Source organism: Nicotiana attenuata, unplaced genomic scaffold, assembly GCF_001879085.1.
Source record: "Nicotiana attenuata strain UT unplaced genomic scaffold, NIATTr2, whole genome shotgun sequence".
Classification (NCBI taxonomy): Eukaryota; Viridiplantae; Streptophyta; class Magnoliopsida; order Solanales; family Solanaceae; genus Nicotiana; species Nicotiana attenuata.
Genome location: NW_017671278.1, coordinates 22591 through 84771, shown reverse-complemented (window position 1 = coordinate 84771; position 62181 = coordinate 22591). Strand labels below are relative to the sequence as shown.

The 62181-nt window shown below is 38.8% G+C and overlaps 2 protein-coding genes and 1 non-coding gene across 9 annotated transcripts in view; 2 read left to right on the top strand and 1 right to left on the bottom strand.

The window, feature by feature from the left end:
• Positions 1 to 1871, top strand: part of LOC109207246 (rab3 GTPase-activating protein catalytic subunit-like) — a 22830-nt gene extending 20959 nt beyond the window's left edge. For 6 of the 7 annotated variants that reach the window (XM_019370129.1, XM_019370132.1, XM_019370127.1 and 3 more), the window contains 3 exons: positions 444 to 621; positions 711 to 922; positions 1180 to 1871. In XM_019370129.1, the coding sequence (XP_019225674.1) occupies positions 444 to 621; positions 711 to 922; positions 1180 to 1476 (687 nt within the window). In that variant the 3' untranslated portion in view covers positions 1477 to 1871. The remainder of the gene's footprint in view (positions 1 to 443; positions 622 to 710; positions 923 to 1179) is intronic. The other variant, XM_019370128.1, reaches the window with a different exon arrangement.
• Positions 1872 to 39492: 37621 nt separating this feature from the next.
• LOC109207245 (protein LIGHT-DEPENDENT SHORT HYPOCOTYLS 5-like) lies at positions 39493 to 41324 on the top strand. The gene is made up of 2 exons (XM_019370126.1): positions 39493 to 40356; positions 40455 to 41324. The coding sequence occupies exons 1-2, from the start codon at positions 40242 to 40244 to the stop codon at positions 41045 to 41047; spliced, it is 708 nt and encodes a 235-aa protein (XP_019225671.1). The 5' UTR covers positions 39493 to 40241; the 3' UTR covers positions 41048 to 41324.
• A 14949-nt stretch (positions 41325 to 56273) lies between these two features.
• Positions 56274 to 56355, bottom strand: TRNAS-CGA. The gene has a single exon. It is a non-coding gene; the product is annotated as a tRNA-Ser (tRNA).
• Between the last annotated feature and the right edge of the window lie 5826 nt (positions 56356 to 62181).

Genomic DNA, 62181 nt, shown 5'->3' with positions numbered 1-62181 from the left:
CCCCCCCCCCCCCCCCCACACACACACACACACACACCCACCCACCTTTGAAGGTATAGAGGCTGTTTCCGATAGACCTTACTCCAGAGCATTTCTCCTGAATTTAAACAACCCCGCAGGATTCTGCCATGTGTTAGCAGTTTTCCATATTCATCTATTGCCCCCTCTTTAATCCAGACAGATGATTCCTTACATCTTCTGATCTTTCTCCAAATTAGCCTCGTCTATGAATTCTTGAATCACTTGCAGTGTTAATGACCTGGGAGTTTGGGTCAGGGTAGCTGAGCTGTTGAGGTTTTTAGGGCATAGATAAGGATCAATTAAGAAAGGGTACAGAGGGCAGTGAAATTGCAAAATGTTTTTATAGTTTTGTCAATTCCATTGAAATACTCGTATTTTTACTAACTTCTTGATTTGAGATTTGTATCATTCAACTTGTGTAGGTTCTTCATTATTTGGAAACTCTGCGGCCATATCAGTTGTTGGAACAAATGGTTTCTACTGCTTTTAGAGCAACAGCTGACACACTAAATAAAACGTCATTTGGAGGTCTAAAGCAGATGACCACCAGAATTGAACAACTTTACCTCACCATGTCAACGACTCTCAGATGCTTACAAAGTACATTTGTTGGTCCAGTATGTTATTGCGTTATAAGTAAATTTTTACGAGCTCTTTATAGGTTGGCCTTTTTTTTTTTTGGTATGCAGCAAATAGCCTTTCTGTTGATGCTGAAGATATTAAAGACCTGAAGCGGCTCTGTACAACTTTTGCACATGTCGAGAATGTTATAACACTTGCTGCATCTCTTCATCGCAAGTTCATGCAAGCACCACGTCTATCAGAATCAATCTTCAATGACTACGATAACTTCCATGTACCAAAACTTGGAACATTCTCAATTGGTCATGATGTGAAGAAGGTACGTTTCTTTGCTCTTGTTCTGTCTCTTTTGCTATTTCAAGAATATTTTTTTTTCCCGAATGCTATTCCAAGAATGGCAGTAATATCTTGGTCAAGAATTATTAACGCTTCTCCCAACATTAACTTAACTCTTTGCCACTCACTTTAGCCTTTGTGGCTGAATATGTCAAGTTTTGTGCATAAACCAGGCTAAATGACCTGTGCCTCTATCTCTTGCTTTCTCATTTTATATGCGTGCAACTTTTGTTATGTCAGGTTTTCAATAATGAACAAGAAGTTAGGCAAGGAGAGAGAGAAGTAATTGCAAGCATGTTCACCCCACCTACTGCAAATCAATCATGGAGGAAAGTATTAAGCATGGGAAATCTTCTCAATGGCCATGAACCAGCGTCGAGAGAGATCATATTTACCAAACGCGATCACCTTTGCGAAAATTACTATGTTGGTCATGCTCCAAAGGGTTATCAACAAGAATTTGAAACATACAGAATGTACGTGTGCGGAACCTCAAATGATCTGGGTGTGGCACTAGCAGTTACCTCTTGTGACTAGTTTTGTCATCACAGGAATCAGGTAAATTTATCGTCATTTCTCTTGGTAGTACATATCTACCCATTCTTTTATTCGTGTTCCATTGACATGCCATGCTTTTAAATTTTTTAATTTGTTTGAAATAGGCTCTTGATTATCACATCTTTTCACCCTTTCCTTAACTAACCTAAGTAGTTTTTTCTTTTTTATTTTTCTTCAATTTTCTAGCAAATGGCATGTCGCAATAAGTTACCATACTATTTTTTTTTCAGTTCACAGTGACTACTGTGCAAAGGGTTCTTTATACAAATAGCCGGTCGGATTAACTATTTATTTTTTTAGCTGGTGATTATATATTGATATACATATTATACATGAATTATATATATACAAATGGATGTCGGTTGTTCAGGTTACTTCTTTAATTATCTATCATTGTTCATTCATTTTTCTATCTAATCATCAAACACCCTTCAATGAAGACGTCATAAAGAATAAAGTTTCCCTTATGTTTCAACCAATCAGACGGTTTTCCATGATAGGCAGGCAAGATCCAGGACCAGGTCGATGTGGCTCCTTGTCCTTTTAGCTTATTGACCTTTATTTTCACCAAAAATGTTCTCATTTCTCTTTACCAAATAAAAGCGATAACTTAACTCACGAATAAGAAATTTGCAAAGCTACAAGAAGGAAATTGCAGTATATTAGTTGTAATTTCATAAAGGCGCGCAATGGATGCTCAAGCGTTCATCCATTATATCTTAACGTCTCCATTTAAGATTTTCGTCGTTTGGTACATGGGATAAGAATAATAATTTAGGGATAAAATTTGGGGTTAACTTTATTCCATGTTTGGGTTGGGGAATTAACTAATCTCTGGATAACTTTTACACTAATAAAATGGTATGATTAGTTATCCCACATTCTATGTGGGATAACTAATCCCAAGGGATATACCACCATTGTACCAAACGTTCCTAAGTTTGTCTATGTGGGATAACTAATCCCAAGGGATATCCCATCATTGTACCAAACGATCATCTATGTGGGATAACTAATCCCAAGGGATATCCCACCATTGTAACAAACGATCCTAAGTTTGTCTATGTGGGATAGCTAATCCCGGGGATATCCCACCATTGTACCAAACGATCCTAAGTTTTCCACAAATACTCTCTTTACTCTCTAGTAGTTTCATATGATGCGGTCTAATATTACTATACAGGAAAGGGTAAAGAGTAGCCGGTGCACAAAGTATCTCGTATTCACGCAGGGTCGGGGGAAGGGCCGCACCTCAAGGGGATGATGTAGACAGCTTACCCTAATGCAAGTAATTGGTGATTGTTTTTATGGCTCAAACTTGTAACCTATGAATCATACGGAGATAACATTATCTTTGCTCCAAAATTAAGTATTAAAAGGAAAAGATAGCAAATAAAGGAAAAATTGCTAGTATATGCTTCTCAAAAGAGAAAAGCTAAAAGGATACTGGAGTACCCTACCCACTAAAACATCTGCCTTTCAGTGGCTAAATGCAATTACTTTGAAGAAATGGGAGGCAAAAGTAATGAGGATATCAGATGAAGGGCCCTCTCCTAAAGAATCCAAATCTCCTGAAGGGTCCTTTCAAAAGGGAATTTTATTCTCCATATGCTTCTTCCTATTATATATGCTAATCGTCTTTACCCTTTTTAATTCATCAATCGAGGGTCGTTTGGTACGAAGACTAGTTGTAATACATGGATGATTAGTTATGTAGGGATTAGTAATATGGACTACTAATACATGGATTAATACTTGTTTGGTGTTGGTTCATTGTATTAAAATTGGATATACAAGCTATTATTTAAAATATTTATTTATTATTTCAATTGAAACCCAGTGAGTTTATAATTATATCCTTGGATGCATAAACTTCATTGGCTTCTAAGAAAAAAGATAAGAATAATTTTGTCCTTTTGATGCTTTATCCATATATATAAGTTATATATGAATTAGTTATTCCATGTTGTTGGTGGTATAACTTAAAACACAAATTGGTGTATTAAGTTATACAAGGATTATTTATCCTGATTTGCAAAATACGACCAAACACTGTATAAACCCAATACAAAATTTTATATACGGATTAATTCTCTTATTCAGCATATCAGACGACATCAAGAAAGATGAAGTGTTTATAGGGGAAACATCTTTTGACTTCATTCTTCTTCTCTTTTCCTTGTGAAAATTGCAATTTAAGCAAGAAAAAGGTTATAGGCGTTTCAGAGATTCTTCGCAAAGTATTGATTGATCACTGGAAGATGGACGTTTAGATTCCACTACCTATATTTTCTTTTGACCTTTAATATTAAAGAAAACCTTTTTGGTGTCCTCAAATATTTGATCATGGCCTTAGTCATAGCTAATACTAAGGGTCTCAATGGATATTTAAAAACCGATTAAACCATACCGTATTGAACCAATTTTTAGGGTTTTTTTTTAATAAAATCATAAGTTTTTATATAAATATATAACCGTACCGATAATTAGGGTAGGTTTTTTATTTAATGAAAATAAATCGAAAAAATACCGAACCGTACCGAATATTTTTACTATGTGAAAAATATATTTATATATTAAGTTTAAAAATAATAAAGCATTAAATTTTTTCTTGGGCCTTGGAATTATGAAACAGTTACAAGCCAACAAGTAATTAAACTCAAAATCCTAATTCCCAAACCAATTATGCTACTCTTATTGAAATTAAATTATTTTCAGCATATTAACTAGCAAGACACAAGGCATTGTAACAATTATGAGTAGCAAACTACAATGTGTTGAATATGTTTACTTTTGTATGATTCAAAATTTTTTTTTCTAACTATTTGATCTTCTATAGACTTTATTCTTGAATCGCGGCTTGGTTAATATCTTTCTACTCGTGTGATTAATATTTTTTTTGTATTTGCTTAGTTTCTTTTATGCTTATCTAGAATAGTTGATGGATCTATACTCTAGCCATCTTTCATATTTTCTTAATTCATTCCCTTTTAAACTATAAAAATGTCTAGAGAGTTTTGCTAACACATATAAAAATATGTATGTTGTTGCATTCTACTACTATTAGTGACTTTTACGTGGAATTTAAAAAAATTACCGAAAATTTACCGAACTGTACCGATATCAAAGAGAAACCGACATAATTATGATGGTTTTTAAAAGTCTAATTTTAATTACACATAATATAATAACCGAAAAATTGATATGGTACAAATTTTATAAAATAATCGCCGAACCGAACCATTCACATCCCTAGCTAATACTAGGTGTAGACTGCATTTTGAGATTTAATGTAATTGTGAAGTCGAAATGGTCGAAAAGAAGAATGATATTAAAATCAAGGGCCCAAGCGTACGGCCAATATGGCAAGGTGATAGCTACTACTATTACACTTGCTTCTTTAGATAGTTATAATTATACGTAGAGGACAAATAAACAAAATGCTGTAGCCATTTTCTTTTTCCTTTATTTGTGGCGGTGGAAGTTACAACATGAGTTTTAGTTTTACGCATTAATGATCTAAAAGGTATGTATAAGTATAAGATAATTATATACGAATACAATTTTATACCACAAATACTAATTAATAACTTGCTAAAAATATTAAATGATACTAGTATGTTATTTCTTACGCAATATTTAACGTACATACCACAAATACTAATTAATAACTTGCTAAAAATATTAAATGATACTAGTATGTTATTTCTTACGCAATATTTAACGTACATACTTATCTCGCATTGTTAGCTTTCACGAGGTTTGGGTCTCAATCAGTTGGAAATAGACCCATCTCAATGGGAACACAAACATGAATGGTGGATGGGGAGTAGTAAATAGACCAATTACATACTTTCACATTTTGTCCTGTTATTATTATTATTATTTTTTTTTCCACCCGGTGTTCAATATCCATATTGGGACCCGACTAAATCCTGATTCGCGCTGGGAAGTTCCATATTGGGGGATAAAGCGCTCCCTAACAAAGGCCACTACATACCCAGGGCTCGAACCCGAAACCTCTGATTAAGAATGAAGGATTACTTTCCGCTCCACCACAACCCTTATTGGTACATTTGTCCTATTCGTTGTATTCATATCAATAGTACTTTAATTAGCAAAGAAAAATGAGAACTTCAATATCAAAATTCTGGTATGAGTTCCTGTGGAATGATTCAGGTATTAAAAGACTATAATTCATGAGTTCCCCTTTACTTAACCTTCAAATTACAATCATTTACATATTTTTACATATGCTAAGTCTCTTATACATTAACTGAAAGGTAGTAATAAATGTCAGAAAACATAACTGTATACGGTTAAAACCGGGCCTACCCGATTATGCTATTTGATCGAGTGCACGAAACCGAATCGAGGGTAGCCTCGTAATGAATCAGACTTGAGCTCGAAGACGAGGCATCGATTCTAAAGATTGAAGTGTCCGTTGAAATCGAGGCCAGCAGCAATCGAGACCAAGTACGACCGACTTCGAGTGCAGTGCAATAACGGAAAGGCGAGATATCCGTAACCGGTCGAAGATCACGGCGGTTCTTATTTTATTAAGCTCGAGGGTTCATCAGCTCGAGGGCACTATCCGAGCATTAGTTTGTTTTACATTCTTGTCAATTTCCATCATTTATCTTTAAGTTAATCAATTGATATTAGGTAAAATCACATATCCTTAAAACCACATTATAAGTTTAATTGTTATCCGAATTTTAGGGTAAACAGTTTGGCGCCCACCGTGGGGCTAAGGAGAATAGTGATTGCTTAATATTTTAACCTTCATAACACACACTGCATTTACGCTTGTTCTCGTGAGTATTTTTGATTTCAGGAATCAACATGTCAACTCTCAGGCAGTACCCACTTACACTGATACCGGCCTTGGTCTTCATGGCGAAAATGAACACGTAGCCGCCCTAGGAAACGGAGTGCCTCCAATCAATCCCGACGCACCACAGGCCGTAGACCCGGTTGACGTCAGTTATCGTGTCGACATTCATGGAGATTTAGGTGCCGACCCTAAAAATAGAGTCGGTAGAGATGCCCGGGCAGCCGATCAGAATGCACAAAATGGTGAAGAAGGCGGAATTAGCCTTCGAATGATATTTGACATGCTACAAACTCAGCAAGCCACGATAGCGCAACTCCAAAATCAGAATCGAGCCCCAAGCAGAATCGAACTCGATACATCACAGGAAGTTGTTCATAGGGTCGAACCCGTACAGGAGAAATTGAACGATAATGGATCGGAGACTGATCCCGCCATCATGAAGATGCTCGAGGAGCTCACTAAACGGATTGAATCGGGAGTAAAGAAGATCGAGGCTAATGATAAAAAGGTAGAAACGTATAATTCCCGGGTTGATCAAATACCTGGGGGCACCCCCGATTCTGAAGGGTTTGGATCCGAAAAAGTTCGTACAGAAGCCTTTCCCACCAAGTGCTGCTCCGAAGCCCATTTCAAAGAAATTCCGCATGCTAAAAATTCCCAAGTACAATCGAACCACTAATCGTAACGAACATGTCACTTCTTATACATGCGCAATAAAAGGAAATGACTTGGAAGACGATGAAATTGAATCTGTTTTGTTGAAAAAATTTGGAGAAACTTTATCGAAGGGGGCAATGATATGGTACCACAATTTGCCGCCCAATTCCATTGATTCTTTCGCCATGCTTGCCGATTCGTTCGTAAAGGCACACGCTGGAGCGATAAAGGTCACGACTAGGAAGTCGGACCTCTTCAAAGTGAGACAAAAGGATAATGAAATGCTAAGAGAATTTGTATCTCGATTTCAGATGGAGCGCATGGAACTACCCCCGGTTACCGATGATTAGGCTGTCCAAGCCTTTACTCAGGGTTTGAACGAGGGAAGTTCGGTAGCGTCACGTCAACTAAAGCAGAATCTGATTGAATATCCAGCGGTGAACTGGGCCGATGTGCATAATCGATACCAATCAAAGATCAGAGTCAAGGATGATCAGTTGGGAGCCCCGTCCGGTTCCATTTACCCGAATAGATCCGAAGGCAGGATTCAAAGAGACATCGACAGAGAGCCCCGATCGAACAGAGATCGGTACCAACTATATAGCGCAGATCATAGAAATAACGGACCGAGACGTAATCCCGTTTGAAATGATCGAAGGAAAGATCGAGGTTAGAATTCTTTAGGGCTCATGAGTAAGAGTGGCTTCGATAAACATGTCGAGCCTAAGGTTCCAACCACGGTTATCGGAATACAACTTCAGCGTCGATGCTTCAGGTATTGTGTTGGCTATTAGACGAATCAAGGATACTAAGTGGCCCAAACCCACAGACCGATCCACCTCAAAGGAATCCAAATCAAATGTGCAAGTACCATGGAACCCATGGTCACAGAACCAAGGACTGCACATAATTAAGGGAGGAGGTAGCTCGTTAATTCAACGAAGGTCATCCTCGAGAGTTCTTGAGTGACCGAGCAAAAAATCACTTCAGAGACAGGGATGCAAACAGGAAAAATGGACAGGAGGAACCGCAACACGTGATTCATATGATCGTCGGTGGAGTCAATATTTCTCAGGGTTCGACATTTAAACGCACCAAAGTTACAATCACAAGGGAGAAGCGCACCCGGGACTACTTACCAGAAGATACCTTATCTTTCAATGATGAGGATGCAGAAGGGATCGAACAGCCTCACAACTACGCACTGGTAATATCTATCCTTATGAATAAAATTCAAGTTAAACATGTGTTGGTTGATCCAGGTAGCTCGGCGAATATTATTCGATTAAGGGTCGTGGAGCAGCTCGCCCTTCAGGATCAAATCGTGCTTGCAGCTCGAGTGCTCAACGGTTTCAACATGGCGAGTGAAACCACCAAAGGGGAAATCATGTTGCCAGTGAACGTGGCCAGAACTATCCAGGAAATGAAGTTCCACGTGATCGAAGGTGATATGAGGTACAATGCGCTGCTCGGAAGACTTTGGATCCATAATGTGAGGGCAGTACCTTCAACGCTTCATCAAGTCTTGAAATTCCCAACACCGGAAGGAGTCAAAATGGTGTACGGCGAACAACCAACAGCCAAAGATGTTTGCAATTGATGAAGTAATACCAGTATCGGCACTAACATCAACCAAGGGACCAAAATCGAAGGAGAATCAGGCAGTCAAATAGCAACCACAGTTGCCGACTTCGACCATATCGGAACCACATGAGACTCTCGAGGATGATGATTACATGATGCCTCGAACCTTCGTAATCCCCGATGATTTTGATGCCACGAAGTTAACGGTCGAAGAGCTGGAACAAGTCATATTGATCGAGCATCTTCCCGATCGAAAGGTATACCTGGGCACGAGGTTAACTCCCGAGCTCAGGGAAAAAGTAATTAAATTCCTCATTAAAAATATGGATTGTTTTGCTTGGTCCCACCTTGACATGACAGAGATCCCACCGGAGGTGACCACTCATCAATTGAGTTTGGACCCGAAGTTCAGACCGGTAAAGCAAAAGAGAAGGCCCAGTCCGAGGTAAAGCATGCATTCATCAAGGACAAGGTAATCAAACTTCTCAAAATAGGATCCATCCGGGAAGTAACTCCCGAGTGGTTAGCAAACGTAGTTGTAGTCCCCAAGAAGGGGACTAAACTTAGAATGTGTGTAGACTACAAAGATTAAACAAAGCATGCCCTAAGGACTCTTTTCCCCTGCCGAATATCGACCGCATGATCGATGCCACTGCCGGCCACGAGATCCTCAACTTTCTCGATGCCTGCTTCGGGTACAACCAAATGCAAATGAACCCGGAGGATCAGGAAAAGACTTCATTTATCACTAAGTACGGTACTTATTTCTATAATGTAATGCTGTTTGGGCTAAAAAATGCTGGTGCTACTTATCAATGCCTAGTAAACCAAATGTTCGAAGAACAAATTGGTAAATCAAATGAGGTTTATATTGATGATATACTAGTTAAGTCCCTGCATGCAGAGGACCATTTGACACATTTGCAGGAAACCTTTGACATATTGAGACAGTACAACATGAAACTCAACCCCGAGAAATGTGCATTCAGAGTCGGTCCAGGTAAGTTCCTCGCCTTTATGGTGTCAAATCAGGGAATCGAGATCAATCCCGATAAAATCAAGGCAATCGAAGACATCACAATCGTGGACAGCGTTAAGGCCGTACAAAGATTAACAGGGCGAATTGTCGGGTTCATCTCGAGGTCTTTGGATCGAAGTCACAGGTTCTTCTCACTGCTCAAAAAGAAGAACAATTTTACTTGGACCCCAGAATGCCAACAGGCATTGGAAGAACTAAAACGGTATCTTTCGAGCCCACCGTTGCTTCATCTCCAAAAGCGGACGAGCAGCTCTACTTATATTTGGCAGTCTCGGAAGTTGCGGTAAGTGGTGTCCTAGTTCGAGAAGAGCAAGGTACGCAATTTCGTGTTTACTATGTTAGCTGAACTTTAGGCAAAGCAGAGACCCGGTACCACACCTAGAAAAATTAGCGCTTGCTCTAATAAGCGCCTCTTGGAAATTAAAAGCGTATTTTCAATGTCACCAAATTTGTGTCGCAACCACTTACCCCCTTCGTAATATTTTGCACAAGCCCGAACTCTCGGGCCGATTGGACAAATGGGACGTCGAAATTAGTAGGTACGATATCTAACATCAACCCCGAAATCCCAAATCTTAGCAGACTTCGTGGCCGACTTCACGCCAGCCCTCATACCCGAGGTCAAAAAGGAAATTTTGATAAAAGCGGGAACGTCTTCGGGGGTGTGGACCCTTTTCACAGATGGTGCTTCAAATGTGAAGGGGTCCGATCTAGGCATTGTTTTGAAGCCGCCTACGGGAAGTACAATTAGACAATCTATCAAAACCCCTAAGTTGACTAACAATGAGGCCGAATGAGGCCACGATTGCAGGTCTCGAGCTGGCTAAAAGCCTAGGAGCAGAGGTCATCGAGGCCAAGTGTGATTCCCTACTTGTGGCTAACCAAGCCAACAAGACCTTCGAGGTCCGAGAGGATCAAATGCAGAGGTACTTGGACAAACTACAGGTAACCCTACATCGGTTCGAAGAATGGACCCTACAACATGTACCTCGGGAGCAGAACAGTGAGGCCGATGCCCTTGCAAATTTGGGGTCATCAGTCGAAGACGATGAAATTAGCTCGAGTATGTCGTACAACTTTCAAGGTCAGTAGTCGAAGAAGGCCACGCCAAAATAAACTCCACAAGCTGAACTTGGGATTGGAGGAACAAATACATCGAGTATTTAAGGAATGGGAAGCTTCTGTCGGACCCTAAGGAATCAAGGACTCTGCAAATGAAAGCTGCACGATTCACATTGGCCGAGGATGCAACGTTGTACAGAAGGATGTTCGATGGGCCGTTGGTAGTATGTTTGGGTCCGGTAAACACCGACTACGTCCTATGAGAAATTCACGAGGGTACTAGCGGGAACCATTCAGTGTTGAATCATTGGTTCACAAGGTCATCCGAGCAGGGTAATATTGGGTCAATATGGAAAAAGATACTAAGGAGTTCGTGCGAAAATGCGATAAATGCCAAAGACATGCGCCGATGATCCACCAGCCCGGGGAACAACTTCATCCAGTACTATCCCCATGGCCGTTCATGAAATCGGGAATAGACGTCGTCGGCCCACTGCCATCAGCCCCAGGTAAAGCTAAATTTGTTTTATTTATGACTGACTATTTCTCTAAGTGGATTGAAGCACAGGCCTTCGAGAAAATCGGAGAAAAAGAAGTCATAGACTTCATTTGGGACCACATCATATGCCGATTGGGGATACCCGCCGAGATTGTATGTGACAATGGAAAATAATTTGTCGGCAGCAAGGTAACAAAGTTCCTCGAAGATCACAAGATAAAAAGGATCTTGCCGACGCCATATCATCCTAGTGGAAACGGACAGGCCGAATCAACAAACAAGACCATCATTCGGAACCTAAAGAAAAGGTTGAATGACACTAAGGGGAAATGGAGAGAAATATTGCCCGAAGTCCTTTGGGCATATCAGACGACGACAAATTCCAGTACGGGGGCAATACCGTTTTCCTTAGTATATGGCGCCTAAGCTCTGATCCCGGTCGAAGTCGTGGAACCAAGCATCAGGTTTCGGTACACAATGGAAGAATCCAATCACGAGCTATGAATACGAGCCTCGAATTGTTAGATGAACAACGGGAAGCCACCCAGAAACAGCGAATCGAAAGATATTACAATCGAAGAGCCAATCTTCGACACTTCAAAATTAGGGACTTAGTTCTGAGAAAAGTCACCATAAACACCCGAGACCCAAACGAGGGAAAGCACGGTCCAAATTAGGAAGGACCGTACCAGGTTCTCGGCATCGTCGGAAAGGCTCTTATAAACTTGGCACGATAAACGACGAACAATTGCCAAATAATTGAAACATATCACTCCTCAAGAGATATTATTGCTAAGGTATGGTTTTCCCCCCTTTTCATTTGTATTTTATACTAACTTATTGCAGGTGTTTGGTCGAAAACGTCGAAGTTCTCTCCAAAAACGAAGTTCTTAGGTCGGAAAGCACGCGTTGCACTCTTTTTCCCTTCAACCGGTTTTTATCCCAAATGGGTTTTTCCGGCAAGGTTTTTAACTGTGACGACCCGACCCGTCGTCTCATGAGAACCGCTTCGTTTCCCCCATTTCCTGCTTCATTATCCGTGTATTGTGTAAACGAGTTGAATTGGGTTGATTTTTGGAAGGAAAATGAGACACTTAGTCTCTTTAAGGAAGGCTTATTTTGGAAAAGTCAACCGAATGTTGACCTATGAGTTAGAGGGCTCAGATGTGGATTCCGACGATTTGGTTAGCTTCGGAGGATGATTTGTGACTTAGGAGTGTGATCGGAAGTGATTTTGGAGGTCCGGTGTAGAATTAGGCTTGAATTGGCGAAGTTAGTATTTTGGCGAATTCCGGTTGATAGGTGAGATTTTGATCCGAGGGTCGGAATGGAATTCCGAAAGTTGCTGTAGCTTTGTTAGGTGATTTGGTATGTGTGTGCAAAATTTCAGGTCATTCGGAGGTGTTTTGGTTGGGTTTTTGATCAAATGCGTGTTTTGGAAGTTTTAGAAGAACATAGGCTTGAATCCGATGTAATTTGATGGTTTTGGTGTTGTTTGAGGTGTTTTGATTATTGGAGCAAGTTTGAATGATATTATAGGAGGTTTTGGTATTTTTGGTTGAGGTCCCGGGGGCCTCAGGGTGATTTTCGATGGTTAACGGGAAGTTTTGGTTTGTGAACTTAAGAAATTGCAGCTGCTTCTGGTATTTTCGCTTCTGCGGAAATGGGACCGCAGAAGCGGCACCGCAGAAGCGAGGGGAGAGCCGCAGAAGCAGCAGGGACCGCAGGTGCGAAATTGGTGACCGCATCTGCGGAGTCGTAGAAGCAACAGGAGGACCGCAGATGCGGTATTTGAGCTTTTATGGGGGATCCGCAGATGCGAGATTTCGTCTGCAGAAGCGGAAGGTGCAGGAGCGGATGTTCAACCGCAGAAGCGGATATTTCTACAGAAGCGGCCTGTTGACCACAAAAGCGGGAGTCGCAGATGCGACCATGGAGCCGCAGATGCGGAAATGACTGAGCAGTGTTATTAAATTTCATCTTCGCGAATTTTTGAAGGGTTTCATATTTTCACTTCGGACTTGGAGAATTTGGGCGAGTTGGAAGAGAGAAATCAAGGGACTTCTTTGAGGTAAGGATTTCTGAGTCTAAAACACAATTCTAAGGTGTTATTACATGAATTTAGACTGAAAAACTAAGGAATTAAGGAGTTAGAATGGAGGTTAGGGCTTGAAACTTAAGAGAGTTAAAATGGGGATTTGAGGGGTCATTTGGACTCCGATTTTGGTAATCTTTATATGTATGGACTCGTGGCGAGATAAGAAATCCATTGATGGTAAATTTTCTGATTTTCGAGAAGTGGGACCGGGGCTCGGGTTTTGCTAATTTCGAGATTCTAACTATTTTTCGATTGTTTTCGATTGGGTATTGTCCCATTAGCATATTGTGATGCATTCGCTATGGTTTTGATCAGATTCGATACACGAGGAGGTCAATTCGAAAGGCAAGGGCATAGCGAGCTAGGACTTTGGCCGGCTTGAGGTGAGTAATAGATGTGAATGCTGTTCTGAGGGTTTGAAACCCCGAATTTGCACATTGTAGTGCTATGTTGAGGTGGCTTGCACGCCGGATAACGAGCGTGGGGTAGAGCACCGTCGGGGATCGTGACTTGGTCCGTCCCGCTTAATAAAATTACTATCTAATTGATTGAAGCTTAGTAGATATCCTTATAAAAATGGATTAATTATCATAATTGGGCTTTGTGTCAACTGCTTGAATCCTTCAGGGATTGTTTTTACTAGTTTCTTACCATATTTACAGATAATTGAACTCAGTCCTAGTATTTAATACTGTTTTGCAAATTCAGCCACTTTTTCTCAAACTAGAAACTTAATCAATATTTTTAATGAAGTTTGGGCTAAATATTTCTATATTAATGTGCCCGAGAGGCTTATGTGATTTTGGACTGAGTATGGGGAGGCGCGCTTCCGGTGTTTTATGTGATAGGAATATGCCGCTAAGACTTAAGGGTAAGTTTTATCGAGCGGTGGTTCGACCGGCTATACTGTATGGGGCTGAGTGTTGGCCAGTCAAGAACTCCCATATGCAGAAGATGAGAGTAGCAGAGATGAGGATGTTGAGATGGATTTGTGGGTGTACCAGGAGAGATAGGATTAAGAATGAAGCTATCCGGGATAGAGTGGGAGTAGCCTCTGTGGAGGACAAGATGTGGGAGTCGAGGCTGAGATGGTTCGGACATATTAAGAGAAGAAGCATTGATGCTCCTATCAGGAGGTGTGAGAGGTTGGCTATGGAGAGTTTGAGAAGAGGTCGAGGTAGGCCTAAGAAGTACTGGGGAGAGGTGATTAGACACGATATGGAGCTGCTTCAGCTCACTGAGGACATGACCCTTGATAGGAGGTTGTGGAGGTCGATGATTAAGGTAGAAGGTTAGTAGGTAGTTTATAGTTGTTCACTGTTAGTCTTAGTAGCACGCAAGTCCCTTCATATTCTTAGATTTCTATTACATTAGGTTGTTGTGTTTGTCTCAGGTATTGTATTCCCTGCTGCTATTATTTGGTACTACTTATCCTTTATCTCCCCCCCCCTCCCCTTTTCNNGAGCTCGAGGGAAAAGGCGGGGACAAGAGGTTGTACCGGTTGGCCAAGGTGAGGGAGAAGAAAGCCCGCGACTTAGACCAAGTCAAGTGCATCAAGGACGAGGATGGCAAAGTGTTGATAGACGAGGCACATATTAGGAGAGATGGCAGTCATACTTCCATAAACTGTTGAATGAGGAGGGGGATAGACACATTGTGCTGGGAGAGTTGGAGCACTCTGAGAGTCAGCGAGATTTTGGGTATTGTAGGCGGATAACGGTAGAGGAGGTGGAAGGGGCGATGCGTAGGATGTGCAGGGGCATAGCGACGGGGCCAGACGAAATTCCGGTGGAATTCTGGAAAAGAGCGGGGCGGGCAGGTTTGGAGTGGCTCACTGGGCTATTTAATGTTATTTTTAAGACAAAGAAGATGCCCGAAGAATGGAGGTGGAGTACGATGGTTCCGCTGTACAAGAACAAGGGTGATATCCAAAATTGCAACAACTATAGGGGTATCAAGTTGTTGAGTCACACTATGAAGGTTTGGGAGAGGGTGGTGGAGGCCAGGGTGAGGAGGTGCGTGTCTATTTCCGAGAATCAGTTTGGATTCATGCCGGGGCGTTCGACTACGGAAGCGATTCATCTGGTAAGGAGATTAGTGGAGCAGTACAGGAAGAGGAAGAAGGATTTGCATATGGTGTTTATTGACCTTGAGAAAGCATACGATAAAGTACCGAGGGAGGTCCTATGGAGGTGTTTGGAGGTTAGTGGCATTCCGGTGGCGTACATTAGGGTGATTACGGACATGTATGATGATGCTAAGACTCTGGTGAGGACTGTGGGGGGTGACTCGGTGCATTTCCCTGTGGTGATGGGGTTGCACCAGGGATCGGCTCTTAGCCCATTTTTATTTTCCTTGGCGATGGATGTACTGTCGCGACACATCCAAGGGGAGGTGCCTTGGTGCATGCTATTTGCCGATGATATAGTGTTGATTGACGAGATGCGTAGTGGAGTTAACGCGAGGTTGGAGGTTTGGAGACATACCTTGGAGTCTAAAGGTTTCAAACTGAGTAGAACCAAGACAGAATACTTGGAGTGCAAATTCAGTGACGGGACCCATGATGCAGATGTAGAGGTTAAGCTTGATGCTCAAGTTATCCCCAAGAAAGCGAGTTTTAAGTACCTCGGGTCTATTATCCAGGGTAACGGGGAGATTGACAAAGATGTCGCACATCGCATCGGAGCGGGATGGATGAAGTGGAGGCTCGCTTCCGGTGTTTTGTGTGATAGGAATGTGCTGCTAAGACTTAAGGGTAAGTTTTATCGAGCGGTGGTTCGACCGGCTATGCTGTATGGGGCTGAGTGTTGGCCAGTCAAGAACTCCCATACGCAGAAGATGAGAGTAGCAGAGATGAGGATGTTGAGATGGATGTGTTGGCGTACCAGGAGAGATAGGATTAAGAATGAAGCTATCCGGGACAGAGTGGGAGTAGCCTCTGTGGAGGAGAAGATGCGGGAGTCGTGAGATGGTTCGGACATGTTAAGAGAAGAAGCATTGATGCTCCTGTCAGGAGGTTTGAGAGGTTGGCTATGGAGAGTTTGAGAAGAGGTCGAGGTAGGCCTAAAAAGTACTGCGGAGAGGTGATTAGACACGATATGGCGCTGCTTCAGCTCACTGAGGACATGACCCTTGATAGGAGGTTGTGGAGGTCGATGATTAAGGTAGAAGGTTAGTAGGTAGTTTATAGTTGTTCACTGTTAGTCTTAGTAGCACGCAAGTCCCTTCATATTCTTAGATTTCTATTACATTAGGTTGTTGTGTTTGTCTCAGGTATTGTATTCCCTGCTGCTTTTATTTGGTACTACTTATCCTTTATCTCCCCCCCCCCTCTTTTTTTTTCCACTTCTTCTTGTCTTTCCGAAGCCGAGGGTCTATTGGAAACAGTCTCTCTACCTCCATTAGGTAGGGGTAAGGTCTGCGTACAAACTACCCTCCCCAGACCCCACCTGTTGGGATCAAACTGGGATTGTTATTTTTTGTTTTTATGGGATCGGGCTGCGCGCCGCAGCGGTATGAAATTGATATTGATATGAGGCTGAGGGCCTAGTTGATGCCACGATATGGCTTATTATTGCTCTTGGGCCGTAAGGGGCCCCTCCCGGAGTCTGCACACCCCCAGTGAGCGCCGTCGACGATAAACAAATGGAGCGGGCTGCACGCCGCAGCGGGTACTGGAGAGTACCGGTGTATGTGTTGCATTGCATATTCTTAATTTTCATTTATTCCTTTATCTGCTGTGATATTTCTATAATTGTTTTCACTGTTTACTGATTTTATGCTACTGGGTTCAAGTTGCTATATTTATAGAATTACTTTGTGCCTATTCAGGATTTCTTATTCTCAGTCTTTATTTATGTTTATTACTCACAGGGTCGGAGTACTCACATTACTCCCTGCACCTTGCGTGCAGATCCAGGTACTACTGAGGCTGAGTGAGGACTTCTCTGCCTAGCATCACATTTGGGAGTTTCAAGGTAGGTGCATTTGACGTTCGTAGTCCTGATCTTCCTTCTATCTTATTTATTTTGTTTCCGCATTTCTAGAGGACGATATGTAGTAGGTTGATACTCATGTATTAGAGGCTCAGACTTGTGACACCGGATTCTACGGGCTGTGTAGTCATTTTATATTTTGGGTTTTCCGTATGTTTGAATCTATATTCAGGATTTCAGCATTTGACTTAGTAATTCAGCTATGTTAATTTAGTCATGCACTGTGATTAATTGGTTAAGGTTGTCTAAATGGTCGGGCTTGCCTAGCAGTGTGTTGGGCGCCATCACGACCGGGGTTGGGGTCGTGACATTAACGAGGCAACCATTGTTCGTGCTTAGAGCAATTCAACAGTATCCGAGGCTTCTCTACAATCAACCTCGAATACTGGGGGGCATCACCCTCGGATGTTATGTTTCCAAGGAAGACACTTCGTGTCAATAGGGTCTCGATAGGAAAATTTTGTAAAGGGCCAAACGGTCAAACGAACCGTGCTCATGTAGATTGCCCGAGCCCTAATAACAAAACATGTATGCATGAATGATCTATTGAAAGAAGTACTTTTTCCTTATCAGATGTTCCATGCCTAAGTGAGATTTCTATTTTACAATTTCGTACTTACGATATATTATGAAAACCGGCTCAAGAGCCAATCGCAATCGAGCAATTAACCCTGTACTTGGGGACTACCGTCCGAAAACGACATGCTCGAATTATTAAACTTCGAAATCTTAAGACCTTAAAAAGGCAATCCTCGATTTTATAGGCTATGGCCACCCTACTCGGGGACTGATACTTCGAACAAGTTTGAAGTATAATCGAGAAACGTCCGAATTCCGTAATCAAACATGCCTTCAAATATTTTCATAAAACTGGTTAAAAAAGGGCTACCCTCGGCAAATTCACATAGGGTTTCGATAACGTCAACCCTCGAAAATCTTAAGAGCTACTAAAATTTTCAAACTCCCGAACAAATATATGCTAAGGCATAACAAAGTTTTTTGATAACACTGAATCCTAATGGGTACAGATTTATCTCATTCTAAGGCATAATAAATTTTTATATGATTAAACTTTTTAAGCCGAAAAAGGGAAAAGCCACTCTTTTAAGGTCGTATCGGCCTAATTCAAGAGCCTAATGGCCGTTTTATTTTTGAGTTCGAAAAGTCGTCCTCACTCAACTAAAACCTAAGGGTCATCGCACTTCGAGTTCAAGCAAATATTTGCTCGACAATAGAGATTGCACTAGTCCGATTTTGATCAAACTGCTCAAGCCTCACACTTGTGAAAATTCCCAAGACATGGTCGAAACAAAATTTGTACGAAGCAAAAATCAAAATAAAACGAGTCAAGAAAAAATAAGGGAAATTCAAAAAGGGGAAATTTTTATATACCAAAAATTTTCTTATAAGCACCATCTGGTCCGATCTAAAACTTTTTACAAAGTCCAGGGGCAACCTTAAAAGAAATACTACTAATCCTAAAGGCCTAGTTTTCTTTGGAGGCAGTTTTTTCGCCCTCTGAATCTTCTCCACCAGATCCGCTCGCATCCTCGGAATCCTCATCGGGGAACGCTAACTTCCGAGCCGCTGCTTCCTCAGCCTTGACGATCTCAAGCTCAGCGGATATGTCGACACTGCGAATAGGATGTCCTCAAGAACCTCCCTTCGAGCCTGCCACTTCGAATGATTGACCATGCCCCTGGCTTGCTCAAGAGTGGCCTCAGCATCAGCTTTGTATTGATCCGCGATAGCTTGGGCCTTATTATTGGTCGCAACCGCCTCGAATCTAGAGACTCGAGTTCCTCGGCCAACTTGGCTAGGTTGGCTTCGAGTTCCTCAACCTTCTTCGCTTGGGCCGAGGCTTTGTCCTTTGCCTGACGAAGTTGCGACTTGGTAGAATCTAGCTCTGCCTGAACGGTCTCCTTTTGAGCAGCCAGGATGTCCATACATCCCTTAAACCGCTCAGCCTCAGCTCGCACCTCGTCTATTTGCCCTTGAAAGCCATTGATTTGTTCGATCCTCTGTTGAGCCTGCAGAATGGGTTCATTAGTCGTTATCTCTGATTCGCCCTCACTATCATAAAGAATTCGGCATACCTGCTCGACCATCTCTTCATGTGCGTTCTGGGCCTCCAACAGATCTACTTGAAGCTTTTCATTGAGAATCTTATAAGTGTTTCACTTCTCATTAAGGCCTTGAACCTCGACATTGCGTTCCTCTCGGGCTCGAAAAAAGGCCTTGTGGTGCAACACTGAAGCCTGCAAGAAAAGAAGTAATATTAGGAACATTTACGAGACAAAAATCATGAGAAGGCAATGATCTTTGAACTTACCCGATTCAGGGCATGCTGGGCCTCATTGAACAAGCAGGCAACATCCACTGCGTCCATTTTGGCTTGGTCCTCCTCAGTGACCAGGCATCGAAGGTAGCTCGCTACCCCTACGGGGGCAGAAAAGCTTGTGTATCCTCCAGGATCGAGATGATAAGAGGCCATTTTCGGTCTGGATCAGCGGTGGGAGCCGGGAACTTATTTGTCAATATATAGCTCGAGGAAGCCTCATTAGAGCTTTTTTTTGGTACGACCAAATCACCCAAACAAGTTACGTCTTCTACGTCGGCAAAGTAGCCACGAAAAAAGTCTTCCTACCCCTAGGCCCCCTCTCCGTGACAAGTCTCCGCAGTATGGGCGTCACGAATCATCGAATCCGGGACTAGAGAGAATGAGGAGGAATCCCTGACCGCTATTGCCCCAAGTGGATCTTTGGAGGCATCACCTTCATTTTGGGGAGCCTCGAGCTCGGCTTCTGCTCAGTCTCAACTGGCTCCTCGATGGCCTCTCTATCTCGAGGTGAGGCATCTTCAGCTCTCGCTGACTCAGTAAGCCGGGACGAAGTAGCTTCGACCCTCGCCTTTTTAGTGGTTCTTTGAACCTCGGTGTGAGCCCTCACACGACGCACCAAACCGGAATCTTTTCTTCATCTTCATCTTCGGTTTCGTTCGCTAACTGGTGAACGAACTCCAGAGTTAAAGGGATGACCTCCCCCTTTGGTTTGTAGGGCCTTCTGGCTGGTTTTTTCTTCTCCGGGCTTGAGGAGCTCGGAGCCTCTTTTATTTTCTTCTCCTTGCCCTGCTTCGGGGCAGATGCAGAAAGAAACGCCATTTCTTCAGCAGAAGGGGGGCCTCATCGGCACATCCCCCCCAAGACCTACAAAAAGAAAAAAACGAATAAGTACAGAAATAAAACGCGAATGGAAGCTTTGCAAAGAAAAAAGGAAATTACCTTGGTTTCGAGCCTCCCATCGACCTCTCGACAACTCCATCCATGCACGCTCGACTTTTTGAGACACCAATCCCTCGACCCATTGACTCAGGTCGGGGATCACTTCCGGCACAACAGCCTTGGCTGCAACACAAAAGAAATTTAGATGAAGGGAAAAGAAGAAAGCAGGAACGACAATAATAGGTACTCGGAAGACCAAGCAAACACTTACATTCCATGTTCCACCTCTCGGGGAACAGAATATCTCCGTGGGGATTCAGGTCCGAGGTCCTTATTTGCACGAACCTGCCCATCCAATCTCGGTCTCGAGTTTCGTCTATACTCGAGAAAGGGGGTTTGGTAGCTCGGCGATAAAGCTTGATCATGCCTCCTCGATAAAGCCGAGGGTCGTAGAGGTGCATGAAATGATTGAGGGTAAAAGGATGTCCCTCGATCTTACTTACGAAGAATCGGAGTAGGAGCACGATCCTCCAAAACGATGGATGGATCTGGCCTAGAGTGACGTCGTACCTCTTACAGAAGGCAATGATGATAGGGTCCAAGGGACTTATCCTGAAGGGGTAGGTATAGACGGTCAAATACCCCTCCTTGTAGTGATGGAATCTTCGGGGATAGGCACTGCAACATCCTTGCTAACCTAGTTGCACTCCTCTTTTACCTTCTCGAGGAGGCGCTCAACAGTTGTACACATGTATCTCGACATGGTATCACATCGCCCCGGTGTCGAGGGTGTGTTTTCCACCTAGAAATCGAAGGCAGTCGCACACTTCGTCGGAACGAAGTCAGCGAGAGGATATTCCGCAGCAGTGGCGGCGCCGACGGGTTTTGATGAAGAGGCGTTTTCTTTATGAGGGACAGTTTTGGAAGTCTTAGACATTTTTTTAAGAATGGGTAAGAACCGAGAGTGGGGGATATGGCGTATTAAGAAAAGGATAGCGAAGAAGCTTGATGATTTTTAGAAGAAGAACTTGAAAAATGCAAAGATTGCTGAAGATTAGAGCAGAAGAGATTGAAGGTAAAAGTGAAAAAACGAAAAAGGGGTCTATCTATGGGTTTCACGACGACGGTTCAAAGTTGCTAATAGCCGACCAACAACTGGCGCGCCTTAAATGCCTGGGAAGTTGAACTGATTGAACGTCTCGTTCACCTCTGCCACGTATATCACGATAAATCCGAGGGCGAGTTCGAAAGATTCAATTCGTTTCTTCTTATTACACTCCAAGAAACAAGGGGACTATCTATATACGGTTAAAACCGGGCCTACCCGATTATGCTATTTGATCGAGAGCACGGAATCGGATCGAGGGCAGCCTCGTAATGAATCAGACCCGAGCTCGAAGACGAGGCATCGAGTCTAAAGATCAAAGTATCCGTTGAAACCGAGGCCAGCAGCAATCGAGACCAAGTACGACCAACATCGAGTGAAGTGCAATAACGGAAAGGCGAGATATCCGTAACCGGTCGAAGATCATGGCGAAATCTTGGAAGAAATCAAATCAAGGGCGGTTATTTGTACCAATCATGGGATTTCTTCCGTAATTAGAATTGTACCATAATTAGGATTCCTCTAGTATATAAAGGGAAGTCCCCATCATTTGTAAACACATTACGTTCATACAGATCAAGGCAATATAATATTCCTCTCTTTTATCTACTCGTTGTTCTTTAATTGTTCTTATTTTATTAAGCTCGGGGGTTCATCAGCTCGAGGGCACTGTCCGAGCATTGGTTTGTTTTACATCTTGTCAATTCCCATCATTTATCTTTAAGCTAATCAATTGATATTAGGTGAAATCACATATCCTTAAAATCATATTATAAGTTTAATTGTTATCCGAATTTTAGGATAAACAATTACCTGAAAACTGCTACTCGACAATCCTGATTGAATTGTAAAAGAATTTTCTCTTTCATAATTAAAGGAAGTAGCAGAAATTTAATATTAACAGTAGGCCCCTTGTCATGATGTAATATATTGAAAACTTCTATCCTTCTCTATCATTAACATATAGTTTAATTAATCCGAAGAGATTTCTTGATGTAAGCTTTAATTATTATGATCATCATTGTCACCATCAATATTGCTAATGTCATTCATTAAACTATTTTTTTTTCTTTCCCTTGCAAATGAGTACCTATTTTAAAAAAAAATAATTATAACAATAACAAATTTAAAATAATTGTACTCTATCATCATTTTAAAAAAAAATAATTATAACAATAACAACTTTAAAATAATTGTACTCTATCGTCTATCTTAATTCTAATGCTATAATACATATATCAGGCTATTTAGGATATATCCTATGAGAAATTTCATTTTCATAGCTAGTTCTGATTGCTTGAGGAGATGAATGATTAGAAGGAATCCCTTTAACGTCAAGGCATTTAAATGGCGTTGAAAGTCAATCAAATCTTTTCTTATATTATTATTTAAGAAAATTGTGGGGTTGGGAATTAAATTGACTTTTTTGTACACAATGTAAAGTTAATGAGAATTCATATTAATGGGATGAAGCATCGGATACCCTTTTTTTAAGACAAAATAATATATGCCAAGACTATTATGAAAGGGAGATTTTACAAATGTTGTACTATGAAGCCACTATTATATTTACCACATATATTCAAGTAGCTTGTGTTGTGTGTTGTGTATCTCCCACGTTGTATTAATTAAGAGTTTAAGTTTTATTTGTAATATTTTTAAAATAACTAGCTTACTTATTACTGTAATATACTATATAAATTTCTATGATTAAGTAATAACTTGATAAAAATGATAACTAATATGTTATCAATAAAATGTCAAGAAAAATTGAATGATGATTAAGCAAGATACTACTGGAGTATATTTGCTGCCATGTGACCAGGAGGCTATCGGTTCGAGCCGTGGAAACAGCCTCTTGCAGAAATGCAGGGTAAGACTGCGTACAATAGGCTCTTGTAATTTGGCCTTTTATCCCCGGACCCCGCGCATAGCGGGAGTTTAGTGCAACGAGCTGTCCTTTTTTTACTGGAGTATGTTTTGTTAAATTTGTTACCAGAAAATTTTAAGCTCAGGCGAGCTCAATGTAACTTTAATATAAGATGTTTGCATCAATTTGAAACTTTAGGAATTTAATTAGCTTCTCAAAAATAAACAATAATAATAAATTTAGTGTAGTTTCATAAGTGAGTTTTGGCGAGAGCAGTGTGTATACAATCCTTACTTTTACCTTGAGAAGATAGAGAAACTATTTTCGGTAGCTTTGCAAAATTAAAAGAGAATAATAATTTTTTGAAACAACTTCTATACGAAAAATTCTTCACAAAAAAAATTCCAAGTTGTCGATGAATAGTGTTTCTTATTTTGTCATTTGAAATGTTGCACTCATGTCATGTCAATTTTTAAAAAAAAATATATATTGAGTACAAATTTCGTGTGGGTTTCAAAGATAGATAGGAAATGGACAAAATGGGAAAAACAAGACGTGCAATTAAATGGAGTCACACGAGATGCCTCATTTTCCAGAAGAAAATTTTGGCATTAACTCACCGTCAAGCCCTCCACTACCCTCCCCAACATATGCTTTTGGTGCAATTTTCTTTAAGATAAAATCATAAAATCTAAGCCGTTACAATTTGAACAGAAGAAAATAACATTATAAATATTTTATTTGTGTTTAATATTATCGATCTCCATATCTTAACATAAAGGTCTTCCGTAAAATGGATCATATAACTCAAAACATTTGTAATTAGTCATATAACCAACGAATTTTTGCATACCACTTAGGGATCGTTTGGTTTGAATACGGCTTATGCCGAGATAAATTATGTTGGGATAAGTTATGTTGGGATTAGTTATCCTGGTATTGTTTTTTATCTATTGTTTGTTATGTTGTATTAAAAATGACAATTGCATAATTTCTAAGAAAAATGTATAAGTTATCCCGACACTAATTACCCCACCCTCTACAAGGTATTAGTTATCCTGGTACTAGTTTTAATCTCAGGATAACTTATACCAGATTTGCTAACCAAACAAAGTATTAAGATGGTATTAAATTTTTATACCAGCATTATACCTTCTTATACCTAATACCAAACGACCACTTAAGGAAGACATTAATAGCATAGGTTTATCTTAATTATCTTTTATTTCTCTTTAAACGTTCCACTTAATAAATACTCAACTAATCAGAGTGTTGATCTCAAACAAAAATACTACTAGTAAAAGACTTTTTTTTCTTTCTAAAACATCAATTATTTTGAAAACCAACACATTCATATATATATATTTGGTACTAATGCAGTATTACCTATAATATCAATATGTTTTACACTGCCAGCTTATTAAGTTATTTAAAACAAACTACTCCCTCTATTCACTTTTACTTGTTCACTGAACTTTGCACACCCTTAAGAAATAATAAATAAAGTATATAATTTATAATAATATTCATATTAATTGATGCATATTTTTAATGAATTTGAGAAAATGATTTGAAATAAGTAATTAAAGTTGTGGTATAACAGAAAAAAATTATCTTCTCTTAATATATTAAAAATGATAAGTAAAAGTAAAATATATTTTTAAAATATTGAACAAATAAAAGTGAATGGAGGGAGTACTAGAGCAGTAAATTACTTGCTACATAGAGCTCAAATATGCCAATTCCATATAGCCGTCGACAATTTTGACAATTGGAATCCCACTGCAAAAGTAAGTTCGTACGGATGGCCCCACTCCTTTGACCAATTCAAGAAGCCAATTAGCCGTTGAGCAATTCTATGTTCACCACATTCAGAAAACCCATGGTTATGTGTAAAAAAAAATTGTTTAAAAGAGAATAAAAGGAAAATTCTTCACAATTGTTTCGGATATTTATATTGGTAGAGCAGCAAAAACATAGTCGGGATTTAAAGTTTATAGGTTAAGGATTTTAGGTCTCTTAAATTACTAGGTTATAAGTTAAAAATTTGTACATACTCAATGAATATGTTAAGACATTATAAGATTTGGATCAAAACTATTAGATTCGGTCGAACTTGCAAGCAAAGTGTATACGGTAAAAATTGGGGCTACGCGATTTCACTATTTGATCGAAACAAGGATGTTGCATCGAAGAGCTAAGGCATCAAGTTCGAGATCAAAGTCTCTTTCGAGATCGAGGTTGGTATCAATCGAAGCCAGGGGAGATAGACTTCGAGTTTCGTAATGAGTGGTTTTATTTTGTGTCTCACACAACTTACATTAGTTGTGTGAGGCCTCTTTTTATCTCACATATTTGTGGACCCATATCTTACACATCTGGGTCCACAAAATTCCGGGACCACACAGTTGTGAGACAAAAAAGAGGCCTCATACAACTAGTGTCAGTTGTTTGAGACACAAAATAGAATTTTTCGTAACATCAGGGATAGATTAGTAACGGAAAGAGCGAGATATCCGTGATCGGTCGAGGGTCGTGGCATGAATCTCGGAACTGAACAAATCAGAAGCGATTAATTAGTTGTTTATATGATTTCCTTCTGTAATTAGAGACATACCATAATTAGGTTTCCTTTACTATATAAAGAGGAGTTACAATCATTTGTAGGATCATTATTGACTGAAACAGATGCAATATAGCTCTTCTTTTGTGACCCTTATTCTTGTTCATCAATTTATCCAATCTTTACTGTTCTCATACTTTATCACCTCGAGGATACCTTAATTCAAGGCTGAAGCTTTGTTTGCATACTGGTTTGGATTATCTACAGTTCAATTCTACCTTTTATTTTCTTTCTTATCAATTGGTATTGGGTGAAATCACATATCCTTAAAAGGACATTATAAATTTAATTGTTATTCAAACTTTAAGTTAAACAGAAAGTTCTAGGCCCGCCCAAGCAATAGAGTTCCTCACGCATAGCAAATTAAAATATATTTACCAAATAATATAAAGAGATACTAATTAGTTTGCTACCACAAATTAAATTTTATTGATAGATCTACAATACATTTGTCTAATTATAGTTTTACCTATGCTCCTTAATGGAAGGAATACCTATACCGAGCAACTAGTTGATGTAAGATTGGATATTCATCTATCTCACGATGATCCCTTATTCCTATAAATTCTCTGCTCACTTCATTTTCACACAAAAGTGAAAAGTGAATATATCTGCTATCATGCAATTAATCACAATGATTTTTTCTTAATATCGTCATGGTCTAATCGAGTGAGCAGGTTATCCAATGCGCATTCGAAGGATACAGTAACGACTGTAAATTTCCCTGAAAATTTTTTTTTTCAAAAAGAAAACCTATGAAGTATACATGGGCAGCTCAAACATGTGTGGGCCCTAAAGCCAAAGTTTAATGTGAGGACTAAATTTACTTAAAAAATATTATAATATAATTTAATTTGAAATCTATTCTTCTAGCTTTTTGAAATACAATTATTAGTAGTAATTTTTTTATAATCAATTTTTTCTAATAATTCCTTTTTCAATTGATAATATAGCCAACCCATTTAATCTTTTGAGATATTGTTTTTTTTTTTTCTCGTCCGGTGTCCGGTACCCACATTGAGGCCCGACTAAATTCGGATTCGCGCCGAGAAGTCCCACATTGGGAGGTAAAGCGCTCCCTAACAAAGGCGACTCCATACCCAGGGGCTCGAGCTCGAGACCTCTGGTTAAGGATGAAGCAGTACTTACCACTCCACCACAACCCTTGTTGGTGAGATATTGTTGATCTTAGCTAAATGTTTTTTTAACATTATTCTAAATAAAAACTTATTTTCGTTGAGGCAACTATTATAAAAACTGTTAATATTATTTTATAAGCAATATAAGTATTTTGAAAAGAATCAAATGTTTTTATTTAAATCGATTGAGTATATAGATTAGACTAATATCTTCTATTTTGTACTAGTTTCGTTGTCAAAATCAACTCCAATTCACACGTTACAAAAACTATATATTCATACTACCCATTTTTAATTAAGTCAAACAATTACTTTATTTACGTATCGAAAAATATTTCTTTTGCTCCTATGGTACATGAAAAAGTCCAGTTTTGTACTAAAAGTACTACCTAAATATTTTTTTTTTAATACCTATAAACCTATTATTTCTGAAAGGGACCTTTTCATTCCTATACCATATATGAAACTTTATTACCAAATATGTGCATAGTTTCTAATTTACCCGCTATGTTCACACTTTTTCTACAATTATTATACCATTCATTAAATACTAATTATTAGTAGCTGAATCTTCCTAATTAGGCGCGCTACAAATCAGGAACAGAATATTCTAATTGATTTAGCGACCTTCAGATCAAATTTGAAACGGAAATCCTTTATCTTCAATTTAAAATCAAATTACATAGACTCTTTTCTGCAAAAACTCTGTTCTTCGGTATTTTTCCTTAAGCCACAAATCAAAAAAAGACAAAATCGTCAACAAATTCGAATCAAATTGTAGAAATCAGTTCTGCAAATGCTCAGTTTGGCGACTTTTTTCCTCAATTCACTGATAAAAAAAGCGACAAAATATTCAACAAATTCAAGTCAAATTGTAGAAATCAATTCTGCCGATACTTTGTTCTTCGTCTTTTTTTCTTAATCCAAAAAATCAAAAAAGCGACAAAATATTGAAGAATACCTCAGCAACGACAAATTGTAGATGAAGAGAAAATTTTTGTATTCAATATTTTTTTCCACATAGATTGTAGTTTAATTGTAGTATAAATGTAGTAATTATGTAGATACCCTTACAAATAATATTGCTTTATACATACTTAAACTGATTTGTAGTATATTTGTAGAATTTTCGTAGAAAATTTGTAGATCAAGAGAAAAAATTTGTAGTCAACATTTTTTCAACATAGATTGTAGTTTAATTGTAGTATAAATATAGTAATTATGTAGATACCTTTACAAATAATTGTCACGCCCCGAACCTGGGCCTGGACGTAACACGACACTCGGTGCCTAACTACATGTGACCGAGCAAACCAACTGGCTGGCTGAATTAACATGTGATATCAAAACATACTGAATGCGGAAGATAAACCAACACATGCTGATATACTGAAAGTCTAGATGATATAAATCAAAGTGCGGTAATACTAATACAAGTCTGAAACATATATGTAGCCAACATTGCTTAACATGAAAAGCCTAAGACTCTGTCAAACTGTTGCTCTTAGTCTATGAAGCCTCTAATGAATTATTAAAAACACTGACTATCTGAAAATACTGAAAACTTTAAGGTAATGATAATGCCTCGGAAGAACTGGGGATCACCAAGTAGCTGGTACGAGAATCCTAGCGCTCTGAATCATCAACCTGTAAATCATTACGTGCATCGTGAGATACAGGCCCTGGGCAAAAGGGACGTCAGTATATTTGAATTGCACTGGTATGTAAAGCAACTGAAAGAAAGAATTTATAAATGCTGAAACTGAAACTGAGCTGATAACTGATAACTAATAACTAAAATGATAACCGAACTGATAACGGATAACTGAACTGATAACTGGTAACTGAAATGATAACTGATAACTGAACTGAACAAAGGAAGTAAGGATATGAATACTCCCTCTTCTAAATGATGAACAACATGTTCATCTGAATAAATAAACTGTGGCCTCGGGCCCAAGTATACGTATACATAACTGCGACCTCAGGTCCAAAATGCATAAAGCATAAACTGCAGCCTCAGGCCCAAAGATGCATAAATCATAAACTGCGGCCTCAGGCCCAAAGATGCATAAAGCATAAACTGCGGCCTCAGGCCCAAATACAGGTGTTCAACATTCAGGAACTGAGAATCAAACTGCAATACATGATAATGAAATACTGAATCACACTGAGTTACATGATACTGGAATACTGGATCACACTGAGTTACATAATACTGGAATACTGGATCACCCTGAGTTACATAATACTGGAATACTGAATGGGACTAGACTGAGACATGTATTCTTGAACTGATTATGAACACTAAAACTTCAACTGTTTATGGCATACTGAGTAATCTATACTAAGACTCGGGGGCATCAAACCCAAGTCTATATTGAATACGCACTGAGCTCACAACGTTCAGAATGAAAATGGTGAATGAATTATGAAGCTAGAGAGTAGAAGTTCTGCAACTATTCAAGGAACTAGGCTAAACTATATTTCTGAGGCAATTAATAACGTCGTAAAAGAAACGTACTGTAGGGAGAATCATTAACTCCCAAACATAGAGAGTTAGCCCCACATACCTTAACTTCCTTCTATTGAGCATAATACAACATTCGCCAACCCTTTCAACTTTAATCTATATCAACACAAGTCAAAGGGATTCCAAATTAGCAACAATAGCCATGTTTTGGTCACTTAGGTATTTTATCAAACACTTGGTGGTATAAAGCTTCATAGCCCTTATTAATGGTGTCTCTACACCCAATAACCCATTCTCTTGCTCCTAGATAAATTCTAAAGTCTCAAATGATTATAATTCAACATTATTCTTTATCACCCATAAGGTAATCAACACCCATAACCAATAATAACCAATCAACAACCCAAACCAATCACCGTTCATGCTTTTCTATCAAACTCATCAACTCATATCTCATGAACTAGAGTCTATAATCATTAATTCAATGATAGAATCAATTAGAGGGTGAAGATATTACCTTTTCGACGTTCAATCTTCTTGAATTCGAGTTCTAGGGTTTCTTCTCTCAACAATGGTGTCCCAATCGAATATATAATGATATGGAGGGTTTAATCATGTTAATAAGATGTTAGGAAATTGAAATTAAGTTAGAATCACCATTAGAACTTACCTTGGGTGGTGGAGGGACCCTTAAGGAGTTAGGTTTTTGAGAGCTTTACTTTCTAGAGCAAGTTTTTATGTTTTGTGGGGGACGAAATAGGGCTTAAAAAACAACTTCCCAAGTCGTCCACCGCGTCCCAGTTGGTGCGACCGCGGTCCCGACCGCGGTAAATTGCTGGAACACTGCCTCGCCACCGCGGTCGCGGTAAAACGTGGCGGACCGTGGTAGTTGCATACCTTTCTGTAAAACGGGCATAACGTTTTGTACAGAACTCCGTTTGGGATCCACAATATTTTGTAGGAAAGCTATTTCAAAGGCCTACAACTTTCATGCTTTGTGTTTTCCCAATTCCTTACACATTTTTACAAAACCCTGCTGGAAGACGGACCTTCTGCAAACTTAGTCGATTTTGCCAAATCTTATGCACCTCACTCTCCGTCTTGATTCCAAAACAACTATTTTCACCCATAATCATCTCGATGAGACTTCACATGTATAAAATATGAAATTAATACTCATTTAATATGTCCACACCTAGTCCGAATGTACGGGATGTTACATTATCTCCCCCTTGGGATCATTCGTCCTCGAATGATTGTCCTAACTGTAACCTCTGCTAACACCGAACCTTAAACGGGTCAGGTGGAAACATGGACTTTCATTAACACTTGCATACTAAACATAATGAATACATGATTGGCTGATCTGTTGAGATACTGAACTGAATGACTACTGCATTGACTGAATATTGGTCTGCCATAGATATCTGAATATTGAACTGGCACGAATAATTGAGTATTCAACTAACATCAATATCTGAGTACTAAGTTGGCATGAATATCTAAGTATTGGACTGACATGAGTAGCTGAGTATTGAACTGACTTGAATATTTGAGTATTGAACTGACATGAGTATCTGAGTACTGAACTGGCATGAGTATGTGACTATTGAACTGCCATGAGTATATGTGTACTGAACTGACATGAGTATCTGAGTACTGGACTGACATGAGTATTTGAGTGCTGGAAACTTGAATGTTATAACATGACACGTGAAATACTGGTCGTACCACCACTAATTCTGGTTGCAACTCTAACTCATAAGCTAATTGACCGATCCTTCGCAAGATTCTATATGGCCCAATATAGTAGGGACTATGCTTTCCCTTCTTCCCAAATCTCATAATGCCTTTCATAGGCGAAACTTTCAGAAACACCCAATCACCAACTTGAACCAACCATTTGGCGATCTACACCTTCTCCCATACAGAGTTTCGCACGGTGCCATCTTGGAACTAAAATGGTAGGTGTTATTATTAGAAGGTCAATGAGAGGTATCTGATCATCCCAATTACTGTTAACATCAAGGACATATCCTGAACTGTTTAAATAAAATGCTCTACCTGGCCATAAAGTTTACGACGTTATTTCTCATGTCATTCAACCAATAAACCTCCTTGGTCATGATGCATATTTGGGAACCTGGATAGAAAGAATACCTAGAATTATGGGCTTTTAACATGATCTTCCCTCTTTAAGTCCATCTATGTCTGGAACACACAATCTTTCCTGGTACCTCAAAGCACTATCATCTCCCCCTTATTCCAAAGCTATCATTTTATGCTTGTGAATCCCCTCTTTCAGCTACAACAAGTAGGGATCATCAACTATTTCTCCTTCACTTCGCCTACTAAGGGGGGAACAAGTCATATTCTAGACAACAACTCCGTCATCTTTCGAGTCCGAAGTCGAACTCCTATCTTGGCTGGTGAACTTCTTTTACCAGAGTTCTCTTATCTACCTCAATCATGAGTTATACTTCCCACACTTTATCTTCTTAAGCACTTCCTGAAAACACCTATAGAATTGTTGTGAGCTAAGTCTATACTCTGAAGACTAGAGTCTCGTGCAATGGCACTACCCTCGTGATACATATCTGGGCATGATTTTATAGCTTTCTGTGATCACTTTATCATCAATAACTAAGCACGGTGATCATTTTACTCACTTTGTGTTTCTTACACATGCTAGGCATATTCCTTGTGGTAATTATACAATTTTCCTCATTACCAAACTGATTTTCTTTTTCATATCCCATGCTAACTATTCGGGTTTCAGATCTCCAACTGGACTTACTGAAAAATTTCACATCACACCTTAGACCAAAGTTCTTATACTTGTGGATCCTTCTCTTTTTGTTGGGATCCAAATAACTTTCCTTATTTTCTGCAATTCTTTGCACTCTATGTCAATGACGACTCATCTTCCAACTTACTTTTGAGCTAGGAAAAACTATATTATTCACATAACGGAAAGCTAATATATTTACAACTATCATACACACTCTTAATAATTTAACTCTGCTCACACTATCAATCCTGGAGAAATCACATTTCGATAATTCCTAAAGGCTATTCTTCTATAGTTTGCTCTCTTATTGCTAGCTGATTGTTTTTCCCACTATCAATGTACTTCGGATTTAACTTAAACTCTTTGGGTTCTAACACACGTTCGGTATTTTAAACTGTCATCCTCTCACTAGAGTTAATCTGGCTAAGTGAATCAAATTGTACCTCTACTAGCTCTGCTGAAATTGCTAATTCACTGTATCAACTCAAAACTTACTTAATATTCTTTTACTAAACACCTGCTAGAATCACGTTTTCTTGTTCTACTTTGGATAACTAAAGTGAAGCATAAGGTTACTCCTAACTTCCCTCATCATCTGACCATATTCTTTTTGCCGCACGCTATCATTATTTTTGAACTATGTACATGGATCACACCTAGGGAAATTTCATTTGTCTTAAACAAAATTAGAATATCTAACCCCAAACTTTCTATGCAATAAAAAATCATACCATACTATAAACATCCTGGGTAATCGTTTAGTCACATAAGCTAAGGGGGAACTGCCATAGCTTTTATCTTACATCAGTTGTTGCTTCTTATAGTAACTTACTAACGTGGTACTTCTACTTCTGATTTGAATAAATATGAACAACTTAAAATCGTTACCTAAAATTCACTATTGGTTGCTCTTGGTTCTCCTTCCATACATCATATCTTCTAGTCATATGCATGACTTGTACGAAATCACATCTTTGGTAATAACAACCGTTTCTGACCCCTAGGTATTTTTCCCTTAGGCTCTTTTCTGTCCAAAACTATAGTGATCAATGTTAGGGTCTGACATCTGAACTATCATCATCCAACTTGTGGCTCCATTTCAAAAAATTAAATGAAGTTGTTCTAGGAGGTAAAACACATACGAATACACTACCATGCACGAACTTATCTTTCAAAGTATACCATCATCTGATATATCACTTCCTGCGCCCTCCGGTGAGTCTTGGTCTTAATCCGGACCTAAAATATGCGAAGATTTCGCCAAGATCACTGTTACTTACATTATCTTTTAGCACCCATAGGCATCATTGCATACTTACCAGTCACCATGATTTTTATACACTGAAAATTGGAGATCTGGTAACTGAATAACTAATAATTGGCATACTGAATAACCAAAACTTGCTAGCTGAAAGGCCGCTAACGAGTAACTGAGATAATCTTATATCTATAAAATATGGTAACTGCTTTTGTACTTTTTGATAAGGTTATGCTCTAATCTGTACTACTATCCATTGCATCCCACTTTTAACGTCCTCTCAAGTCTCTTATTTACCAACCTGTACTCCATAATTATACCCCAATGGACAATTATCCTCTCTAGGACCTTAGGTTTCTCCTGCGCGTCGCTTGGGCATCCTACGTGTGGAATTCGATAGGAAGAGACTGTTAACTATTGCTCTAAGCTTCAGGGCACGATCTAGAGTAGAAAGAAATGAGACAATTTTGTATGTTTTGGTAGGTAACCGTTTATATGAGTGGCCGGCACACACATATAAAGGAAACTCCACTAGACACGGCTTAATAGACTCCCTAGGACTCTTGAACCAAGGGCTCTGATACCAAGCTTTGTCATGCCCTGAACCTGGGCCCGGACGTAACACGACACTCGGTGCCTAACTACATGTGACCGAGCAAACCAACTGGCTGGCTGAATCAACATGTGATATCATAACATACTGAATGCGGAAGATAAACTAATACATGCTGATATACTGAAAGTCTAGATGATATAAATCAAAGTGCGGATATACTAATACAAGTCTGAAACATATATGTAGCCAACATTGCTTAACATGAAAAGCCTAAGACTCTGTCAAACTGTTCCTCTTAGTCTATGAAGTCTCTAATGAATTACTAAAAACACTGACTGTCTGAAAATACTGAAAACTGTAAGGTAATGATAATGCCCCGAAAGAACTGGGGATCACCAAGTAGCTGGTACGAGAATCCTAGTGCTCTGAATCATCAACCTGTAAATCATTACATGCATCGTGAGATACAGGCTCCGGGCAAAAGGGACGTCAGTACATTTGAATTGCACTGGTATGTAAAGCAACTGAAAGAAATAATTTATAAATGCTGAAACTGAAACTGAGCTGATAACTGAGAATTGATAATTGATACTGAAATGATAACTATTGAAACAGAAACTGAAACGATAACTGATAGCTGATAACTGATAACTAAAATGATAACTGATAACTGAACTGATAACGGATAACTGAACTGATAACTGGTAACTGAAATGATAACTGATAACTGAACTGAACAAAGGAAGTAAGGATATGAATACTCCCTCTTCTAAATGATGAACAACCTATTTATCTGAATAAATAAATTGCGGCCTCGGGCCCAATATATATATATGTGCACAACTGCGGCCTTGGGCCTAAGTATACGTATACATAACTATGACCTCAGGTCCAAAATGCATAAAGCATAAACTGCGGCCTCAGACCCAAAGATGCATAAAGCATAAACTGCGGCCTCAGGCCTAAAGATGCATAAAGCATAAACTGCGTCCTCAGGCCCAAATACAGGTGTTCAACATTCAGGAACTGAGAATCAAACTGCAATACATGATAATGAAATACTGAATCACACTGAGTTACATGATACTGGAATACTGGATCACACTGAGTTACATAATACTGGAATACAGGATCATACTGAGTTACATAATACTGGAAAACTAAATGGGACTAGACTGAGACATGTATTCTTGAACTGATTATGAACACTGAAACTTCAACTGTTTATGGCATGCTGAGTAATCTATACTAAGACTCGGGGGCATCAAACCCAAGTCTATATTGAATACGCACTGAGCTCACAACGTTCAGAATGAAAGCGGTGAATGAATTATGAAGCTAGAGAGTAGAAGTTCTGCAACTATTCAAGGAACTAGGCTAAACTATATTTCTGAGGCAATTAGTAACGTCGTAAAAGAAACGTAGTGTAGGGAGAATCATTAACTCCCAAACATAGAGAGTTAGCCTCACATACCTTAACTTCCTGCTCTTGATCATAATACAACATTCGCCAACCCTTTCAACTTTAATCTATATCAATACAAGTCAAAGGGATTCCAAATTAGCAACAATAGCCATGTTTTGGTCACTTAGGTATTTTATCAAACACTTGGTGGTATAAAGCTTCATAGCCCTTATTAATGGTGTCTCTACACCCAATAACCCATTCTCTTGCTCCTAGATAAATTCTAAAGTCTCAAATGATTATAATTCAACATTATTCTTTATCACCCATAAGGTAATCAACACCCATAACCAATAATAACCAATCAACAACCCAAACCAACCACCGTTCATGCTTTTCTATCAAACTCATCAACTCATATCTCATGAACTAGAGTCTATAATCATTAATTCAATGATAGAATCAATTAGAGGGTGAAGATATTACCTTTTCGACGTTCAATCTTCTTGAATTTGAGTTCTAGGGTTTCTTCTCTCAACAATGGTGTCCCAATCGAATATATAATGATATGGAGGGTTTAATCATGTTAATAAGATGTTAGGAAATTGAAATTAAGTTAGAATCACCATTAGAACTTACCTTGGGTGGTGGAGGGACCCTTAAGGAGTTAGGTTTTTTAGAGCTTTACTTTTTAGAGCAAGTTTTTATGTTTTAGGACTGTGGGGGACGAAATAGGGATTAAAAAACAACTTTCCAAGTCGTCCACCGCGTCCCAGTTGGCGCGACCGCGGTCCCGACCGCGGTAAATTGCTGGAACACTGCCTCGCCACCGCGGCGGACCGTGGTGGTTGCATACCTTTTTGTAAAACAGGCATAACTTTTTGTACAGAACTCCGTTTGGGATCCACAATATATCGTTGGAAAGCTATTGCAAAGGCCTACAACTTTCATTCTTTGTGTTTTCCCAAATTCCTTACACATTGTCACTAAACTCTGCTGGAAGATGGACCTTCTGCAAACTTAGTCGATTTTGCCAAATCTTATGCACCTCACTCTCCGTCTTGATTCCAAAATAACTATTTTCACCCATAATCATCCCGATGAGACTTCAAATGTATAAAATATGAAATTAATACCCATTTAATATGTCCACACCTAGTCCGAATATACGGGATGTTACAATAATACTGCTTTATACATACTTAAACTGATTTGCAGTATAGTTGTAGAATTTTTGTAGAAAATTTGTAGATGAAGAGAAAAATTTTGCAGTCAATATTTTTTCAACATAGATTGTAGTTTAATTGCAGTATAAATGTAGTAATTTTGTAGATAATCATGAAAATAATATTGCTTTATACATCCTAAAACTGATGTGTAGTTTATTTGTAGATAAATGTAGGAATTTTATAGATATTACCGTAATATCAGACTTCCGTAAATTTGAAATACTAGGATTAGGGACCTCTTCTGCAAAGTCGTCGTCTACCAAAACCTCTTTTCCTTTTCATTTTTTAGGACTTTGTTTCGAAGCTTTGTTGTTCTTCATTGATGAACTTCAACTGGAGTTAAATGGGGAACCAACTTTGTTGAAGGGTTTCTTCAATTTTCTGTTAATATAGAGGGAGAATTTGGTTTCATGTTCTCTAGCTTTTTTAGGGCTGTGCTTTGAAGGTCTGCTCTTCTTCATTGAGATGTACTTTGAAGATTTCACTTCAATTTTGACCGGTTGTAGAAGAAAAAGCTTGAATTTGTACGTTAATGGTGGGAGTTATATTAACAAATCTGGTTATAGCAGAGGAATAAAGGTTTTGAAACGTGGTTGTGGGGTGATACGTGTGTGAGGGTGTGGGTTTGACATAGAGAAACGTTGGGGGGGGGGGGGAGTATTTGGGGGAATATACGGTAGCTTTAATGTAGGAGTAATATACGGTACATTTAATGTACCGTTAAAATAGCTTATGGTATAGATTTGGTAATTAGGTATACTAAAGGTAATTAAATCAAACCTTCAACATTGAGGGTAATATAGTTTCCTATATGGCATAGGAATGTAAAAATTCCTTTCTGAAAATAGGGTCTCCTAAATTTGTGGCCTAATAAGGCACTAGCCTTATAAGTATTAACACTAGAGCCTGCCCCGGAAGTATATATATCGTTATAAGAATTTAAGAAAAAACATATTGTTGTATTAAGTTTATGACAAATTTTTTTTTTTTTTTGAAATTTTTAAGTTTATCTAGCGATGTAAATATATTGCGTGTAGTGATACTTTTGCACTTTAGTGATATGAAATTCTGAATTAGAACTTGGGAGTAAGCTAATTAATGAATATTTGCACCATCCAATTAGCATGCGATATAACAAATTATAATTAGTCAGGATCGCAAAGCGGATACCCAGATCGTGAGAAAAAACGTTATAAGCATGATTAATCCTTTCATTATCAAGAGGTGTTATTCGGAACTTTTGACTTTAGATTATACCTGTCCACTACGTACCTTGTAGTAACAGCTAATTCAAAAGCAACTCTGATATGACACAGCCTTGCTTAGATTCATAGTATCTATTTATAGATCTACCCCAAGAAAAACAATTATAAATCTGAGAGGCCTTATAATCTATTACAAATACTCTCACAATTTGCAATGCTAGAATTTTGATAAATCTCGTTCTGTGTGATTTCATATAATAAAAAAAATTTATGTGTAAATTAATAAACTTTTTATTTTTGGTAGATATGTTACAAGTTCTTGTTCCCGCAGAAGTGGAGTTAGAATAAAAATATTCCAACTTCTAGTTTGTTATAGTATAATTTTGAAGCTAACAAATTCGTATATTATATTCCCTCGTGATGTTTAAAGAAAATATTACTAGAAGAGAGCCCAACTTTTTTCTTCTTTACTAATTATGCATGAATTATAATTTAAGAAGAAATAGAGAAATATAATAGCAGAAATTACAAAAACTTGTCATGATCTAAATGCGAGTTCTCATTAAATCTTAAATTTTCATTGTTGTGTTAAATCAAATAATGAAAGATTGTTAAATAGTCGGCGGAGAACACACGAGCTAAGTTTATATTTAAGAAACTTTTTTAAACTCACCCAACAATATAAGTGATCATTATAATCATCTTGATCAGAGATTTCGTTTTCCAAGATGGGACTTCCGGAAGAATTCAGATTTAATTTGGCCCCAATACAAATACCAATATCGAATGCAAAAAAAAAAAAAAAAAAAAGAAATCAGTTCGGTGCACTAAGCTCCCACTATGCGAAGCGCCCGTGGAAGGGCCGGACGATAAGGGTCTATTGTACGCAGTGTTACTCTACATTTATGCAAGAGATTGTTTCCACGACTCGAACCCGTGACCTTCTGATCACATGGCAACAACTTTACCAGTTACACCAAGGCTCCCCTTGAAATAAGAAAATTGGGGAAACTGCCGGACCACAAGGGCCTATTGTATGTAGTGTTACCTTATATTTATGTAAGAGATTATTTCCACGGCTCGAACCCGTGACGTCACATGACATCAACGTTACCAGTTACGCCATGGCTCCCCTTCAAAAAAGAAAATGGAGGAAACTACCGAACCACAAGGGTCTATTGTACGCAGTGTTACCCTGCATCTATATAAGAGACTGTTTCTACAGCTCAATCAAACCCGTAACCTCCTAATCACATGATTATAACTTTACCAATTATGTCAAGTCTCCTGCAAAAAAGAAAATGGGGAAACCATTATAATTATTGTCAAGAAGAATGGTACAGATGGGGGAATACGTTGGATTATACCAATAGAAGACAAGATGATAAAACAGTGCAAATGCAAAGAGAGAGTGGCGGGGCCGCCAGTGATGTGAATAGTAAACCCTCTGTCTCCTCCGCCCGGGGCCACCACCTCAATTACTCCCCTAATTTCCTTCACTCCTTGTTTCTTCTTCTATTTCTCTCTCTCTCTCTTTCTCTTTCTCTGAACTTAAGAAACAGTCTCATCACTTCAATCTCTCACACATTCACTTATATTTCTTCTTCTTCGATCCTTTACGTCCCATCATCAGCTATATTCTTACTTTGAAACCCCTCAACTTGTTCTACTCTGGAAAAACCCAAAAATCTACAACAACAACAACAAAAAAAAAAGAACTGGTCCAAATAATTCTACAACTCGTTCAACGCCATTTTTTGTCTTGCTGCTCTTGTTTCTCTAGCTATTTCTCGAGTTAAGGCTTTCTTTCTGCTTTAACTTGTCTTCCTTATCTTATTTAGCATATGAAAATTTGGAGCAGTTAGACAAGCAGAGAAGGATCTTATGTCATCGGTGACAGACCTATTTAATTAATTAGTATCCTATACTAGAACTAGTATAGACACTTGATTTATTGTGCAAGGCTTGTTCAATCATGACTTTTCGCTTAGCTAACTGTCAAACAAGGATGTAAAGCTTCCCTCTCTTACAATGGATTCTCGCGATTAAGGATTGGATGCAAATCAACTCCTACTAACATAATATATTGATTGTATTTTATGGATTCTACATCCAGGGTTGGAGCATCCAACCCGAACAATAATGGTGGTGGTGGTGGAGGAGGAGAGGGTCCATCATCAGCAACTGCAAGTGGTCGAATCACTGAGAGTGAAGGTATTGAATTGTATGATTATCTCATCTAAAAATCAAAAGTTTAAATAATTAATTTGAAAATATATACTTTTATTTACTTAATAATTACATTTCAACAGGAGGATCTGCGGCTCCAGCAGCACCACCGAGCCGCTACGAGTCACAAAAACGACGAGATTGGAACACTTTCTTACAGTACTTAAGGAACCACAAGCCACCACTAACCCTAGCCCGTTGCAGCGGAGCTCACGTGATCGAGTTCCTAAAATACCTCGATCAGTTCGGGAAGACGAAGGTGCACGTGACCGGGTGCCCTTATTTCGGGCACCCGAATCCACCAGCACCGTGTGCGTGTCCGTTGAAACAGGCTTGGGGTAGCCTTGATGCCCTAATTGGAAGGCTAAGAGCTGCTTATGAAGAAAATGGAGGAAAGCCTGAATCAAATCCTTTTGGTGCAAAAGCTGTTAGAATATATTTAAGGGAAGTTAGGGAAAGTCAAGCTAAAGCTAGAGGAATACCATATGAAAAGAAGAAACGGAAAAGGCCAAGTTCCAGTTCGGTGACGGCTGGCAGCAGTGCTAGTAGCGGCGGTGTTATCACTGTAGAAGGCGGTGGTAGTGGTGGCGGAGATGGTGGAGGTAATGCTGGTGATGGCAGTGGTGGCGGCGCTGCTATTGGTCCGCCACCTACTGCTACTAATCCAACAGAATAGTACAGATTATTTTCCAGGATTCCTTTTCATTAATTTTAATTTTACCTACTATAGTAACTTATTTTTCTTTTCTAGTTCAGTATAGTACGTAATTGTGAATTATGACAGTTGAGTTGCATCTATCAACGGTAAGAATTTCTCTATGCAAATTTCCTTAGGGATCATGACATATAGAAACCTAAAAGGAGAGCAACATTCTTCCTTTTTATGTAAATGCTGTTGAGGGGCACTAATTAATTAAGTTCTCTGAAATGCTAAAATAATGATGTTCCTTTCCTGGGATTTTAGTTAATCTTGTATTAGACAACAATTGGAAGGAGAGCCTTCGATCAACGTTAAGTTGTCTTTGAGTGACATATAGGTCACGGGTTCGAGCCGTGAGCCATTGATGTTTGCATCAGGGTAGACTACCTACAATATGTCCCCTTGGGCTTGGGCTGTGTGACCTTTCTCCAGACCCAGCGCGGGATACTTTCTGCACCGGACTAATTTTTTTTTCATTAGACAACATTAAGCATGTATTTTCCCCTATTTTACACAGAGATATGTTAAGATCGCATAGTACAAAGTTGATATTCATTGGAGTCAGAATTTTGAAATGGAAAACTGTGGAGTAACAGGTTATCTGGTCCCCCTTTATTTTCGTATCAAGTCTATATAATCTCACGTGCGTCTTTAAACTGCAGAATACAAATATACGTCAGACTTTGCAGTTTCAGCCTTCAGGTGCCTTCTTTACCCCCCTCATCTACAAAGATTTCGTTCCCCTCTCATTCTCCACTAGATTTAAGTTATACTGATAATCAATTTAATTATCATAGAAATTTATTAGTAATTACTGCATAAGCCATTATATAAGTTGTTGGGTAACGCCAACATCCGACTGACGAGGGGGTTGCGGCGGTCCAGGTCGGAGTCATGGTCGAACATGACGTTTGCTTAATAGGCTTGGTTAAAAAATTAAGTTGCTGTCCTTTCTACCAGCTATTGCTTTTGACATGATAGTAAGTGTTTCACTATAACATAAGTATATACTTTTTACATTATTAGTCTATATATAGAACTAACATCGGCGTATTATAACAGTCCTCCTCTTTAGTATATAGTTTGGTCTGGGTACTTTGGTGGTTTTGAGTTCACTAGTTTCACGCAGTGTTGGCTTAGTGTCTACGTACTTTATAATAAAAAAAATTAATTACACATAAAATAAACTTTTTTTCATCTGACGATACTAATTGACAACGTTATTAAGAGATGTTTCAGCCACTGTCGAAATGAGTTTAAATTATATGCACAGCTTTGGAATTCAATTTTAGATTTCAGAAATTATTTGGATCCCAAGATTAAGATATATCTGAGGGCACTAATATAATAACCTCGCCGGGGCAAAAGATAATCAGAAAAGATATATAGTAAATAAAAAACAAATCTGGAATTAATTTTCTTCTGTTGATCTTGAGGTCTGTGTAGAAGGTTTTATTGGATGATATTAACAGAAATCATAAAAGTTCATCATTGATATAAGGTCCTCCTTGAATAATTAATTAAGCTGCAATATAATACCTTTTTTTAAATATAAAATAGGAGAAGCCACTACCAATTCTTCAGTGCGAAAATGACCCCTAGCCAACTGATGCTTCCATTCCATTCATTATTTAATTGAAGTATTATTGCTGATATTCATTCAATTGGCTTTAAATTATCATATCTTTGTTAGAATATCATCAGACCATCAATCACACTATCAAACAAAACCCCTTCTTATTATATTACCCTACGACCTACGTATACAATGATTTTCTCATATTATAATTAGAATTATGCCGTATTATTTTATGTGTATAAATCCGGGTGATGTAATCCAATGATCAGAAAAGAGGAAAGTTCAGAAAAAGAGATTGTGAGAAAGAGAATCAGACTTCCTTTTTACCATATAGTGGCATGGGCAGGAGTGGTAGCAATGAATATTGCTCAACTTTTCTCATTATTCGTAATTTACGTTGTTTCCCCGAAATTGGATAATAATTAAATTTATACGCGATTTTAAGGATACGTGGTTTGATTCGACACAGGTAGTAAAGAATATTAGATAAATGAATTAAAGACGAAATAAGCGATCAAACCAATTGTGATGTTATGGTCAAGCCTGAACTTAGATTGAACAGTGACCTCGTCCTCGATCGGACCATCGGTTCGATCTTGAACAAGAACTTTTACAGTAGCTAAAAGGCAGAAATAAACTTGTATTGCTTTGATTTGCGTGTTACAATGTGTCTTACAAAAGAAAAACTTCCCCTTTATATAGAAGGAGAGTTTCATCCCTTGTATAAGTCTAAAAAGGGTAAAAATCTTCTTTTTCCAGTAATTACTGATCCACAATCGACATTGAACGAGATCCGCGCTGTGACAGCCGGTTGAGTGCGAATATCACGGCCCTCTATCCGTCGTGTGTAACCGTTTTACCGTGTTTCCTGAGGTCTTAGAACTCATTCTTGGCACGGAGCGCGTTGCTTTACCGTACCCGATGACGAGCACACCGTTCTCTCTTCCTGGATCTCGATACGAAGGGTCTCTAACCTCGATCACAATCTCGTGCATCCGTACCCTTCCTCTGTTTTCTCATCGGGAAATCGGCCACATACATATTTGTTAATTTATTGTCATCTACCTAAATAAGTAACGAAAAATTAAAATAGGTCAAAATATTTGAGGGAGCATTAATTTTTTTTTTTAAAATTAGGTGCATATATATAACATAAAATTAGGTTTATTTGAACTTAGCAAAATTGAAACTACATTATAACTTTATTAGAATGTAAGTGACACGGGACGGAGCAATGTTTCTTAAAGCCAAAAGCAGTTGAGCAAGTTATTGTTTTTGGTCCAAATATTTATTGAGCATATATAATATGGTCTCCAAATACATGCATATATAAGTACAGAGAGCATGGCCTATGAAGTACTATTAAAAATTGACAACACAACAGAAAACAGATAAAGCACACATGAAAGTTTAAAATTTGAAATATGTACAAAACTGAAAAATAAAAAAGTTAAGTTGAGATTAAGAGAATGTTGCTACTAAAACAAGAAAACGTAGTGCTGCTATGAAACAATAATGAAGATTATGCAAGTTTGTCAATTTTGTCATTTGTTTGTTTACATAATCAACAGTAGAGTCTAAGATCCAATTGTACATAATATTGCATTTCAAATTGTGACATCCACTATTCTTTTTTAGTTTTCACTCGATGTTCGGTTTCCGCTTTGGGGCTTGACTAACATCATGTTTGGCCTTACTTCTAAAACCAGTTTATTTGAAAATTATTTTTCAAAAAAGTTTTTTTTGGTAAAAAACAATTTGTGTTTGGCTAATCAATTTGAAAAGCACGTTTAAACAACAATTAGTATTTGGCCAAGCTTTTAAAAGTACTTCTAAGTATATTTTTCTCAAAAATATTTTTCAAAAACGTGTTTTTGAGAGAAGCTACTTTTTCTGTTTTTCAAAAACTACTTCCGCTTCTACAAAAGCAATTTTTTTCTTCTAAAAGCTTGGCCAAACACCTTAATTTAAAAAAAATATATATATATTTTTGGCCGAAAAGAGGTACGGCCAAACAGGCTATAACTCGAATTAGAGTTGGACCCACTTTTATGGGTAAAGCTTTTCTACCAAAGACATCTTTATTTTCGAGTGTCAATATTGGATCAAACAATAGGGGGTCGTAGCACTGACCTCTTTTTTTTATTGATTCAATACAATAGGCGAAAAGATCGTACGGTTCCCTACTAACACAAGAACGTATTCTTTTATCTAAACTTCTTCCCTGTGCATTAGCTCCCCCCATCGTAGATGGTTCAGCCATGCCCGGTGCCACGAAATGATTGAGAACTGCGCGTTTCATCAAGTAAGAGAGAGGATCTTAGGCCGAACAGATCACCGGCTCCGAAGGCCTGCAATCGTAACTTTAGTTCCGGTGGTTCGCTGCTCGAACTCGATCGAAACTTTTAGTTAAAAATTTGATGGATAGTTACTATCCTATCACAACCTTTTGTGAAGTTCAGGGGTAATGGAGGTGAGAAACTTGAGCTCAGTGTGAGCTCTAATGGCGGAAGATAGCGGATCGTGCAAAGGAGAGAATGCACGAAATGAAGCTTCTAGATAGAGGAGCTGATTTTCATTACTACAACTCAAAAATAAAATAACACAGTTAATGTCCTATTTATAGAATCTAGACAAGTACCTAACATCAGCTAACTCACCTAATGTCTAATACAGGTATGAAAGAATAAAAGAATAAATACAATGCATTACAAGGTGTAGAAAATAATAATCTCAACATCCTCCCCCCCTCAAGTTGGAGGTGAGGAGCTCACAACCAACTTGCTAAGAAGTGTAGAATTCTTTAATAACTTGGTGAATATGTCAGCTAACTGATCATTAGTAGGAATATGGTGAAGGGAAATTAACCCTTCCTACAGCTGGTCTCTCACAAAGTGACAGTCTACTTCGATGTGTTTCGTACGTTCATGGAACACAGGATTCCGTGCTATGTGTAGGGCAGACTGACTATTACAGAATATGGGAATAGGCAAGGTTAATGGAACAGTGAGTTCACTGAGAAGTCTTGCCAACCATACAAGTTCACCAACAACCATTCTAGCTGATCTGTATTCAGCCTCTGCAGAAGATAGGGAAATGGTAGACTGCTTTTTAGACTTCCAACTAATAGGACTAGTACCAAGCAACACTATGTACCCACTAACTGATTTTCTGGACTGGGAACAAGTAGCCCAATCTGAGTCACAAAAAGCATTCACCCCATAGTCTGCATTATTGTTGAGGAAAATACCCAAGGATGGATCACCTTTTAAGTATCTTAAAACATGGTATGCTGCCTTCAAATGAGGTTCCCTGGGACTTTAAATGAATTGACTGAGATGTTGTACACTGTAGGCAATGTCTAGCCTAGTGTTAGTGAGGAAATTGAGTTTGCCAATCAACTTCCTGTAATAGGAAGGATCTGCCAGTGGAGCTCCTTCATCAGCTTGTAACTTCATAGAGGGGTCCAGAGGAGATGTCATAGGAGGGCAATCTATACACCCAAACTCTTTCAAAAGATCCATAGTGAATTTCCTTTGTGACATCAAAACCCCTTTCTCTATGTATTGAACTTCTGGTCCCAGAAAATAATGAAGTCTCCCTAGGTCTTTTATCTTAAAGGTATTATATAGAAAAGTTTTCAGGGATTCAATCTCTTGTAGATGGGTGCCAGTAACAAGAACATCATCTACATACACTGCTACAAACACTACTGAGCCTTCACTTTTCTTATAGAACAAAGAATAATCAAGCATTGAGCGAGTGTATCCCCTAGAACACAAAGCTTCAGTTAGTTTCTCATACCACTATCTACTTGCTTGTTTGAGTCCATACAGGGACTTGTTTAATTTGCACACCAAACCTAGTGACTCCACAACTAGGCCTGGTGGATTCTCCATGTATACCTCTTCATGGAGATCTCCATGAAGGAATGCATTATTAATATCTAATTGTAGAACCTGCCACCCCTTTTTGACTGCTGTTGCTATTAGAGCCCTTACAGTTGTCATTTTTACTACTGGTGAGAATGTTTCTGTGTAATCTATCCCAGCTTGTTGTGTATAGCCCTTAACTACTAATCTTGCCTTAAATCTTTCTACACTACCATCTGCCTTATGTTTGATTTTATACACCCATTTACACCCTATTGCCTTCTTTCCAATTGGAAGAGGAACTAAGTCCCAAGTTTTATTTGCATACAATGCTTGGAATTCTTGTTTCTTTGTTGCTTGCCAGGCAGGCTTCACAACAGCTTTCTCATATGAGCTAGGTTCACATTTATGTGAGGCAGTTCCCATCAAATGCCGACAGGTGGAATTTACAGCATTGGGTGAATTATCATGAGCCTTGGGTACAGAGGTATTGAAGGAAAAGGACTGTGTGCTTTGGCTATCATTTGGAGAGGTTGATTGGTTCTGATGAGTCTGCTGAAGTTCGGGAAGTACACACTCGTAGTCTTTAAGATAGGTAGGAATTTTCAGGGTTCTGGAGGGTCTACTCTGATTTAAGACTGAAGTGCCTCGATCCTGGATCATGACAGTTGGACTGTGAGGAGCATTAGGAGAAGCCTCTCTTGGACTGTCAGCAACAGGGAAAGTTCCTGATGTTTGGCTGCCCAAGGGTGACAGAGAAAGTCTGGAGTCATCATCAAGAAGGTTAGATTGAGGTGAAACCAAGTCTGATTCAGAAAAAGGCCACTCCTAGACAGGTTCCCCGGTGACACTTCATGGTGATTTTCATTCACTAAGTGTGGAATACTTCCTGTATCATTAGAAGGAAAGAGATCATCTGACAAATATGACTTCATTTGAGGAAATGAGGGGAAGACTTTACTTGACTCAGTGAATAGAACAAATGGGAACACATTCTCATGGAATACTACATCTCTTGAAATACTTATCTTCTTAGTGGCCAGATTTAGTACCTTATAGCCTTTTGTCCCAAAGGGATATCCCAAAAAAACATGGGGAGTAGATCTTGGTTCAAACTTATCTTTGTGTGTTTTGAGAGTGGTAGGAAAGCATAAACAACCAAAGCTTCTGAGATGGGAGTAACTTGGTTTCTTTTGGTACAGCAGTTCAAATGGACATTTGGTTTTGAGCGATGAAGAGGGTAGTCTGTTTATTAGATAAGTAGATGTCAGAATGCACTCTCCCCAATACTGCATGGGTAATTTTGATTGATACAAGAGTGCCCTGGTTGTTTCTAGCAGGTATTTACGTTTTCTTTCCACCACACCATTTTGTTGTGGTGTATATGGGCATGTTCTTTGATGTATAATACCCTTTGATTGGAAAAATAAGGTAGCTTCAAGGCTGGTGAACTCAAGACCATTGTCAGTTCTTATGGTCTTGATGTTAGTATTGAATTGTTTTTCTACCATGGCAAAAAAGGCCTTGATAGTGTGTAGGCATTGCTCTTACAGCTTAATAAGTGAGTCCATGTGGACCTGCTGTAATCATGTACAAGGGTGATGAAGTATTTGTATTTGTTATGTGTTTCAACATGATATGGACCCCACAAGTCAATGTGTAGCAATTCAAAAATTTTGGTAGTCAGTGTTGTTCTTTCTGGGAAAGGTAGCCTGGTTTGTCTTGCCATTGGACAAATAGGGCAAAGGAAAGGTTGTTTGGGTGCAAAGTTGACAGGTATAGAGGAAATCCCTTTCATTTTGACAAAAGGTACATGTCCTAATCTGTTATGCCACAAAAGATCAAGTAAATGTTCTGTAGTAGAGGAAGCACTAGACAAACAAGAGTCTCTTTTATTGCTTGAACTATTTACAGAATGATAATGAATGTGGAAGAGGACTACTTCTATTATTACTATGAGATGGGGTAACTATAGTGGGAGCAACAGGGATAGTAGAAACCAGTTTATTTGTGTTAGATAGTTGAGAAGAAGAAAAAGAACTAGATGTGTTGACCACAGAATGTACCTTATCTTTATTACTAGTAAAACATGGAATGAATGTACTAGAAGAATTAGAGGAGGTTGAACCAGTGTTACAGTTGCTTGAACAATGTAGATACAGTCCAGTCTTGGCTTTACCAATCTCCAGTGGCCTCTTCAATGAAGGGCCCTGTAGAAGAATACAAATGTACTTGGTGAATACTACAATACAGTCAAGATGAACTGTCAAAGAATGGACTAATATCAGATTGAACTTAAAACTGGGAACAAAAAGGACCTTCTTGAGACTGAATTTAGGACTTAGAACTACATCACCAATCAGTGTCACCTTAACCTTGTAACCATTTGGTAGGGTGACTAAGTATGGGTAAACTAAGGTTTTGAGATTGGTTAGGATTAATTTATTATATTTCATATGATTTGTGGCTCCAGAATCAAGGATCCAAGAGTCAGCATTTGAACTAGAACTATCACACTAATGGTCACTAGAATCAAAGTGAGTAGAGCATGCTGAGATACCTGCAAAGTTCACAGCTCCTCCATTGATGGTATTGCTTGTGGATTTGTCTCCTCCTCCTTGAAAACTTTCCAGGATGTTGAGCAGTTGGCCATATTGTTCTTTAGTCAGACTATGCATATGTCGACTCTGTTCCTGATCCTGAGAACCATTTCCATCATCCTTCATTGTCGTACCTTCACTTGATGACCCAAACACATTTCCAGCAATTCTTCTTCCCTTATTGAACTTGGAATTCTGTGGGAATCCGTGAAGTTTGTAATACTTATCCTTAGTGTGTGTTGGCCTCTTGCAGTACTAACAGAATGGCCTAGGTCTATTATTGAGCTGATTCCCCTTATATCCACTGTAGGTGTTATTGTTTCCCTGTTGACTGTAGTTTGTTCTGAAGTTGCTATTTCCTGATCCACTTGCATTCAAGGCAGCAGAATCCATTGAAAAATTGTTACTTGGTTTGACTTCCCTTTGCTTCTCCTCTTGAATGAGAATGGAGAAGGCTTGGGCTATTGTTAGAAGAGGATTCATCATCAAAATACTTCCTCTTACGACAGTATACACTTCGTTAAGCCCCATCAGAAACTGAATTAACCTTCTATCCTGTTCAGCTTTATGCATGTTTTCTCTTGCTCCACAAGTGCATTTGCAAGCACATTTGGCATGTATGTTCAGCGTGTTAAGTTCCTCCCAAAGCTTCTTCATCTTTGTATAATATCAGTGTTATCCAAATTCCCTTGGCTCAGATCATTTATTTCCTTTTGGAGCTGATACAACTTAGCACCATTAGTTTGATCATATGTGTCCTCTAATTCTTGCCAAAGATCTTTAGCATCATTGACGTATTGCAATCTGTCCGTTAGGTCCTTAGACAACGAGTTTAAAATCCACGAAGTCACCATATCATTGCATCGCTCCCATTGGTCTAGGTTAACAGAATCAGGATTTGGTTTCTTATATTTTCCGGTGATGAACCCTAGTTTGTTTTTCGCTGAGAGTGCTCTGAGAATTCCTCTTCTCCATGATCTATAACCAGTTCCGTCAAAAGATACCGGAACTAGCATAGATCCAGCGCTTTCCGATGGATGCATGTACAATGGACTTGTTGAATCTAGGGTTGTTTTGTCCGTCACCGGGACTTCGTCTTCTCCGGCCATGATTTAGCTCAACTAGGATGAAATTGTTATCAGCGAAGATGAATTACTAGAATTAATCGACTAATTGATCGATTTCTACACAGAAGCCCTAATTCCCTAAAAACAAAGAAACAATGATCAATCTCTGATTTTGTGAGTAGAGAAATGAAAATTGTAAGAAGAAGAAGCTTTAGGTTGTTGCCTATGCTCTGATACCATGTGAAATTCAGAGGTAGTGGAGGTGAGAGACTTGAGCTCAGTGTGAGCTCTAATGGCGGAAGAGAGCGGATCGTGCAAAGGAGAGAAGGCACAAAATGAAGCTTCTAGAAAGAGGAGCTGATTTTTATTATTACAACTCAAAAATAAAATTACATAGTTAATATCCTATTTATAGAATCTAGACAAGTACCTAATATCAGCTAACTCACCTAATGTCTAATACAAGTATGAAAGAATAAAAGAATAAATACAATGCATTACAAGGTGTAGAAAACAATAATCCCAATACCTTTCATAGTACATCAACTACTTTGTTATCCTCTCTAAAGATCTGAGAAAATTATTATAAAGCCTTTGATCTCTTAATGTAATGAACTAACAATCACACCATAAAACAATTGTCCTAAGAAATATACATTCATTATAAACCTTTCGTTTCTCACTACTAGAAATTCGGCAAAAACTGACCAACTTTGGTCGGTAAAAAAACTGGCGAAAAACCAACCAAAGTTGGTCGGTTTTTCAAAATATTCTAATTTTAAATTATTTTTTTACGAAACCGACCAACGTTGGTCGGTTTTCTTTGGCGCAAAAATGCGAGAAACTATTTTTGAGTCCCGCAAAATTTATTCTTCAAGAAACCGACCAACTGTGATAGGTTTTTGCAATTAAAATAAATAAAAGTTAATATTAAAAAAAACCGACCAACTTTAGTCGGTAAATTCGGCCGGTCATTTTAAAAAACCGACCAACTTTGGTCGGTTATTTTTCGTGCGAAAATACAATTAAAGAGTATAAATAAATAAAAAAAGGCAATCTTTAAACAAAATGCACCAATGGTCTAGTGTAGAATAGTATCCTGCCACAGTACACACCCCGGTTCGATTCCCAGACGGTGAATCTTTTGATTACATAATTAAAATACCGACCAACTTAGCGTTTTTTTAGCTATATTTTTAATTATTTACGTACTAACGTTGTCGGTAATTCAGACACTTGTCGTATNTAAACGCAATCAAATACTGCCCAAGCGTATTTGATCGGTAATTGGCCATAGTCGACCAAAGTTGGTCGGTTTTTTTGATCGGTATTTCTAGTAGTGTCTCCTAATTAATCTGGAACGCATAAGCAGATAACAAAATAAAATAGTATTGATCAGAGGGAGTGTCGCGTGACCACAATCTTCCAAAGCAAAGCTGATCTAATTGATTACATAATATGGATTATCCTTAATTAATTATTGCATATGACAGCAAATTCTAGAAGAAAGCAACGTAACTTAGCATACTACTACTAGACTGCGGAAAATATCTAGCCTCACCCAATTATTGCACCAAATCAATAAACATCAATTAATTGAAGATTTCTCATGAAATAAGGAATAGAAACAACATGTACCCAAGAAGGAAAGAGGGCAAATGGATGTAAATAATAGAGTACAGTGAGGGGTATTAGAGAGAATAATATACTCTCTATATATGAGCTTTGGTATTATTAATCCCTTGTTTGGTAGTATTTGTCAATCTATGTATAACTAATACTTATTCAGTACTATCGTTATACACCCTATTCAGTATTATACATAACAAGCCATGACATTAGCAATATCATGATTTTTTTGGTTTCCCATCCGGTATCCGGTAGACACATTGGGGCCCGTCTAAATCTGTCCTGCATTGGGGAGTAAAGCGCTCCCTACCAAAGGCGACTCCATACCTAGAAACTCGAACCCGAAACCTCTGGCTAAAAATGAAGGAGTACTTACCACTTCACCACAATCCTTGTTAGTACAATATCATGATTTTTTAATACATAGATAAACATATATAAATACAGAATTGCCTTTTCAAAATCCTTAATACACTAAACCCAATATTACTAATCTGAGTACTATTAATACACCATATTTTATACTATTCTTATACGTCCTACCAAACTACCCTTGAGTAATAATTGGTTCCATGCAAAAAGATAAAAGTTGAGGAGAGGATAAACGGGGAGATAAAAGAGCACTGCGGCGAAATAGAAAAATTTGACCAAGCGTACCAAGAGTCGCCGACAAAATATCTGCAGCGTATTTAACTCACAAGGGGATGCCTCTCCATCCATAGTAAACACAGAATACAAATAAATATATTTTGTACCATCTATTGTCGCAAGTCTCAAAGCTTAAGCAACTTTTCTCTTCTTCCCCTTTCCGATAATAACAACACCTATGACCAACATATCATTTTTTAATTGATTTCTATCTATGATTATTTTGAGTAAATTTCACAATAATATATAACTATGGTTTTTTTCACCAAAATTTTATAACTAAATGTTATGACAGAAGAGTAATAAAATTTTCACTACCTAACTCAGAAAGTCACAATTGTCCGAAAATCCAACTTCTGAATTTTTTTTTACTTCATATTATTTATTCTTTTTATTGTTGACTAATAATTATTGAACCAATTAAAAGAGGACTAACTCGACCCAAAAACCATTTGCATAAATCAATCAAACAAATAATTAAAAGAGTTAATAAATTGAGAAGAATTTATCATGATATTACTTTCGATGCACTAAAAGTTAGTATTCCTTTCGTCCCAATTTATGTAGCGGTTTTGAATTTTGAGACTCAAACAGAATTTCTTTGCCACGATATTTACATACTTTTTAAATATTTTATATTATTAATTCTTGTACTTGAAGAAAGCAGGATTACAAACCTTCATGGTGCTATACATGTGCTAAATTTTTTTCATGATGTTAAACGTGTTTTATAAAATATTATTGGACAAGATACTGTAGGAAGAGTTGTACATGTTCTTGAATTTTGCAAGCTGCTACTGCAGTACTAAAAAACTAGGGCTAGAATATTTAAAAAACATGTGAAAAAATTGCGGCCAAAAAAAAATTCGTTTAACACTCAAAATTCGAATACCGTTATATAAATTGCAACGAGGAGAGTACTAGTTATCACTACATCGAAAATAATCTTGTAATAAATTCTTCCAAATTCATTGATCCTTTTAGTTGCTTGATTGATTGAAATAAGCAGATGGATTTTGGTAAAAAATTATTGCACATTATCAAATATCTTTGCAAATGAAGTTAACGGCAAAAATAAACAACACTTTTAAAGCTCTGCTCATCTCAATCAAATGCTCCGATGTGTTTTTAGCATGACATTAGTTGCTTGACATTTTCCCATTGGAGGAAGTTCACCGAAATATGGGGAGAATGGCTTCTTTCCATTTACAAGCCTACAGGCTGAATTTTTGGGGCCCAATTGGCTGTCGACCCAATAGGTTGCCTCGTTTGCAGAAATTCGGACAGAAAATTACACGGGAAACTACCAGCTATGTCCATTTATAAGTAACCTATTACAAAAATTAGCCAATTTATTTATTAATATTAGCCAATATTACAAATATTATCCAATCAACTATGTGTATCCAAAAAAGGTCAATTTTTTGCTTTCTTTTGGGTGTGTGTTATTAGAATAGATTGGGTACACCTTAGGGAGCATGAACCTCAATTTTGGGATGATTTGATGGAGTTTTAAAGTGGGGAATTGAAAATTCGAAGTAGAAGATGAATATGAAAAAAATGATATGTGTATCACACTGCGTATCATTTGTGTATCACATATGTATCGTATTTGTATCAAATGTGTATCACATGTATATCCATGTATACCTGTCTGTGGGATACATGCGTGATACATGTTTGATACATGTGTCACAGAAGAATTTTTTGAACTCGATTTTAACTATGAATTTTGATACCAAATCAGTCCAAATTACCTCCAATCGTCCTCAAATTTTGTATAGTGACTCACCTATATGTTTTCAATGAATTTCAACAATACCCATTTGTAAAAGGTCCTCCTTTCATAGATTTTTTTGAATCTTTTGTGTGTGTGTGTGTGTGTGTATATATATATATATATATATATATATATATATATATATTGTATTTTTTATCATCTTGTTTGCTACCTCATCCTTGAAATTTTCTTTTCATCTTGCATCTAATGTTGCTGATCACGCTTAAAAATATGGAAGGAAATCTTTGCATGTGATTTTTGGAGAGAAAGAACTTTATTTATTTCGATTTTTAGTTTTTATATGTGCTTGGCTAGTTTTGGTAAGTCTATGATTAATTGCTAGAGATTGGTAAGTTGAGACTTATTTGGGACATTTCTGTAAGATTCCCAAATTACACCCAATGACCTTGAACCTTGATAGTCTTGTTTTCTTTACGCCTGCTTTCCCCATAGGCAAACCTTTAGCGAGGCAATACTTATTAAACTTAAAGTTCTAGGAATTTTTACCTCCTATAGCAAAGGTTAACACCTTATTTATTTTAAATAAATACCATTTAAAAAATTATATTCTATAGATAACCTTTAATGTTTATAGCAAAATATCTAATTTTGGTTACCTCCTACCCCCAAGCCACTAAATATGCTATTCAGTTACACTATTTTCTTTCTCTCTCTACTTTGATACATGCCATTCTCTTCCCCCACACGATGCTCAATCTCAAAATTCCTCTCACCCACATCACCTACCATTAGTCACAAACGGTGATTTTGCCTGGTATACCACGAAGACTTCCAGCTAGTGAGCAGCCTCCTAGCCCATCAGGCAATCCGACAAGACAAGCCAGACTATTTCGATTTGCTGAACCCTAAACCCTTCCGTTGCAATTACAACTGCAGAAGAAATCCTTACGTCTCCATGTTCGCATAGCTATGGCGAAGAACAGAAAAAAGAATAAGAAAAATGGTCGTGCGGCTATGGATGTCTCCTCTGACAAGACGGTCACGGGTCCCCAAGCAGTGTTAGTAATTTCTGCAACCGAAATTGAATCCAAAGGAGATGAAGCCTCCGATCGACGGCGGCGTGGGAACAGTGAGATTCAGTGTTTTGCTCGACGGCGGATCCGTCGGAAATTAGGGTTTGTTCTTGAATAAACGACGGAGTTTGAGCTGAGCAACTTGATTTTCTGTTAATATATTTCAATGTTTTTTCAACGTATCACGCTGTATTTTCATGTATTCATTGTCTTTTTTTCATTGTAATTCAATGTATCTCGTTGTATTCCATGTATTTCATTGTATTCACTATCTTTTTTTTCATTGTATTTCAATGTATCCCTTTGTATTCTATGTATTTCATTGTATTCACTGTCTCGCTATATGCCATGAATGTATTCATATATTTTTTTAATTAATATAATTTATGTATTCAGATGTATTATATAATTTCTCTGAAGATTGCTATATTTTTGGGGTATTTGCGGTTGAGAATCTTTTTTATAACTGAAAAATACAAAAAATGTTTGTTATAATTGAGTTTGTTGAGTTATATTAGGAGTCTATTATGTTAATTGATTCACTTTTCGTTTAAAAATAGTGTAATCCCCTGTTTCACGACGTGAATACAGTCGAATACAATAATCTGTCCAGTTGCAATCTCATGTTTCACGCCATGAATACAGTCGAATACACTCGAATACAACAACTGATTAGCTGGACTTCCCTGATTCACGCCTATTTTTGCTATGAATACAGTAGCTTAAATACATCTAATACATCTTATAACAACAGAAAACATATTTACAATCCGTAATATAGCAAATGGTATCTATAGATAGCTAATTACCACTAAAAGATAGTGTTTTATGAAAATTTCTCAAAGTTCTACCCATAGAACAAGATCAAAAGTGTCATGTTTGTGCAAATCACCCAAATTTGAGCACATGAGATGCAAGGCCCATTTAAGCAGTGAGCCCACAGAAAACAGGAACATGATGATTCGCTTAGGGAAAAGAAATGGCAAAAAAGAGCGTCGACAGCAGGATTCGAACCTGCGCAGGCAAAGCCCAACAGATTTCGAGTCTGTCTCCTTAACCACTCGGACATATCGACAACTCTGTGGTAAATGCTCACTATTCGTAATTAATTATAATTACCATCAAGTTCTCAGCTGTTGAGATAGGATCTCATTTTACCTATTTATGACTATCTCAATAGTTTCCAGAATTAAATTAGTCTGCCAAGAACGAGGACAGCTTGATATATAACTGAGTAGCTGTACTCTATGCTTCTGGACTTTACGTCTGTTCAATCCCCAAGTAATCTCAACACTTAATTTGTAAAGAAACTAAAGGACACAATGGTTATATAATTTTGCTAAAATACTGACTCAAGATGTTGTACCTTTTGTATAGACAAATTACATGGATGTATATAGGCCATATTCTATCTAAACTCAACCAATTAATATATAGTTTAATAGATTACATGGATCATCTCTCTCAATCCCAAACGAGTTGGGATCGGCTATATATGTCAATTTGTTATACTATTTTGTACAGCTAGCTAGAGAACCTTAATTATCATATTTGTAGAACTGATTTTACAATAGGATTCACAAACTTCTACATGGTAGTAATTACAATATTACAAATAGCCGGGTGAAAACCAGCATGGTGATGTAATTTCTGAACTTATATGGTTGATATCTTGGAATTAGTTGTCGTCATGAAATCAACGGGCTTAGTTTTCTTACCCTTTTGAATGACATTGATATAAGCATTGCAAGATTGGGCTGTAGCCACCTGTAAGTGTTCCAAAAGGAAGTTTTACATAAGTATACTTAATTTTAAACTTATTTATCTCCCTTGTAGAAGTTCCTTCTTAATTACATTAGCATATCTATATTTACAATTTGCATACAAATTCGTAATAACAGAGCATCCATTCTCCAAGTCTGTCATCCGATTACTTCCCAGCCCGCAACTTTTCTTTCCCTTTTCAACTCAATTTCAAAACTCATTCCTTTCTCTTTTTGATAATCACCTCTTTCTCTCTTTAAATTCAACACAATTTATAGACAAGTTTCGAATTCTAAAGCAGTGACAACTATTGACAATCATTAAAAAGTTTTGAAACTTTGAATCGGAAATTAGATTCTACAAATTTATTAGTTTATTTAAATTGGATGTTATTAAAATAATTGGGAATATCTTTTAGAGTTTATATGTCACGTCCTTAGTCGTTAGCTAAGTACACGTGCGACACTTGACAACTCGCTCACGATCTTGCACAACTTGCTCGCGTTCTTGCTATGCCAAGTCAGCCTTACTACACTCAAGATCGCTAAGAGAATGGTAGAAAGAACACAGGAAAAATGCTAAAGGAAGCTTTTGTATTAGAGAGAACTTGAATTGTTTGCTTGATGAATTACAAATGAATGCCCCCCTATTTATACTAATCACCTAGGGGCTAGTGTGTAAATAATAATTGTTCCACAAGTCCTTAATATTTACAAGATAAGGGCTTTTTCTAGAATTCTCTACAAGCCTAGAAGATTCCAAGGACTTTCCTAGCAAATCCACAAGGATCTAGGTTCTTCCTAAGGAAATGTCCATACATCTCTAGAATCTTCTCAAAAATGCGAGCCTTCTTCTTATGTAAGCTTCCACATGACATTAATATATGCCAAATGGTGCCTATGTGGCATGATGACGTGGCGGGTCATCACACTCTCTCCTACCTAATATTGCGACGACCGCGGCGCAATGCTGCTGCATAAACTCTCGGATCTTATCTTTGAATTGCCATAAGTCTTCATATCGTTCCCATGTGGCCTCTTCCGGTGATTGCCCTTTCAAATGGACGAGGAACATAGCGGTGGCTCTTGCCCTTGTTTTCGCCTGGCCTAGTAATCCCTAATAGCCTCAATCTCCAGATCATGCGAGGCGGTGATTGTCATAGGCGCTCAACTTGATTGACCCCTACTCGGATCATCTTTATCTTCATGATATGGCTTAAGCATGCTGGCATGGAAGACAGGGTAGATCTTAAGATACGATGGCATGTCAAGCTTGTATGAGATCTTGCCTACCTTGGCGACGATCTTAAATGGCCCCTCATATTTGCGAATCAGATTCTGATGCATGCCCCGTAGTGCCTTGAACTGTCTTGGGTTAAACTTTACCATGACCATGTCCCTAACTCTATAGTCCGTGGGATGGCGCTTACGGTCTGCAAACTTCTTCATCTTCTTAGTTGCCCTATCCAAGTAGGACTTAGCAGTGTCAAGCTGCTCCTCTCATCCTTTGGCCATATAATAAGCCCCCAAACTCTTTCCCTCGAACGCAGTTGGTAATGAATGTGGAGTTTATGGTTGTTGGCCTGTGGCTAGCTTAAATGGTGTCCGCCCCATGGACTCACTCCGCTGCAAGTTATAAGAGAATTGGGCGATGTCTAGGAGCCTTGCCCAATCTTTCTGATGCGCGCTTACATAATGCCTCAAGTAGCATTCTAGTAAGGCATTGACCCGTTCCGTTTGTCCATCTGTCTGTGGGTGGAAACTAGTGGAAAATTGTAGTTCCGTGCCAAGTATGTCGAATAACTCTCTCCAAAAGTTTCTTGTAAAACGGGGGTCTCGATCACTGATAATATGCCTTGGTAAGCCCCAATACTTCACCACGTTCTTAAAGAATAGCTTGGCGGCTTCCTTGGCAGTGCAACCTGGTGAGGCGGGCATGAAGGTGGCATAATTAGAAAATCTATCCACGACCACCATAATAGTACCGTAACCATCGAACTTCGATAGACAAGTGATAAAGTCCATAGTGACGCTCTCCCATGGACGCTCTGCAACCTGGCAGTGGCTCCAAAAGTCCTCCGGGTTGTTGTTGTTCAACCTTGTCCTGTTGACAAACAAGATAAGTCTACACATAGCACTCTATGTCATCTCGCATGCGTGGCCAATAGTAGACTGACTCACCAAGGCCCTAGTGCGACATTGACCTGGATGACCAGCCCATATTGTGTCATGACTCTCCCTTATGATTCGTCGTCTAATGTCTCCAAACTTAGGCACGTAGACCCGCCGACCTGTGGTAAGTCGCCGTCTTCTATCCAAAACCATCACGTCTTGCCTTTGTTGGCTAACTCGATAAGCTGTTTGGCTGCTGGATCATGCTGCATGCCTTCTTTTATAGCCTCCCGAATGTCCCATCTTGCTGAAGTGATTGCAGCAAGCTTGGATTTCCGGCTCAAGGCATCGGCTACAACGTTACCTTTGCCTGGCTTATACTCCAGCGCATAATCAAATTCGGCCAAGAAATCTTGCCACCTGCCTGATTTGGTGTGAGCTTCTTCTGCGTCTGAAAGTAGCTAGTAGCCACATTGTCAGTCTTGACCATGAACCTCGACCCGAGCAGATAATGTCGCCATGTACGAAGGCAATGCATAATGACAGTTATTTCCTTCTCTTGCACCGAGTAACGCCGCTCCGTCTCATTTAACTTGCTGCTCTCAAATGCTATAGGATGCTTATCCTGCATCAGGACACCCTCAATGGCGAAGTCTGAGGCATCTGTGTGCACCTCAAATGTCTTGACAAAGTCAGGTAACGCCAAGACTGGCTCCTCTGTTATAGTTGCCTTAAGGTCTTCAAACGCCTTTTGACAATGCTCCACCCAGACCCATGGCTTGTTCTTCTTCAGTAGCTTTGTCAATGGTGCGGCCTTTGCTGAGTAGCCACTGATGAACCGATGATAGTAGTTAACAAGGCCAAGGAAGGATCTCAGCTCTGTTACCTTTGTAGGTGCCTCCCACTCCTGGATAGCACGTACCTTAGCCTCGTCCATGCGTAGCTCACCATTGCTAATGACATGGCCCAAGAAGTGCACCTTTGATTGTGCGAACTCACATTTCTCCCTCTTGATGTATAGCTCGTTCTCTCGCAAGACTTGGAAAACCTTCCTTAGGTGCTCCATGTGCTCCTCCAAGGTGTTTCTATAAATGACTATGTCGTCTAGGTAGACTACCACGAACTGATCAAGGTAGGGATAGAAAATCTTGTTCATAAGGGTGCAAAATGTGGCCGGTGCATTGGTTAATCAGAAGGGCATCACCAACCACTTAAAGGCTCCATATTTCGTCACACATGCTGTCTTTGGCTCATCCCCTTCCGCAATGCAAACCTGGTAGTAGCCCTTTCGAAGATCCACCTTGGTAAAGTACTTGGCTTGCCCCAAGTCTATCGAACAAGTCGGCAATGAGCGGGATTGGGTACTTATTCTTTACTGTGACCTTATTAAGTGCTCGGTAGTCTATGCATAAATGCAACGATCCATCCTTCTTCTTCTGGAACAATACTGGTGCGCCAAAAGGTGCCTTTAATGGGTGAATGTGACCAGCATCTAGCAGCTCTTTCAATTGTTTCCTGAGCTCCTCTAGCTCGGGCGGTGCCATACGATATGGGGCAAATGCGGGTGGCTTAGCCCCCGGATCCAACTCAATCTTGTGATCCATCTCTCGCCTAGGCGGCAGGTGCTTAGGCAACTCCTCGGGCATGACATCTTTGTTTTCCTCAAGAAACTTCTCTATGCAAGGTGGCAGTGTCTCTTGAAAACTCTTGTCTTCCTCTAGATTTGCAATGGTTGCCACGAACGTCGGCTCCCCCTTCTTGATCCCCTTGACAGTCTGCATAGCCGAGAGTTGTGCTTGGATCTGTCCGTGTGGCATAGTCACTGTAGGTACCATGCAAGCTCCTTCTCGCTCTATAACCAAGAGACGTTGGAGGTAGGGGTCGATCAAAGTATGACAATGTCTCAAGAACTCTTGCCCCAGTATGATGTCAAAGATATTCATAGCGGTTACGGTAAAGTTTGTCATACCTTTCCAAGCTCCCAATTTGACACCAACTCCATTAGCTACCCCACGAGCATTTTGTACCTCGGCATTCACGGTCTTGACGCGAGAGTTGGTTGGAGCAAGCTTCAATTCTAATCTCTTTGCGGCACCCTCAGTCACGAAATTATGAGTTGCTCCAGTATCCACCATTGCACGAGCGGGCTTGTTGTTGATGGTGAGATCCACGTACTGATTTCCATTCTCGGTAGGTTGGATAGCTTGCTTCGTGACAGCACCACATAATCCGATCATACCCAACTATGCGGTTCCCGGACTCTCTCCTTGTGGCTGCTCCTTCCGTTCACGGACCATGGCACTGAGGCTCTTGAGGCCAGGACAATTCCTGAAGCCGTGTGGCCCTCCACATATATAGCATCCCTTCTTCTCGGCCTGCTCCTTCTTCTCGGCGTAGCCCTGACGGCCACTCGACTTCTTGGAATCTTTAGTCTTCGAGTATTGTTGTTGTACCTCCTTGCCTTTGCCACGGTCTCCCCCACCTTTGACATTGCTAACATTTAACTCCTTGCCTTTGCCTTTGTGCTTGTCATGCCTGAAATCCATCAATGATTCAGCCTCCATTATGGCTTGGTCTATATCCGCGACTTGCCGATGTTGTAACTCCTGTTTAGCCCAATTTTGCAACCCGTCCATGAAGTGGAACAACAAGTCATCATTGGTCAGGTTGGGAATTTGAAGCATAAGGGTAGTGAACTGCTTGACATAGTCACGTATGCTCCCTGTTTGCTTCAACTCCCTGAGCTTGTGCCTTGCCTCGTACAAGACATTGTTTGGAAAGAACCGTCGCTTGAACTCAGCTTTGAACTGATCCCACGTACTAATAGTACATAGACCTTTATCCACGTCAGCCATCTTCCTTCTCCACCATAGCATGGCAGTCTCTGAGAGGTACAACACGGTAGTGTTGCTCCTGGCCTCGTCGTCCCTCACTATTTCGTGCCTAAAGTAGTTCTCCAAGTGCCAAATGAAGTTTTCCACTTCTTGTGCATCACGAACACCTTTGAACACCGGGGTTTGGAGCCT

What these genes read in the sequence shown, in the direction of transcription:
- LOC109207245 (XM_019370126.1), top strand. Translation starts at nt 40,242, where the DNA reads ATGGATTCTACATCCAGGGTTGGAGCATCCAACCCGAACAATAATGGT. An exon ending in TCGAATCACTGAGAGTGAAG is followed by an intron (nt 40,357 to 40,454) that starts GTATTGAATTGT and finishes ACATTTCAACAG; the next exon opens with GAGGATCTGCGGCTCCAGCA.